The sequence below is a fragment of the Bos grunniens genome, chromosome 29 (genome assembly GCF_055505025.1).
Source record: "Bos grunniens cultivar Pamir isolate PY7600 chromosome 29, Bosgru_T2T1.0, whole genome shotgun sequence".
In the NCBI taxonomy this organism is placed as follows: domain Eukaryota; kingdom Metazoa; phylum Chordata; class Mammalia; order Artiodactyla; family Bovidae; genus Bos; species Bos grunniens.
Window position 1 is genome coordinate 17,930,910 of NC_141193.1, and position 70,102 is coordinate 18,001,011.

General features: G+C 55.5%; 1 protein-coding gene across 8 annotated transcripts; it reads right to left on the bottom strand.

Moving 5' to 3' along the window:
* Nucleotides 1–17,875: 17,875 nt before the first annotated feature.
* On the bottom strand, nucleotides 17,876–60,334 carry IGSF9B (immunoglobulin superfamily member 9B). 8 transcript variants are annotated; one of them, XR_015157428.1, is made up of 22 exons: nucleotides 60,072–60,334; nucleotides 50,976–51,173; nucleotides 49,376–49,522; nucleotides 44,109–44,260; nucleotides 43,759–43,876; nucleotides 42,604–42,745; nucleotides 42,202–42,347; nucleotides 39,977–40,119; nucleotides 39,555–39,695; nucleotides 39,356–39,472; nucleotides 38,805–38,955; nucleotides 37,980–38,103; nucleotides 35,801–35,976; nucleotides 34,615–34,841; nucleotides 33,895–33,979; nucleotides 31,655–31,816; nucleotides 31,360–31,405; nucleotides 29,159–30,808; nucleotides 28,408–28,497; nucleotides 27,709–27,754; nucleotides 22,093–22,214; nucleotides 18,544–18,558 (listed from the first exon to the last, which is right to left on the bottom strand). XR_015157428.1 is itself a non-coding variant. In XM_086383314.1 (20 exons), exons 1-20 carry the CDS (start codon nucleotides 60,133–60,135, stop codon nucleotides 18,350–18,352), a joined length of 4,308 nt encoding a protein of 1,435 aa, XP_086239440.1. In that variant the 5' UTR covers nucleotides 60,136–60,334; the 3' UTR covers nucleotides 17,876–18,349. The 8 variants fall into 8 exon arrangements, 6 of the variants coding, with proteins under 6 accessions (XP_086239440.1, XP_086239439.1, XP_086239442.1 ...); XR_015157429.1 differs by lacking the exon at nucleotides 28,408–28,497; XM_086383314.1 differs by lacking the exons at nucleotides 27,709–27,754; nucleotides 28,408–28,497 and having other exon boundaries at nucleotides 17,876–18,558; nucleotides 37,992–38,103.
* Between the last annotated feature and the right edge of the window lie 9,768 nt (nucleotides 60,335–70,102).

Below are 70,102 nucleotides of genomic sequence, written 5' to 3' on the forward strand. Positions count from 1 at the left end.
TGTTTCTTATTCTTGCTCTTTTGTTCTAGATAGTATCTTCAGTAAAATGTTGAGTAGAAATGGTATAAACAATCTGCTTTGTTTCTAAACTTAGAGGAAGAGTGTTCAGTATTTCACTGTTAAATAAGTACTAGATTTTGAGTAGCTTCCCTTAAATATAGTTTGTTCTATTTCTAGTTGGCTGAGAATTTTTGTCCAAAAAAGGTGTTGAATTTTACCACTTTTCCTCTGCATCTATTGAGATGATTGAAGGGCTTTCTTTTAGTCTGTTATTATAGTGAATTATATTGACTGGTTTTCACATATTAAGTGAAAGAAGTGAAAGTTGTTCAGTTGTGTCTAACTCTAGCCAGCCAGGCTCCTCTGTGTATGGAATTCTCCAGGCAAGAATACTGGAGTGGGTAGCTGTTCCCTTCTCCAGGGGGATCTTTCCAACCCAGGGATCGATCCCAGGTCTCCCGCATTGCAGACAGATTCTTCACCATCTGAGCCACCAGGGAAGCCCAAGAATACTGGAATAGGTAGCTGTTTCCTTCTCCAGAGGATCTTCCCAACCCAGGAATCGAACCAGTGTCTCCTGCATTGCTGGCGGATTCTTTATCAGCTGAGCTACCAGAGAAACCACTGAAATTATGTGACAAACCCACTTGTTCAGTGTTTATATAAATATATACACATACACATAATATATAAGTACATATATATATACACACACACTGGTATACATGTAGCCTCATTAGCTCTTTTGCCTCTTTGATAATAAGGGATATTGGCTTGTAATTTTTTTTTCCTTGTCAAATATTGGTATCAATGTTAGGCTGAACACATAAAATAATTTAGAAGTGTTGACTGTTTCTATCCTCTGAAAGAATAAATTTAAGATTTATATTATTTCTTCCTTATGTGTTTTGAGAAATTCATCTGTGAATCCATTTAGTTTTCTTTATTGGATATTTTTAAAGTAGAGCTAACTTCTTAAAATACATAGAGAATTATTCAGATTTGCTTTTCTTCTGTGTAAGTTTAAATATTATATTTATCAAGAAATGTAACCATTTTATCTAAGTAGTCAAAATTATTGGCATAAAGGTGTTCACACCTCTTGATACCTTTCTAATGTTTGTAGAATTTGATATGATTCTACTTATTTATTCCTGAGAATGCTAATATATGACTTTCGTGTTTTTATCTTCATTAGTTTTTCTGGAGGTTTGTCAATATTATTAATCTTTTCATGTAACTATCCTTTGTTGATTGCATGTGTGTGTCACACACATGACATTATCATTATCTTGATAATGTCTACCATTATTCTTTCTTTCTATGTTCTTTGGATGTAGTTTGTTTTAGTTTTTTCAGATGACATTATCACGGATTGTAAACTATTTTCCTTTGCTAATATATACATTCAGAACTAAAAATTGTCCTCAGAACTTTGCTTTAGTTGATAATAATGATATTTTCAGTATCATCCAACCCAAAGCATTTTCTTACATTGCGGTTTCTACTTTGACCTTATGTAGAATTGTATTTCTTAACTGAAAACCTTTTGGAGATATCTAATTATTAATTTATAATTTAATTCTACTGTAGTCAGTAGAAAATTACTTGGGCTTTCTCTTTTGAAATGAACTGAGGTTGGTGTTCTCGCCCAGAGTACAGTCTGTTTTGGCAGCATTTGAAAGAATAAGCACACTGCAGATGGTGAGTATAGAGGTCTACATATGTCAGTGAGTTCAAGTTGATTGAGCATGTTGTTCCCTGTAGGAATTTAGTAATATCTTTAGTAATTTTTCCTTATTTGTTTTACAAGTTACTGAAGAAAAAATGCTAAAACCCTAAACTATGATTGTGTATTTCTCTATTTTTTCTTTTAGTTCTGTCAATTTCCACTTCATAAATTTTGGAAAGTATGCTATTAAGTACATACAAATTTAACATTGGTGTGTTGTTGTTGTTCAGTCACTAAGTTGTGTCCAACTCTTTGCAACCTCATGAATTGTTGCATGCCAGGGTTCCCTGTCCCTCACCAACTCCTGGAGTTTGCCCAAGTTCATGTCCATTGAATTGATGATGTTATCCAGCCATCCCATCTTCTGTTGCCCTCTTCTCCTTCTGCCTTCAATCTTTCCCAGCATCAAGGTCTTTTCAAATGAGTCACCTGTTCACATCAGGTGGCCAAAGTAAACTGCTATTGATCAACATTAAATAGCCCTACTGAACAAAAACAATATTTCTTACCTTAAAGGTGACTCTAATTTAATATGACTATAGCAGCTCTCTTTTTTCTTAGGACTTAATGTGGTATATATTTTTTAATTTTATTATTTCCCATCTCTTTATTTGTATAATATGCTCCTCTAAAGGGTATACATCAAGGCTGTATATTGTCACCCTGCTTATTTAACTTATATGCAGAGTACATCATGAGAAACGCTGGGCTGGAAGAAGCACAAGCTGGAATCAAGATTACCAGGAGAAATATCAATAACTTCAGATATGCAGATGACACCACCCTTGTGGCAGAAAGTGAAGAGGAACTCAAAAGCCTCTTGAAGAAAGTGAAAGTGGAGAGTGAAAAAGTTGGCTTAAAGCTCAACACGCAGAAAATGAAGATCATGGCATCCGGTCCCATCACTTCATGGGAAATAGATGGGGAAACAGTGGAAACAGTGTCAGACTTTATTTTTGGGGGCTCCAAAATCACTGCAGATGGTGATTGCAGCCATGAAATCAAAAGATGCTTACTCCTTGGAAGGAAAGTTATGACCAACCTAGATAGTATATTGAAAAGCAGAGATATTACTTTGCCAACAAAGGTCTGTCTAGTCAAAGCTATGGTTTTTCCAGTGGTCATATATGGATGTGAGAGTTGGACTGTGAAGAAGGCTGAGTGCCGAAGAATTGATGTTTTTGAACTGTGGTGTTGGAGAAGACTCTTGAGAGTCCCTTGGACTGCAAGGAGATCCAACCAGTCCATCCTAAAGGAGATCAGTCCTGGATGTCCATTGGAAGGACTGATGCTGAACCTGAAACTCCAATACTTTGGCCAACTCATGTGAAGAGTTGACTCATTGGAAAAGACCCTGATGCTGGGAGGGATTGGGGGCAGGAGGAGAAGGGGACGACAGAGGAGGAGAAGGGGTCGACAGAGGATGAGATGGCTGGATGGCATCACCAACTCGATGGACATGAGTTTGAGTGAACTGCAGGAGTTGGTGATGGACAGGGAGGCCTGGCGTGCTGTGATTCATGGGGTCGCAAAGAGTCGAACACAACTGAGTGACTGAACTGAACTGAACTGAACTGAAACGGTATGCAGTTTTGGATTTTTATCCAGTCTGACAATGTTTGTCTATTAACTGGATTATTTGGTCCATTTTAAATCAATGTAATTACTAATACATTTTAGATAGTTTTAAGATTAACATTTTTCTATTTACACAATCTGTTCTTTCCTATCCTGTCCTTGTTTTACCTTAGGTCACATATTATTTCATTGTTCACTTAGAGGCTGACTGTTCCTTTCAGCGCTTTAAAGATATCTCCACTATCTTATGTCTTCCATTGTCATGTGGGAAAGATTGTCATAAATCTTATTGTTGCTTCTTTGAAGATAATGATTTTTTTCCCCTGAACTTTTTAAGATTTTTCTCTGTATCTTTAGTTTTCAAGAAGCTATTGTGTGCCTGGTGTATTTTGCTTTGTATTTATCGTCCTGTGATTAACTGAGCATCTTGAATCTGTGTTCTGATGCTTTGACATCTGGAGCCTTGCTGACCCTGGAGGGACTGCCCCTCCGAGGATCAACCACTTCCCTGAGAGAGCAGATAACTTGCCCACAAGTGCACTTTCAAACACAGGCCAACCGATCCAGGGTCTACACCCCACCATCTCCTTTATCAGGCCATCACACTCCAGGCCATTATTCCCCACCCTAATCACCCAAGGGCCAGGCACCAAACAGTAAGGCACCATCTGTTGGCCTTACTATTCACAAATGTCCTATACTTTAGGACACTAGGCTTCTCGAAAGTGTTGCCTGTAGACCGTGTCTCTGATTGCTAACTCCCCCTGCCTCACCATACTCCGGCCTGGAGTCTGTTCCATTGTTCCATTGATGCTGCTCATACCAAGGTTACCAATAACCTCCTCGTCTGATGATGCCAAACACCTGCCAAACAGGTGTTTTCTGAGTAGTCATTCATTCTTCCATTAAGTTTTTAGTAAGTCGCGCTTTTGTGATAGGCACTCGGGTTCTGACAGTGAATAGGACAGACGGGGCCCAGACCCCGAGGAGTTTACACACTAGTGAGGCAGACACAATGTGAGCAAGTGTAACAGAGTGCTAAGTGCATATAACAGGCGATACTTCTGCTGCCTTCAGGTTGGCAACCCAGGCCCCAAACTGAGGACAAACAGGAGCTGTGTGCCTCTTCTTCTCAAGAGGACTGGCTACCACCAGCACAACCTCCCAAGGGGCAGCATGTCAGCCTGAGCACCACCCCCCAGGCCTCTGCAGCTGGGGAGGGACCTGTGCAGAAGGCCTGCCCCGTGTCAGTGCCCAGGCAGATCCTGCTCCTCTCTGTGCTGCTGCTGCTGCTGCTGCTAAGTCACTTCAGTTGTGTCCAACTCTGTGCAACCCCCATAGACGGCAGCCCACCAGACTCCTCCATCCCTGGGATTCTCCAGGCAAGTACACTGGAGTGGGTTGCCATTTCCTTCTCCAATGCATGAAAGTGAAAAGTGAAAGTGAAGTTGCTCAGTCATGTCCGACTCTTCGAGACCCCATGGACTGTAGCCTACCAGTCTCCTCCATCCATGAGATTTTTCCAGGCAAGAGTACCAGAGTAGGTTGCCATTGCCTTCTCCCCTCTCTGTGCAGGCGGGAGGAAAGAGCTGCCCCGCAGAGCAAGGGCTCCGAGATAGCCTGTCTTGGCAGGAGAGAGCGTCATCTCTCTTCTTGCAGTGGCCAGTGGCTGAACTGCAGAGCCTGTGACTCAACCTATACCCAAGAGGGGTCTCGGGGACCACACAGCACCCCTGACTCCTGACATTTGAACCTGTGTGCCTCCCCCAACCCCCAACGCCCATATTACTGAAGGAGGGAACCTGGCAGGACCAGCTCCCTCAGGAAGGTTGAACAGTTTGCTGATATTCATCAGTTACTAATGGAGAGTAAACATTGTAAATGCTGGTGGTTTATGGGCTGGGGCTGCGACGTCAAGGAGAAAAATACAGAGTGATCAATGATCTAGGATTTCAAAGCCCTAGAGAAAGGATCCTGCCCACCGCCCCCAGCTGACAGAGACCAAACCATCTTGAAATCCTTCCTTGACACCATGTTTGTAGACCAAGGGTCCAAGACCCCCTGACTAGAGGGACAGATATCCTGGGACAGGGTCATGGTCCATCTGAAAGGTAGACTGAGGGAAAAGTACCAGACAAGTACTCAAGACTGAGGCATCTTCTTTAAGGTCATTTCTTGCCGCCTTAAACCTTTGGGGAAGAAAGAGGGGTATGGAAAGGGAGGGAGGGACTGAGGGATAGGAGAGGCAGTGGGCAGGGGGAGAGGGGAAGTGGGGAGGAAAAGAAGGGACATTGGTTGATTCTACCAGGTCTCACAGCCCATTCCTACCTCTAAAAGAGAAAACAAGCACCTTACTTAATCCCTAAGGTCACCATGGGTACCAAATGAAATGCACATGGAAGAATGTTCTAAAGTATGGAGCACTGGGTTAGCCTGAAGTTAGGGACAATTTTAAAATAGATGAAGGGCCTTTAAATAACAGTTTAATACAAAGAAGAGGCTCCTGACTGAAACTATTTATTTCTCCTCACCAGTTAATTTTTTTTAAACTTAGCTTTGCCACAGAGCTGACAGATCTAGCCAGAAAGGTTCATTTATGTCCATATCCTCAGCCACACAAAATCCAGGGGTCCCAGTTTACAGCCTGTTGTTGGGGAGTTTGAAGGGTTGGCACTCTTATTTGTGTGAAAACAGGAGACTACAAAACAATCCAAGTACCTGCTTTTAAGAATTAAGACCAGAGTGTATGAAACATCAAAAAAAAAAAAAAATATATATATATATATATATTTTTTTTTTTTTTATTAGACTCAAAAAGGACCAAGGAAACAGGAAATGGAAGCTAGGAGAATGGTGGCAGTTCACTGAGGCAAAGAAGGCCAGACAGACACTGGGAGGCATGCTGCTGGCACAACAGCCCCGCTACCTGGCTCTTAGGGCATTTTATATGGAGACTTTTTATCATAAAAGATGTTTGTAAATTTGTAGCTGGCCCTGTTTCTGTTTTTGTTGGGCTGGTGGTGCAGCTGCTTTCTTCACTTGGAGCCATGAGCGTAAAGAGAAATGCACTTTGGTATTTGCACTCCACCTGAAGACCAAAGGAAATTAAAGCAAGCATAGTCTGAGCTGGTACACGAGTAGAGTGCTGCTGAGGCAGACCCCAAGGAAGCAGGGCTGTTAAGCAGCAGGGTGCAGTGTGGCATGACCAGGGAGGAAAGTGTGCTGGTCTCAGCAGTCGGGTCCCTTGGGTCCACCCAAACGACGGCCCCTTTGGGGTTCAGCACAGAGTGGCTGCCACACCACTGCCTCATGTATGAAATGTCGCCATAGGCCTGCTTGTGAGGGCTAGGACCCACTTGGACAGATAGAGCCAAGCCCAAGGATTGTCTTCACCTAACCGAAGAGTCAGCATATCTTCTCCCAGCTCTTTAACATTTCAGGTGCTGTGAAAAGTCTACAAGTTAAAGAACTTTGTAAGTGGCCCGCTCACTTTTTGCTCAGGGGCTGACTTCTCTTCGTAAGGCCCCCAGCAGTGACTGAAACTGCAGCCAACACTTCCTCCTCACTCCACCTGCCCCTCACCCTGCCTAAGTTTCTTCCCCAAACTCCTACCACCTTATTCTATTAGGTCGGTACAAAAGTAATTGCAATTTCAGAGTGTGAATTTTATGTCATTATAACTAGGCTCAAACACATCTTCATTACTCAAAATAGGAACCATTACAATCAATACAATTGCCGACAAGAAATAAGTTTGTTTACTCCTATAGCATAAAACCCTGTGCTTTGGGATTCGATGAACCCTTAGAAAGCATTTTCTGCATCCTGCTGGTTATGGAAGCGTTTTCCCTGCAAAAAGTTTTCAAGATGCTTGAAGAAGAGGTAGTCAGTTGGCAAGAGGTTGGTGAATATGGTAGATGAGGCAAAACCTCATAGCCCAATTCATTCAACTTTGAAGCGCTGGTTGTACGACATGCGGTCAGGCATTGTTGTGGAGAACTGGGCCTTTTCTGTTGACCAATGCTGGCTGCAGGCACCGCAGTTATCGGTGCATCTCGTCAGTGTCCTGAGTATACTCTTCAGATATAATAGTTATGGCGGGATTCAGAAAGCTATAGTGGATCAGACTGGCAACAGATCACCGAACAGAGACTATGGCCTTTTTTGGTACAAGTTTACCTTTGGGAAGTGCTTTGGAGCTTCTTTCATACTACTGGTTGTCATATAAAACCCACTTTTCGTGGCATGTCACAATCCCATCGAGAAATGGTTGTTGCATAGAATAAAAGAAGACACTTCAAAATGACTATTTTTTTTTTATTTCAGTCAGCTCATAAGGCACCCACTAATTGAGCTTTTTCACCTTTCCAATTTGCTTCAAACGCCAAATATCTATAGAATGGTCAACGTTGAGTTCTTTAGCAACTTCTCATGTAGTTGTAAGAGGATCAGCTAAGTCGATGGCTCTTAGTTGGTTATTGTCAACTTCAGACTGCCGGCCACTACGCTCCTCACCTTTAAGGCTCTTGTCTCCTTTGAAAATGTCTTGAACCACCACTATATTTCATTAGCAGTTCCTAGGCCAAATGGGTTGTTAATGTTGCGAGTTGTCTCCACTGCTTTAAGACCCATGGTGAACTCGAATAAGAAAATCGCTCAAATTTGCTTTTTGTCTAACATCATTTCCATAGTATAAAACACGTATAAAATATAAACAGCAAGAAATAAGTCATTAGCAAAAAACATAAAGCGAGGAATGTGCATTAAAATGATGTATAACATAATCACAGTTAAGAACGTATTCCAATATCAAACGGCAAATTTCAATAATGCAAAACCGCAATTACTTTTGCACCAACCTAATACATCTTATTTGACAGGGTATGATTTCCTCAGCACTATCATTGCTTGCTGTCTGTCTCCTGGAAGGGCAGAGGCCTTGCCTGCTCGCTCGTGATAGATCCTGAGTGAGTGGAACGGTGATGCACGTGACTGGCCCTCAGGACACGTCTGCTCAGTGAATAAAGAGAACTTCCTTCATCTCTAGTCTTAAATCCTTCCACAATTTCGTTGAGCCATAAGTAAAATCTGGGGTTGATCAGGGGGACCAAAAGCCAGAGGTGAGAGTAGATACCACCAGAAATGACCTCCTAAGTATAAATAAAAGTTAGAAAATGAACTTTTTTAGCAAATTTTTATTTCTATCAAAATACAAAACATTTCTGAAGCAGAGTAATGTTACATGAGAAGCAGTTAAACCCTAAACTTCTTGAATTTTCACTTGCAACACTCCCAGCATTCCTTCACTGGCTACACATCTCGTCTCCCTGTGTGCCCTCTCTTCTCCCATTGCTCGTTTGCCCATGTCTGTGTTTGCTTGTTTTGCTCTTTAGCTCATGATATGAACATGCAGTGTTACTGGCGATGCATTGGTTAGTATCTGGCAAGCCTGGAAATGCCAGCGAGGGGAGCCCAGCATGGCAACCCAAGCCAAGGCTGGCCACATGTCCTCTCCTAACTGAGTCTGGGGTGTCACTCAGCTTTCAACTGGCAGGAGCCTAAGGCCAAAGGTCACTGTCTGTGGTAGGCAGGGCAGGCTTTATTGCTTAGGCCACAGAGCAGGCATGGATAAAGGGCACCTCCGGCTGGGTCTTTTGTGTGGATTGGGAAGAAGGGGTTGGGCAGCCTGAAGGGTGGCAGCTAGAACAGGCCAAGGCCCAGAACAGGTGGTCAGTGGACCCTGCAGGAGGAACCCCTTCTACAAGAAAGCAGCCAGAGCTGAGGGGAAGCAAGTTCCCTCCCCGTTCTGGCAGTCTGTGATTTGGTGGTTGGTAGTGCCTGCCTCTTGGACAGGCCCTTTATAAATGCTTAGACTTTGGAGATTTTGAGGAAAAAGCACCTGGTTGAGAGTGTAGCTATTTCCATAAACCTCCACTCCCTGACAGAGGGGATGGGGAAGGAGACAGGAAATGGGAGGAGGAGGTACCCTCCCCTCTGATTACAACCAGCCCACTCCAGAGCCAGCCTGGGTCTCCCCTTCAGGCCCCCAGTTGGTGCATTCACTTTGGCGTTGTGCACCTGTAGCACACCCACACACGAATGTACACACCACACCCCAGTCCCCCTCCCATACACACACACATGCGCACGCACACACACACACACACACGCCTGGTGTCTTCCCAGAGTCTACTCAGGATGCAGATGGTGTTCCATCTTCACAATTACCCTCTGCTCCAAGGGGTCTCCTTGGCCCACAGGTTCCCAAGACCCAGCCCCAGGCTTGGCACATGCTGGCATTCCCAGGCTTTTGAGAAGAGGGTGACAGAACAGGGCACTCACCAGAGACAGGTGGTACAGAGTGTAGGATTATGTTCATATAAGGCTTTGGTACAGCACCGGTTAAATGTTCTTATCATTTGACTTCTAAGTTATCTCTTAGAAGAAAAAAAAAGCTTACTGAAAAAATAGTGTTTTTATTTACTTTTGAGTTACATACCTGAAGTTCAAAAAGTAAGCCTCTAGTTGCCATTCAGATTCACACTCAAAGGTGTTCTGTGTGCAGCTGTACAATTTGTTGATTTGTCTTTAATAGTTAACCAAAGTCAGCCAACCAGTACCATGAAGTCAGCTGCCCATGATTACTGACTTTACCCAGTGCATACATACAGAAGAGAGAGAGAACACAAAAGCCACCCCTACGTCTCCCACCCCAAACCCCTAGGGGAAAAATAGAGGACAAAATACAGCAAGATTTAAGGAACCAGTGGGACGAAGGAGGTTCAGTCCAGCTGGCCTCATCAAGAACAGCACCATAAAGCACCCTAGCGCAGTTACGTGGTAGTATCGACATTCAAGAAATGGAAACGAGGTTTGAAGGGTCTTCACGAGAAGACCTGGCATGGATGGGGGAAAACCCCCAAAGAAAGTTGAAGACGGAAAAAGTGTGCCATGAGAGCAGGCACTCCCACCAGCAGGCTGAGTTGTACTCAGATTCCTAGAAGAAATGAGGTGAGAGGCCCCTGGACATCCAGAGGCGCAGAGCAGTTGGGGTCTTGGGAGGTGGCCACGGGACCCCTCCCGACCCACCCTCAGTGTGTCTACAGACCGCTGGGTGAAATAGGGAAAAGAAATCCACACACATTGCTTCCAGGTGTGCTATGGAAGAATCATACCCAGGGTGATAAAGTATCTTCCGGTGGAAGAGAAAAAGTCGGGGACAAGAGGAACCGGGCGTCACTGACGTGAAGCTGCTATAGTCCCTTCAGGTCAGCGGCTGTGGAAGGAAGGAGCCACTGGTGGGAGCACCACCCCGCCTTGTGCCCCTTCCTCTGGCCCCACAGATGGCAGTTTGGAAATGAAGTCTGAACGAGGCGTTAAGACCTTTGGAGATTGATGTATACAACTTGGCAAGGGGGGCTTTAAACTGCTGTTCTTCCCTAAACCAGCCATTCAGTCTGAAGTCCCGACGATCAAGACCACTGCACAGAGTGTTCCCCCAGGCCCTGGGCACAGAAGAGACCCCCACAGGGCAACATCGGGGCCAGACCCTTCGGGACAGGCAGTGTGCTGCGTGGGTTCTCCTGCTATCCCCCCTGCTGTTTGAGGTTACCCAAAGTGGCTCAGCACAAACACCTACATCAGACAGGAGATACAGGGCCAGAGGGCAGTGGGAACCCCACTTCCCCAAGCTACTGCTTGATGCCCAAGGGGGAAGGATACACCCACGCTGACTTTGGGTGAGGAATATTTAGTGACTCTGTCCACTCCAAACCCTGGTTCCATGAAGCAGACAGAGGTAGCAGAACTAAAACAACTCCACAGACACCCTCAGCACCCACCAAAGGGGAAGAGCACCAGCGTTCGGTGTCCCTCCCACCACGCGGGCACCAAGGCACAGGCACAGCCTATGGGGTGGCCTCAAAGACCTAGTCAGCACACTCATCCCACCAACCTGTCCTGTTAACAGAGGTTCAAAGGCAGATGCTGTTCCTCTACATATAATCAGATCTCCATCATCCGTTGGCCTCACGTGCCTTTGTGAAAGGCCGGCTCCGCAGAGAAATTGGAGGTCTTGGCTGGGCTACCTACCCTTTCCCACCTTCCTGAGGCTCAGGGTAGAGATAAACTTTACAACCCCTCCAAGCTCTAACGTCTCAAGGTAGGGCTATGTCACTTGTCTTCCCTTTTCTTCCCGCAACTGACTCCAGTTAGAGGTAGAGGGGTGGGATGGGAAGGCTGAGGGCAGTGACTCCTTGGTGTGAAGGACCATACCTTAGGTGTCATGTGAAAAAAAGCAGTTTCAGAGTAGCCCCAGACCCAGTGCGGTACTGTGATGCAGGATACCAGAGGTGGGACACGGTCTGTGAAGAAAGAGAGGATCGCTCCGGGAGCCAAAAGAACGGTAATGAAAGCCCTCTTGTCGTGGAGGTTCGGGCAGGCTGGACAGGACAGAGACTGTGTTGCCCTTCTTGCCCAGCCTCCCTGAAAAGTCTTACAAGGACATCTGGCTGCATCCTCCCCTGGTCCCCTGAGAAGACTGCAGGGACAACTGGTCACCTGCCAAGCATGGATATGGCCACTGGACCCCATGCTGGAGCTCCCCCAATGCAGACTGGACACAGACCACCATCCTCCAGTGTCCTTGGGAAATGGAAAGCGTCTTGAGCAGGTATGCCAGGGGCTGAAGGACAGGCCTGAGTGAATGCCAGGGCCCCTTAAAGCTAAACTGAGGCACGAGATGGGTCAGGGGTCAGACTCGAGCTGCACCCTCACCCCCTCTTCTCATGGTACTCCAAAAAAAGCAAAAAAGCCCCACCCATGGCTGAGGCACGCGAGCTCCTCTAATGACCGAGTTCCATAAGACAAAACCTCTTGGCCTATGTGACGCCCTGCTTGGGGAGGAGGGGTCAGCATTGGCTCTTCAGTTGACGAGCATGATGCGAGCAGAGACTGCACCCACAGGTGTCTCCTGGCTGCCGGCACCATGTGGCCCTGCACCAGCTTCAAACACATGACCCTTGGCAAGTCAGAGAAAGAGCTAGCACCCAGGGACAACTGTTGAGCCGCGAGGTGTGAGATCCTTGCAGCGTATGTGAGGTCTCGAGTTCTCAGAGAGGTATTCTTCAGGGCACACACTTTCCTGCTCAAATGCTAGTGAGCACCTGTTCCCCCAGAAGCTCCAGCTCTGGGTCAGACTCTACGATACTCTGCTCTGTTTTAGAAGTCCCTGGCCAGGTGCCAGAAGGAGGCTTTGTTAAAATTAAATTTTCATATGTACACATTTCCATCAGAAAGACCCAAGCGACTCTGAACAGAGAATGTCTCAAAAGACAGACGAGGCATGGAGGAAGAATGGGTGGGAGAGAGGGCACCAAGGCATGAGCTAGAACCCAGGCCACCCCAGGTGGTCGTGCTCCAAACATGTCTAAGCACGAGTACAAAAATAAAGCAAACTATGACTGCATATAGATATATAGATATATAGACAAGCTAGCTAGCTAGACTTCATATATATGCGTGTGCCGAAGGCACAACCCCGCTCCTCTCCACGGCTGTGGTCCGCTGCCCTCCCATCTCCCACTCCCCAGAGGCCCCAGCTCCCAACCACAACTATTGCATTCGGTCCCTGCACCCACCCACCCCCTTACATAAGCTCCCCTCTCTCCTTAAAATAGAACAAATCATATATATTTATATAATTTTATATACAATCTCCATAAAAATACACTAAAGATGGCATATTACTAATTTTACCCTCCTACCAAATTAGGAGTTGCCTCGCAAAGAAAAGAGTCAACCAAAAAGAGGGTCTGCTAGGCCTGAGGCTACTCAGGCAAATTAGTGTGTCCCTACAAATCTTTTGTACACACACACAGCACACCCAAATGCATACCACAAACATACCACACACACACACACACACACCACAAACGCACCACACACACCACCCTCACAGATGCACACCACATACCACACACATAGGCACCATACATACAGAGTACACCACACACACACACACACACACACTCTTACTTCCTGAGCCCAGGAAAGGAACATGGACAAGATAGCCCCCTGGGGCTGGAGGCCACAGAGCCAGTCTGGTGACTGCAGAGGGCCACGTGAGACAGCCCCACCTCTCTGCCCCAGCCAGGACACTGTCTGCTCACAACAGACCCTTCAGGTTCTCAGCAGGTAATAGAAATTTCCGATGAAAGTGATGGACAGTTTCCCTTCAAAGAACTGCAAGACGGCTATAAGGACATCTGTCCCCATGCCAGAAACAAGATCTCTTAGATGCTGTAAGCCAAGAGGGGGCAAAAAGTCTCTCAGCCCTCATCACCAACACAAGGAGTCGGCATCGGCCCCTTCCCTCCACACGTGTGGAAACCCCACACACCATCAGAAGCATACTCACAGGGCTTCTAAGGCGGAAAGTGGAAACCACCCGCCATGAGCCCAACCCTTCTCCCCTCTCAGATTCCCTTCCCTACCCAACCAACTCCCCGTCGCAAACCATCCACGAGGTCAGGATCCCTTGAGCCATGAAGAAGTGGGATGGGAAGGAAACGAGGTAACTGGTATGTACCTGGGGCGGAAGGGAGACTGTGGCCTGGTTCTAAAATAAACCCAGAGAATCCAGTGCCAGGGAGAGACTGGTAGGACTGGTGGAGCATATTTCTTCAAGATTCAAGAGGCCCAGCAGCTGTTTGTGTCACCATCAAGGGGGCTGGGACAGATGGCAACGGCCCAGGCCAGGGCATGAGAACTTGTAGCACTTCTCCCTACCACCCGGCCCAGCTCTCCCCACCAGCGATCCAGAGTGGACACTGTTTCCTCGCTGCTTCAGATCCACCAAGGAAGACTGGCCCAGTGATGTCATTAATGGCTACTGCCTACCGAGGATTCAGCAGTCCAGATGTGCCGCTTGTCTGGAAGGGACAGGCGCCAGCAGGGCTGTCTGCACAGCCGCCTCACTCTACCTCGTCCTACACAGACACCCCGGAGTATGGGACTGTCTAGGGATCAGACTCAACCTATTTATTCTTCCAGCTTAGAATGGGTCATGAAAACACTTCTACCCTCTCAGTAACCCAACATGCAAAACAGTACATTTGCTTATGGAAGCACTGATGAGAGCCCCAGAAGTAAAGCACTGGACCAAGGTGGACTCACTGCTGGTCAGTGGGGTGGTGGTGGACACCCCAACCAAACTCCCAGTTGCTGAAAGCAACTCTTCTCAGAGCAGCAGTGCAGCCCCAGGGGGCTCCAAGCTCCAGCCTCCCTTTATGTGGAGAAGAAAGAGCTGATCGAGGATGCCCACTTCCTTGAGGGAGCCCCTAGGAGCCTACCCACCTCTGCCCCCCTGCTGCTCCCCAACAATCCCTGCCCCCCAAAGCTCCATCACATGCAAGCAAAGCAAGCCCCAGATTAGCCACTAGCTTTTCTTTCCCTATGTTTCTCTATATGGTAATCAAATGTACTTTATGTACAGTTCTTCCCCAGCCCACCCCCAATCCCCTAAAAGGCTTTTTCTAACAAAACTGGAAGTAACAGCTCTAGCTGTGCACACTTGGGCCCTGAATTCTAATCCTGGAGAGTGACAAGGTCGCCCTGTTGCTCTCTGAAGTCTGCCTCCTCCCTGAGGCTATTTTGTCAACCTTGGAAAAAAAAAAAAAAAAAAGCCTAGTCAGGAAATTTCACATCTGATCCTACCAGGTTTCCTCTGTATGAAAAGGGCACAGGGAAACAGCTGAAATCAGTTTAACCCCAAATATTTTAGATACCAAATCAAAAAGAGACAGCACTGAAAAATAGAAAAGGTGACTCCAGTCCACCCTACTTGAGACGCCCCCATGCACAGGATCATGGGCCTTCTCAAAGGCAGGGCAGACCCTGCCCGCCCATCGTCCCCCTTTCAGACCCATGTCTGGGGAAAGTTGAGAGAGACAGGCTGAGGGCTTGTGGACAGAGATCACCAAGTGCTGGGCTGCGTCCATACTCAACCCCATTGACGCCGCCAGCAAATCGAGAAAAGGCCCCACCTTCTCCTTATTGCTTGCTTTCCCCCAAACAGCTGCAGCCGCAGGCTCCCTCTGGCAGCACTTCAGCCTTTCCCTGGTCTTCAAGTCACCTAACCCGAAACAGTGCAGCCTCCAGGCACGATGCAGGAGGAAGGGTAGGCTACTTCTAGGCAAGGTTACCGGATGGGCCGAGGGGCAGTCTGGGGAACACCTGATCTCCCGCGGACTGGGGCCTGAAAGTTGGAGGAAGCTTCAGAGTCATCCCTGCACTTGGTGACGGGCAGAGCGCAAAGGGCATCTGGCCCTTAGGCATGGCTGCACCCCCATGCACATACATTCACACCTGCACGTGCCCAGGACTGAAGCGTGTGCCTGTAACAGCCCTGTCTCCACCTCATGGACAGAGTGGACTGTATCCTGCTGATTTCCATCATAGTCCTTACAGGAAGTGCTGAACCAGCTCCCTGGGGTGCAGGAAGGCCCTCGTCCACATTCACTGTCACAAGAAGGAAGCCCTCTTGGGAGGAGTAATGAGTCCAAAGCTATTGAGAGATAGGTCGTCCTGGTGCCCTTCCCCAGTCCTGGGGACACCCAGCACAGCTGACACCCAGCGGCCGGCAAAAAGCACAACTCCAACCACTTGGTCCTCTGTGCTGAGGTACCAGGCCTGGCCGGGGGAAGGCAGGCAGGCAGGCAGGAGTCAGCACCGTTATTACCGCTGGCGACGGCGCACGGCAGGGCCCTGAACGCCATCCCCTCTGTATCCTCTCCTGTTGTAACCTCAGAGCCTACAGTCCCAGCACAGGGCTCAGGCATGGCAGCCTAGCTCACCCTGAAGACACACAGCCCTGATGTTGCACGCACGGTCCACCAGGACCTGCTCCACTCAAGAAACAGCCACCATGAGAGTACAGACGAAGGCCACAACTGACCCCTGGGCCCGGTAGAGGTGCCCGTGAGCCCCCTGCTGGGCACAGTGGCAGAGGTAGTGCTGCCTCGGGGAGGAAGCAGAGTCGCTGCTTCGCTGGAGCCACCGCCTGGGTGGGGCTTGGACACAGTGCCCAGCGAAGTACATTGGCCAGAAGGGGCAGGTTCCACCAGGTCAGTGGTGGGCAGTGGACAAGGCACAGCCACGAACACTGCTCCTGCCACTTCTTTCTCCACGATGGTCACGTTTGGAGAGAAACTGTAGTTGTGTGACATGCGAGGCAGAGCCCCAAGGGTGGACTGGGTCCCCACTCACCTGGCGTGAGAAGGAAGCACTGGGCTGAGGATTCACCCCTAGGATGGACGCTCCCACATTTGGGTTAGCTTGCCAAGGTCCCCAGACTGAGAGCCAGAGAAGTGTCCAGTGCTGTGACGGAGCCAATATCCAGGCAGGTAACTGGGGACAGGGGCTGTCCCCAAACCCACCAAGACAGCAGCACCAAGAAGGAGGTACTTGCAGGAACCTGATCGCCACCATGATTCTCGGGTGGCCAGAAGGGCAGACTCTGGCACAAGAGGAGGAGAAAGAGGCCAGATGCACCCTAGCCACACACAGGCCTTCTGCCCACCGAGGGCAGTACCACACTGCACACACACGAGAGACAGAGATCTCTCCTGTCGCCATCAGACCACCTCACAGAGGCTTCTGGGTGCTAAGAGTCTGAGTTAGGAAGATAACTCGACAGAGAAAGGATGGACCCCAGCTCCCACCTCCCACTCCTTCCACCTTCAACCCCAGGCCTCAGCCAGTTCTATACAAACAGCCCTGGGGGAAGAGGGGGCCCAGAGCACTCCCAGAACCCAGTATCCAGGCCCCCGGCTTTATCTGATCCCATCCTGTGGGAGTTCAGGTCTGCAGGGGGCACATGGGGAGCACGGAGAGGAGTGTGGGCGGGCTCCCCACACGTGGCAATTAATCAATCTGGGGAATTAGCTCCCACAAAAGGAGAGGAGGAATCCAATCAGAGCTTTGGAACAGCGCTCCGGAGGGCATGGGATATAAATAGAGCCGCAGCGCTGGGTGCTCCGCACAGATGGCTCTGGAGCGGGAGGCCCCCGGCCACAGGGCTCTGGGCCCGGCTGGACCCAAGGGGCTAATGAGGAGCTCCAGTCTGGGCACAGGGCCACCCCCGGCCCCGCTGCTAAGCAGCTTCACTTCCGAGCCAGACCACGAAAGCAAGAGAGATGCCCGCCTGGCCACCCACCAGACACCCTTCTCTGCCCAGGACCAAGAAATGGAGGCGGTGTTTAGTTCCATGGTAACGGACTGTTGAGCCCCCAGAACGGGCAGCAGTCACCGTGGCAAGCCCTCACTCTGCCCAGGACGCGATGAGGTCAAGACAAACGGGGGACCCAGCTGAGAAGGCATGTACCCCATTTCAGTGGGACTCATTCCCGAGACAGACACCAGGGCCCCCGCTAGCTCCCGCCAGTCCTCCTTGCCCAGCCCACATACCAGCTGCCCTCTCCCTCCTTCCCCTGACCACAGAAGTGAGCATTTGCTCCCACATACATATATATACATAGAGAAACCCACAAACTACACACATACACATTTGCATCTATAGCTATATATATGTGGAGTCTGGAAGACGGCGGAGTCCAGCCCTCTTTCAGGACTCGAGAAACTGAACAGAAGCAGAGCACAGCGCGAGCCCCTGCTTCCTCTTTCACTCCACTGATATCTGAGGAGGTGGAGAAATCCACCTAGTGAAGCGGGGAGAGGGGGGGAGGAGGCAGTCTCCCCCTGTCCCCAGTTCACTGCCCAAACTCCACCCATAGCCACGGCGGCCAGCGAGCCCTCTGCCCTCTCTCCCGGACACGAGGCCAGCAGGCCGGGAGGCGGAGGAGAGGCCCACTCAGGCCAGAGGGAGAACAAGTGGAGCCAGGGTCTGAGCAGCCCTGGAAGCCAACAGCTGGGCCACCGCTCCCCTGGAAGGGGAGGACGAAGCCCCACACACCCATCACCCCGTGCCTGCCCTTGCCCCTCAGCCAGCAGCCTCACTCAGGGGACACTTAAGTGGCAGCATCACAGCAGAGTGGCGTGACCGGGGTCGTCGTGCTCCACGCTACTGAGTATTGCCTTCTGGTCTTCCGGGAGCTGGCGGTGGCACAAGTCCGACAGACGGGCGAAGGGGTCGGGCCGGGAATGTCTCTTCTTCCTCCGGAGGCAGACAGCTTCGTCGGGCCACAGGACCTGAGAGTTTGGAAGGTGCTGAGCCTGGGAGGCAGAACCATCTAGGGAGGGGAGCAAGTGCAACACAAGACAAGAAAGGAAGAGAGTATGGTGAGAGTGAGAAGCCAGCGGTGCACCCCCGCTGCCCCCTGCAGGGCATGTTGCCTGGCCCCCAGGGCCACATGCTGGAGCCACCCACCTGCCCAGAGACCAGAGCAGAAAGTGCAACAGAGAAGACAGAACCCCAGCCTCCCCAAGTGCTGCTCTAGTGGGAGCCGGAAAGCAGGGTGGGCATGGCTGCACCTCTGCAGACTCAGATCTAGTCAAGCAACATCTCTCATCTTGTATTTAATATTGAATATATTCAGTAACTTTTATCTAATTTTTTTTCTATTTTTTTAAAGAAATACTTACCCATCTCTCTCAGTGCCTCCTGGGTACCAGGCCATCATTCTAGGCACAGGGTTGGGACTCAGCACACTTTCCCCCCACCCACTCCCACAAGCAAGGATGGATGTCTCAAAAGATTTTACTTGTCCATATCACAGTCAGGTCTGGCCCACCCTGGACTGCCAGGCCATCCCTCTGCTGCATGGTGCTTCTGGGGACACAGAGGTGAAGCCCTCTCGTTCTAGAAGATGATACTTCAACGTGGAGATGGGGAGGAAGAGATAATAGAGATTTAAAAACTACAACTGAAAACCTTTCAGATGCTGCAAGTGCTACCAAGAAAGGTGGCACAGAACCCTGAGAAAGAAAATCTGGGGTGCTGCTTCTGCCCTGAAGGAGCAACGCCGAGGCGAGTCTCGCATTACGAACCTTCCACAGGCCTAGGGGAGAAGTGTTCCCACAGTGTGATGGCCCCAAGCAAGGGGCGAACGCGACATGGGCTGGAGACCGAAGGGGGGCCGCCACACTAATGCAGAGGGAGCAGAGGCGGTGAGGCGGGAGGGCAGGCAGAAGCCTGTTCTGGTTGCAGGGGGACCTTCCGGAGGTTTTAGCCAGAAGTATGTGTGTACGTGTGCTGCACGTGTGTGTGAGCACACTCACGGGACTCTCTAAAACCACTCTGGCCGCTGTGTGTCGAATACACTGCAGGAGCCGGGACGGAGGCTGCAGGACCAGATAGGAGGCTGTGTTCTGGTCCAGGGGAGAGATGGGAATGACTCAGAACTTAACTTTAGCATCTGAGACAGAGATAAGTGGCCGGATATAGTGTGTGTTTTAAAAGTTGAGTCAACAGGGGACTTTCCTGTTGTTAACACTTTGTCTTTCAGTGCAGGGGGCTGCGGGTTCAATCCCTGGCTGGGGAGCTAAGACCCGACATGCCTTGTGGGCAAAAAATCCCCAAAAACATAGAAACAATGTTTCCATAAAGACTCGAAAAATGATCCATATCAAAAAAATCTTTAAAAAGCAAAGCGGAGTCAACAGACCTCACCAGATGGACCAGATGTGAGAAGAGGATGGGAATCAAGGAGCCTGAGCAACCAGGCAGGGAGGAGAGCCTTTTATGAGACTGGGCAAGAACCGGGAGAAGCAGACATGGAAGATTATCCATAACTATTTGAGACAGAACACCCAGAGGCATGGGCAGCAGGTACCCAGAAATATGAGACCAGCTCACAGACAAGGGCTGGGCTAAAGACAGAGCTTTGTGGAGCTGTGAACACATGACAGCGGACAGGACCACTTAAACAAAAAAGAGAACACAGGCATCTCATGGGACTTTTTTTTTTTTTTTGCCAAAAAACAAAACACAGATGATAGATAAATAATATATAGGTAGATAGAATGGGCTTAAATGGGTTGAAAATTCAGCTTTGGACTCTTCTCTCCCAAAATCTAAAAAAATGTGTCTTCTTTCTCTAAACTTCAGTATCCTCAGCTATAAACTAATAGGATAATGGTACCACCCAAAGGCCAAGTGAGAACTGAGAGCTCACTGCATCCCAGAAACGCAAGGGCCTCGGTGTCTCATTCTCCCATATGGAAGGCTCTCTGCGGTAGATAAGAAAGACCAGCAAAGAAGCCGTGCAGTAGCCTTCTCAGACAGCCTGTCACAGCACTCCAAAAACCACTGGTAGAATGAGAGCATGTGATAAATAGTAAGGAGTTTTCTAAGTCTGAAATAAGGCTGAACTATTTTTGCAGTTTCTTAGAAGCTATGTACAACTGCTGGGTAAACAGCATCCATTTCAGCAGAGATGTCCTTTCTATGAAATAAGGCAGTTTCACTCTAACTCATGGAGAGAAGTCTGCCCCGCCCTCAGACACTGAGTCCATGCCACAGGGACCCCTTAACACTGAGTTCAGTTCAGTTGCTCAGTCGTGTCCGACTCTTTGTGACCCCATGGACTGCAGCACGCCAGGCCTCCCTGTCTATCACCAACTCCCGGAGTCTACTCAAACTTATGTTCATTGAGTAGCAGATGCTATCTAACCAACTCATCCTCTGTTGTTCCCTTCTCCTCCCGCCTTCAATCTTTCCCAGCAACAGGGTCTTTTCAAATGAGTCAGTTCTTCACATCAGGTGGCCAAAGTATTGGAGTTTCAGCTTCAGCATCAGTCCTTCCAATGAATATTCAGGACTGACTTCCTTTAAGATTAACACTGAGTATGCTATACTATGCTATGCTAAGTCACTTCAGTCGTGTCCGACTCTGTGTGACCCCATAGACGGCAGCCCACCAGGCTCTGCCGTCCCTGGGATTCTCCAGGCAAGAACACTGGAGTGGGTTGCCATTTCCTTCTCCAGTGCACGAAAGTCAAAAGAGAAAGTGAAGTCACTCAGTCGTGTCCGACTCTTAGTGACCCCATGGACTGCAGCCTTCCAGTCTCCTCCATCCATGGGATTTTCCAGGCAAGAGTACTGGAGTGGGGTGCCATTGCCTTCTCCGTAACACTGAGTAGGACCCCAGAATTCCCATGTCCAACCAGAGGCCTGATAAAGAAGAAATACATAAGGAAACAGGGATATGTCCAAGGCATATGGCAGACTGAGGGGAAAAGTACTATTTATACTGTTAAAAAAATACACTAGGACTTCCCTGGTGGTACAGTAGGGAACACAGGTTCGATCTCTGGTCTGGGAAGATCCCACATGCCCTGGGGCAACTGAGCCCGTGTGCCACAACTGCTGAGCCCGCGAGCTTAGGGCACGTGCTCCACAAGAGAAGCCACCACGAGAAGCCCGCACACCACAACAAAGAGTAGCCCCTGCTCACCACAACCAGAGAGCCCACGCAAAGCAACACAGACCCAGGGCAGCCACGAATATTTTTTAAAATACACTAAAACAATGCCATGTATTTTCTAAAGGTGTACGCACAAAAGGGTTCTGAACACACGTGCCCCCAAGAAGGATGGTCCCTAGGTTGGATGAAACAACATTGGGAGGACAATCAGATTTTAACCTTATTTTTCTCCTTTTTTGACATGAAAACTCTATTTGTATATCACTTTGCAATTAGCACTAGAGAGGAGCAAAGAAGAAGACACACTAGAGGAGATGACTTTGCAGAGAACCCAGAGCTGGGATCTGTAAAGGCAGGTCGGAGTGGGGAGCGAGGGATGGCGCGCCGCTCCACATTTACCGGATCGTTTCTTTGACTTCGAGGAGCCCTTGGATGACTTTTTGGGCTTCTTTATCCGTTGGTACTTCAGAGCCTCCAGCCTCTCAGGTGCAGCAGCATTCCCGGGTGCAGGCGGATGTGTCCTGGAAGGGACAATTGGAGAGGCACAGGTAAGCTCACAGACGAGGGAGCTTTGGAGGAGGAGCTGGAGAAAGCCAAGCAGCTGCCCTGGAGAAGACACCTGCCTCCCTGCTGCTCCTGGAAGAGAGAGTCCCAGTGGAGAGCTCCTGCAGCGGGAGGCCCATCGGCCGGGCCACCAGAGACCTGGGAGAGGGAGAGAGACAGGCTTTAATGGTGAACCCGTCATGCGGCCCCCAAGCTGGGGAAGGCAGCGTGGAGAAGAAAGCAGCTTCCGTGTCTTAAGTTCTTGGACCATCACAGTCAAGACCTTTAAGTGAAAAGTACAGGGGCAGATTAAAGGGGTTGGGGGGAGAGCAACCCCACCCCTGACTGTCCCCCCCGCCCCCCAGGAAAGATAGGCCCGGCCAGATAGGGCCCTAGTGTCCTGTGAGATCAGCCGCTCCTTTGCCAAGAGTCAGGCAGAACCCTGCAGCCAACAGCAGCAAATGGCTGTCATCCACCCACATTTCGGCAGCAGACAGGGCTCAGACTCCATGGTCACGTGAGAGAGCAGACGAGCGCAGACGTGGATTACGACGGTCAGTGTCCATATCGGGCAGTCTGGCAAAGCCCGGGACACCTGCAGCGAGTGTCTCCACGGTTTAAGATACAGAGAAACCAAGGTTGTTGGGAGAGGAGACCTGTGTCGGAGTCTCATCCTGCCCCAACTGAAGAGTGGAGGTAGCAGCTCACCTAACAGAGTGCCTGTGTAATTAGGTCAAAGGCGACACCCAGAGCCCATGCCGCCAAGATGACAGAGAGCTCGAAGAGAGCTGAGAAGGTGGGCTGTGACGATCTGCACTCACTGGAGAGAAGAGTTCAAGAAAATCTAGAAGATCGTTGCCATTTCTTCTCAGAGGAAGCCAAACTTGGAGCGTGAGGAGTAAAGGGGGAAAGAGAGACATGGGTTGCTCTTTCTTTCCAGCCTGTGATGCTATCGGCACGCCATCAGGGAATCAGGGCCACCCTAAGCCCTGAAGTCTTGGGGGGAGTCACTTTCCCCATCTCCCTCCCCACAGCTCACTCTTCCATCTCCATTCCAATCAGTGCTTGGTAAATCCTGATTGAAGGAAGGAGGACAGCCAAACCTGTGAGGGGAAAAGAAGTCCCCAGCGGTGAGCAAGCAATCTAAGGTTAAAAAAAAAAAAGAGGGGCGAGAAGACCACAGCTTCATCTCCCCAACATCGGGGATCTTTGTAGGGACAAAGCAGAAAACACGCAGGCTAATTGTAGACGAGCCTCTAGTTCCTGGGGCTTCTTGATCCAGCTGACAGTAAGGCAACCTGCATCTTCTGTGATAGATGCCATCCTCCCATGGCCTTTCCACAGATACAGTGCAGGGAAGCTCCTCCCAAGTCCAGGTCAGAGACAGCATCTCAATTCTCATCAGCCCCCTCGAAACACAGAGCTAAGAGCCCCACTACACGCATGCACGGCCTCAGAGAGAAGTAGGCCAGCTCACCATCAGAGGTCTGGTCTTCACCCAGAGACCCAACTGCCAGCTCCCCCTTCGTTCCTCTTTCACAGACACTGAAGTCTACCCCTGGAGGCCCTACACGGCAGCAGCTGGAAGGAAATCTGGAAGCAGACCGAGAATGCAGACGGCCAGGCCACAAGGGAGCGTGACTCCCTGGAGCTGATGCGGTGGGCTCACCCCACTCATCCTGGACTAAGGCTTCCCGGTGCTGCCTGGAAGGAAAGAGACGTGAACACACGGCTTGGGTCATCCGCTTGCTGGTGCTGGCCGGCCTTTTCCAGGGGCAGACAAGTGAGCGGCACACCATCTGAGGAGGCGAGTGACAAGCCAGCAGGCCAGGGGCCAGTGTGCAAACAACACAATGCAGAGTGACCCACTGGGCATGAGAGAAACAGGTACAGGATGCCCCCCAAAACTGCAAGGGATTCTCCAGGCAGCTAAGGCTTCCAGGGTCAGTATCATCATCACTGTCATCATTGCTCTCATCATACAGAACTTGTTCACCACTCATCATGCCAGGCACTGATCTATGCTCTCTGTAGGAACTCCCCTGAACCCTGACAGCATCCCTAAGGGGCAAACATGAGACAGACCCCATTTTTCAGATGGAGAAACTGTTAAGAGCTTATGCCGTTTGTCTCATAATCCAGTTGTCAACACGACACAGCCAAGACTCTCAACGTCCCGTAAGCTGTGTGCACAGCTTCTTCCTGATGGAAACAGGCACAAGCCCCACGGGAGGAGGACACTGCTCTCACCCCGCAGCCCCACCATGCCCCGAGCAGTCAGCCTGCCCTGGACATCCGCACTGCCACCGTCTTGGACATTCACCCCATCGGTGGAAGAGCCAGAGAAGACAGCCTGGGTAGGGAAGCTGGCTCAGGTGTGCCCTCAACAAGGATTCCCAAAAGGAAGAAATAAGCCACTGGGAAGTGGACGCAGGGGGGAGCCAGTTTTCCTTATGAAGCAACCAAGCTCCAGCCCTTCCAGGACACCTGCTGTCCACCTGTTCCTGCATTTGGCTCGGTGTTCAGACTCTGACACACAACAGGAGAAGCCCCGAGGCACTGGGCTGCTTGCCCATACAGGAGGCAGAGATAAAAAGGCAGGGTCTGGAAGGACGGGGGTGTGGAGAGGGGGTCACAGTGGGCCTTCATATTCAGTTAATTAGGCAGAAAAGTCACACGAAGCATCCCAGCAGGCTGGAAGCCAACTGCCTGCTTCTCTGGAAAGGGGGACCCTATCCCCTGTCCAGGCTAAGCCCCTGGGGGACTTCTGGGCAATGCACTTTGATGCCAAGGATCTCAGACAGGGAGGTGAAGCCAGAACTCTCTTTCCATTCAGCCCCAGTCCTTCCAGAACACACAGAGTCATCAAACTTGGACCCCTCCCTCAGAAAGCACGAGCATTACTGGAAGGTGAGGCCTCAAAGCCAGGCATCCCTGGTGAACTCCAAGTCTATGTTCCCACAGTGTTTCTCTGTGGTTCAGACCTACCAAAGATGGCCTGAAATATACCTTAACGCTTTTTGACTCTTACTCATTATAAAATTCATGCAAAACCCAAATCAGTCACAGTCCCAGAGACCTCTCAGCTGCTTTTGCTGTGCCCACCCAGAGCAGTGGAGGGAAGACACAGCTCAGCTCAGAAAGGCAAGCCACAGTGCAGGATGGCCGAGACCCCACACCTCTCCTGCCCAAGAATGGTCACCCTCCTGGCAACGGCAAAGCAGAAGGGAAAGAGTGTGGCCTTCGTTTCCTGAGTGCACACTCTGCCTGTCTGTCTATGGGACTGGGGAGGAGACCAAGCAAACCCACTCCCATCCACGGGGTGGCCAGGGCATGGGTGAACCTGCCTTCCATCGTAGCACAGCCACCAGGACTCTGCAGAGGGGCGCCCTCCCACTGTGCCCACCGACGGCCCCTCCAGTGGGCCAAGTGTGTGGCCTCCCAACTTAGGACAGGCTTTTACCAACGGGGCCGCATTCCCCGGGTTCACCCAGTACAAGGGTCCCCAACACACTCCGACACGCCTGCCTCATGGAGGCCATGGTCAGCATGAACAGGAAAGGGAACCTGAGAGAATGGGAGGCCCAGGCGGCTGCTGGTGTTCAGACAGGGAGCTGAAAGCCCTGGCCACTAACAGGCCGAGTCCTCCCAGAGACCACCCACCACTGCCTGCTCTGAGAAGGGAGCTGGAGGAGGAGGAAAAGGAGAGGAGGAGCGGCCCAGGACGGCTGTGGGCTGGGAGCAGGGAGTGGGGACAGAGCAAGAACGCACGTAGACGAGACGAGTCACACCTTCTCCAACAGACCCAGGGGGACACATGCAAAGGGGGCAAGACGGCAGCGTCCATGGGGGAGCCCGGCGCCTGCGGGGGCCCCCCGGCCTCTGCCCGAGCTCCTGACAGACAGCACAGTGAGGGCCTGACTCTTGAGGCCGAGGAGCCGGCCAGGCCAGGCAGAAACCCAGCAGCTCCCACCTCATGACCCTGGATTCTGGGTTTGTCACAACAGTGAAGGGACACTCAGCCTGCAGGTGTAGGACACCAGAGAGGGGTCACAGAGGAGAACAGGGCCCGGGCACTTTTCAAGAATGAAGGGGGAGTGCTGGGCCTGGAGTCATTAACTCCTCAGGGGGTCAAACTGGGGTCAGGGAGGAGAGAGGGAAGGTGGAGGGCCAGCCTGTCAGTGTCACTCAGCTGGCCGCTTGCAAGTGCTGTCCCTGGGCTTCCAGAGCGTGGCATCAGCCAGCTTCACAGGACCCGGCCTCTGGCTGCAGACACCTTCCCAGCTGCAGATCATGAGGAGCTGGCAAACAAGCTCTGATTTATGGGAGGCCACACTCATGTCTCGAGGAGACAGGCAGCCCCCCACCTCCCTTGCCCCCTGCTATCTCCAGGTGGGGAGGAGACAAGGCTTCCTCCTGGAAGCCAGAAGTACACAGGGAGGCTCTGCTCCTGTCTGAGTGCTTGGTGCCCTCACTGGCTAGTCCCCAGAAGCATCCATGGCAAAAAGCAGCATCTTCTTAGCCACCACGAGAGTGATGGGGTTAAGGGGCCCACAGAAGCCTCTTTAAGAGGCTCGGTACCCTTCTGCTGTCAAGTTGCTGAGATCCCCACCTGGAAGAGGAGACACTCACAGGGGAGCAGAGGGAGAAAAGTAGTGTTTGGTCAGCCCCTTGCCAATCCCCTACCTGGGGCCGGTTCTCTCCTCTAGGGGGCTCCTCCCAGAAGCCCCCAGAGCTGTGGCCCAGAGAGGGCAGGAGTGGCTGCTTCAGGGGCCTTGAGAGCAGCGAGCCTCCAGGCGAGGTCTGCGCCTCAGTCCTGTGACAGCCAAGAACAGGCTGCCGTGAGGGCTCAGGAGTGGTGACCTTCGCTGCCCAGGGCCCTCACAGGACGATGCGGGGCCTGGACCAGAGAAAGACCCAACTGGTGAAGAAAGGAGCAGGCCATAGCCCAGCCCCAAGCTACAGGGAGGACCGGTTATCAGTAGGATCCCCTGAGGACAGGGAGGGAACAGGGCAGGTCAAGGGGCCAGGGAGGGAGGGGGCCTCTGTGCTGGAGGCTGCTGGGAAAACCGGGCAGAAGAGAGCAAGGTGCTCACAGATACCCCGGGACCCAGACAGATTTCCCAAGTGCAGAGATGCAAAGCGCTCTAGGCATTCTAGGCCCTCAGGTGCATGCAGGCGCCAGGGCTTCTGTGGGAAGCTCTGGACAGCAGAATGCGGGTGTCTGGATGCAGAAACCAGGGGGGGCTCTGGGCGGGGCTCGGAAGCTGCAGCTAGGCGGTGGCCCGGCGGGCTGTGGCAACAGCATGATGTGGGGAGCCCAGGAAGCCGCAGGGAATTGGAGCGGAGGCTGCCGCCCCACAGAGGACCAAGGGGCTATGGTTTGGATTCCCCCGTAGAGGAAGCGATGGCCCTGCCAAAGCCCGTCCGCCGGTCCGCCCCCCACCGCCCGCCCAGCCGGAGCTCCCTTACCTATTGAGCTGAAGAGAGGCTTGTCTCGACAACACTGCCCAGATAGCTGAGATCAATCAGAAACAAAGCGGTTATCAACACGGGCGCCGGGACCACCCACGCACACCCAGAGGGGAGGGGAGGAGCACGGGGATCAGAGAACCGACAAGCGAGGAGGCCAGAGAATGGGGTGAGGGGCAGGAAGGAAAGAGACAGAGACCCAGACGGCACGATGGGACGAAGCAGATGAGGGCTGCACAAAGCACAGACGACAGGGCACGGCCCCCAGCATCTCCTGCAGACAGCTCACGGCTCTCCTCCACCTCCCAAGCCTCCTCCCCAACCTGAGCCGAGGGGTGGGCGGTGAGGCTTGTGCTTCCAGGTACCAGAGTGGGGAGTAAAGGGGGCAGGGCGCCGGGCTTCCTCCTCTTGACCACCTCCCGTCTGCCTACCACCAGGCCAGCCTCTGCTCTGGACTCTGTTCCCCTGCACAGGCGGCCACACCAAAGAAGAAGACCAAAGGACGGAACCAGAGGGGGCGGGGGCAGGAGATATGGGGTCTACAGACGGTGCAGGCTCTTCTCAGCAACTCGGGCCAACCCAAAGAAGATGGAGGAAGAGAGACAGACAGAGAAGGACAGACTCGGGGAGGAGGAAGAAGGAGGGAGGGAGAAGGACCCGAGAGAAAGAGCACGGGCAGGCGTCCAGGCTCAGTGGTACCTGGCACACCAGCTGCTACCATTTACAGTGGGCTCCCCCAGGCCGGCTGATCGCAGGGGCTTGTCTGTCTGTCTGTATGTCTGCAGCTTCCTGCGAGGCACACAGGTTGGGGTGGGGTGTGTGGCTCGGGCTCAGGGTTCACAGGCCTGAGATGTTGCTTTCAGCCTCCAGGAGGACACAGCCTCTAGAGATGCTGGGGTGGGTGGTGGGGGTTTGGCGGGTGGGGGGCGTTGAGGGGAGTGGGGCGGCGCTCACTAGGCAGCAGAGGGCAGGAAGCTGGGGACCAGAGCCTGGGGGCCCAGGGAAGCCAGGCCCCAGGATCCTGCTTTCAAGGAGGAGGGGTCAAGGAAGAAAAGGAGGCTGGACACGAGGTCTCCGGGCAAACCCTGGAACCACCCAAAGTCAGGCTCCCAGGGAAGCACTGGGTGACCACTCAAGGGACGCACGTACCCTCCCCCATCCATGTCCTCTCCCCTGGCCGCCGCCCCGGGCGGGGGTCTCCTGAGAGCTCTGGGCAGGGTGGAGAAGATCCCTCACGCTCCTGGCCAGGTACCTGGGCAGGTAAGCCGCACCCCCACCCCAGTGACCACACCCTGGCGATGCCAAGACCAGCACTCCTCTCCTGAAGGATCTGCAGCATGTCCAGACAAGCCCTGTCATTCGGTGGATGGAGGGGCAGGGGCAGGGGGCAGGGGGGAAGGGGCGGAAGATGATCAGGTGCGGTGGGCACGAGAGACCAGCTCACACTCACCCTGAACTCGGTAAGGGTGGAGCGGGGGGCTCCGGTCTGAGCAGCTCCTCCCCCAACCTTCGAGGGGAAGGCGTCTGTCCGAACACATCCAAGCTGTCCGCAGGCCCCGTGGGGCCCGGCGGAGGGGAGGGGTAGGCTGTGGCCAGAGTGGTGAAGCCCACAGTGGGCCGGAAGCTGGGGCTGCCGCTGCGGCTGCTCTGGGATGGGGAGCCCGTGGATGGCGTGGACTTTCGCGAGAAGCTGACGGCGGCCGGCGGCTGCAGCGTGATCTCTGACATCTCAGCCTGCTGCAGGAGGCCGGGGCGGGGCCGGGCCCGCGCGGCCAGCTCAGGGGAGCCGGTGCGGGAGCCGATGGGGCTTTGGGTCAGAGGCGAGAGCCGGGAGGGCTGTAGCACCACTTGATGTAAACTGGGCTCAGTGCGCCTGGCCTGCCGGGGGCTGGGCCGGGGCCGGGGCTGGGGCTCGTACCACCGAGTGTCCAGGCCCAGCGCACTGGGGCCGCCGTGTGCCCCCGGCTCGGCCGGCTCGGGGTAAGGCAGCACGGGTATGCCCATGCCTTGGCTGGTGTGTCTCAGCTGCCCTTGGCTCACGAGAGGCTGCACAGGCCTGTCCTGCCACTTGGCGGTGGGGGGCACTGGGGCGGGGCCTCTGCCTGGCGATTTGCCAGCCCAGCCCTTGGGCGCCTCCAAAGACAGGATGCCTGGGTAGGCTGCAGGCACCTGCAGGGAGGCGGGCGGCAGTCCTCGGGGGAGGCCGGCCGCAGGCTGCAGGCTCTCACCCACTTCACAAGGGTGCAGCTGGTGGGGGAACATCATGGCCGGGGTCTCTAGACCCCCGAAGGGGAACTCCGGCCGGCCCCAGGGCTCTGGGGAGCGCCCACCCGTGGGCGTCTGAGTCAAGGGCAGTGTGCTGTTGGAAGCGTTCTCTCCATTCTCCTCGGGGATGGTGGGGTGGCCGAAAGGCCCCTCGGCGTGCAGGGGCGGCGAGGACATGACGGAGCTCAGGGGGCTGCCCACCTCCGGCATGTAGAAGGGAGGCGGCTCCACCTCCCCTGGACTGCTGCTGCTGAGGTACCCATAATACTGGCCGTGCTGGAAGGGCCGGGGGGCGGGCGGGCGGGCTTGACCGGTGGCCTGCAGCCGGCTCTCCAGGCCACCGGGGCCCTCCAGGCCACGGGGCTGGAACCGAGGGCTGTATGCTGGTGGTGGCAGGTAGGACTCCTGGCTGGACGACAGAGGGGTCAGCTGGGACTTGAGGGCAGCCACGGACGCGGGCACCAGCGGGTCCTCGTTCTCCTCGTCCGACTGGCGGAACTCGGGGTACATGTCGGTCTCCTCAGCAAAAGGGAAGCCCTCGATGCGCCGGGCCTTGGCGGAGGGCTCCACCTCAGAGGGGTCCATCACGAAGCGGCCATCAGGGCCCCTGCTGATGAGCTCGATGGGCGTGGTGGCCTCCGCCTCGGCCTCCGCCTTGGCCACACTGTACTTCTTGCTGCTGATGGCCCTCTTGGTCTTCTTATACAAGGACAACTCCTTCTCACGCGAGGGGCTCAGCATCCTCTTGGCTGCCGGCTGGCCCTGGTCATCGGAGGACTCGGACGGGGCACGGAGCGTGCGGATGCTCTCAGGGCTGACCTTGCCAGAGGACAGGCTGGGGACAGGGAGAGAGCAGACGGCGTGAGGGGGGCTTGGAGGACATGACTTCTTTCTGTTCTTCCCGCCAAGTACCTGAATCACTTGGCAGGGTGACAGTGAGGAGGAACGGCAGTGGGGCCACGTGTTCTGGCATGAGATACTCTGCCTGGCTCTCAACTGGCTAGGTGGGCGCTGTCCGTTTTCCAAACGGACACCCTGTTCCTACGCTTATTCCATCTGCTACTACTATTTGACACTTCTCTCTAGTCACACCTGCAACTTGACTCCTAGATTGCTCAAGAAATGCAAGCTCCTTTTACTATTAACTTAACCAAAACATATAAAGAAGATACATCTGTTAGGATGTGGGAAAAGAAAAAACATCAAAGAAATAGATTCTAAAGCCAAAGAGAAACAGTTCATCTGCTCTCTTGAGTTGTCTGCTTCCTCTGTCAGTGTGGACAACTTGAAACTACCATGCAGATCAATTAAGGTGACAAAGCTAAGCGAGCCCCCCACCCTCCACCCCGGACAGCCGTGCCCTCTCCTCCTGCGGAGGCCACTTACGGAGACTCCAGGCTCTTCCTGCAGTGTGTGATGGAGAGTGGAGGGTCTAGAGGGAGAAAGAATGGAGCTGGCTGAGGCTGATGCCACAGAGCCCACCCCAGCTGTCAGCAGGGCCCAGGGCAAAGCCCCGAAGGGAAGCGGCCCCCAGGCGTCAGAAATCGCTCCATCCAGGATCCTGCACCCCCGCCACTCCACCCTCATTCTGGTCCCAGCCACCTCTCCCACCATCAAGGCAAGTCCCGCTGGCAGCTCTGCCCACGAGGTCCGGTTTCTCTGTTTTCAAGGCGACACCCACCTTTCTTGCGCTTGAGCTTCCGCTTCCGCTGCTTGTTGACAAAGCAGGCGGCCAGGGTGCTGAACAGGATGGCTGCGGCCAGGAAGCAGATGGTGGCCACAATGCCAGCCAGGACCGGTCGAGCCAGCCCCTCGTCGGTCAGGTCCGGCTGCGGGAAGATGTCTGAGGGGATGGGGGTAGGGGTGGGGGTGGAGCACAGGTGAGACTCTTCCCTCCCCCAGGGCCCCAGGTGCCTCTCCGCCCGCATAGGATCCACATGTCTAAGGCTCTGCCCTAACACTGAAGAGGCAGCCTGGTGGGAAGAGGTGGAAGGGCATCAGGAAGCTGAGGAGTCACCACCTGTATCTCCTCCCCATGGGGCAGCCTCTCCAGGTGATGACCAGGCCATCACTTACCTGATGACCTCACCAGGTGCCCTCACCAAGCAGCACGCTCCACCCGGAAGCCACGCCCAGTTGACCAGACACTGCGGGAGCCTAAGTATCACATGGCCACAGGGACTCCCGCCAGCCTCTCTACAGGACCAGAGCCCAATAGGGTGACTGCAGCACCACAGGGCTGTCACTCCAGAATGCAGGCTCCCATTCTACCATGACGGTGCAGGTGGGCAACCCCTGCAGGGGGTCAGCACGTCCTGGCCATCACAGGCACATGCTGGCGTGGACAGGGCCATCAGACAACATCCTGTACTACTGGCAGAAGGGCCCAGATCCACAGAGCTTATGACAGACAGTGGGATTGGATGGGTCCCCAGGATCACACATCACCCAACAGCTCATTAGGAAGTGCCACCCCGCAGGCTCATCAAAGGGAAGCCCACATATCTTTGATACATTTGGCCAGAATCCACTCCCATGTCGATGAGGACATGGATTAAAACAACCCAGATCATGCTGAGTAGAAAAAGAGGGCTCAGCCTTTACAAGCAGGTGGCTGAACGACAGGGAATGCTGAAGCAGTTGGAGGACGTTCACCAGGGACTCTAGCCACTACTGGGAACCAGACATAAAGCCACTGAGCAGAACAGTTCACGAGAGGTGCCCCCAAACCCTCAAGTCCTCTACCCCGGCCTGGGCTGCAGCTCTCCCCCAGATGGATGCCAAGACAGAAGTGTGCTGGGCTACAGCAGGCACCTCGGAGGAGAAAAAAAACAAGACCAGGTTTCCTAGGGGATCAGTGGTTAAGAAGCCACCTGCCAGTGCAGGGCTTCAGTGCCTGGTCAGGGAAGATTCCACATGCTGCAGAGCAACTGAACCCGGGCACCACAGCTACGGAGCCTGCGCTCTAGAGCCCAGGTGCTGCAACCACTGAAGTCTGCGTGCCCTAGAGCCCATGCTCCACAAGAGAAGTTACAGCAATGAGAAGCCCGCACACCACAGAGAGTAGCCCTGGCTTGCCACAAGTAGAAAAAGCCCGTGCAGCAACAAAGACCCAGCACAGCCAAAACCAAAAATAAATGAATTAAAAAAAAAAAAGAAACCAGCCCCACAGTGCCTAACACACAAGACAGAAGTGTGTAAGGCTCGCTTCCCTGCCCACCCCACCGTACCAGCATCTCCAGGAATCCCAAGCATGAGCTCGTCGGGCCCCCTCCTGCCCCCTGCCTCCAGGGGGCCCTGCAAGCACTGCCCAAGGACATGTGCCCCAACTTGATCGCTAAGCAAAAGCTTCTTCCCAAACCGAGGGAACCACTTCTGGGGGAGGGATCTGCTACTTGGCAGGGACTGTAACTGGAGAAACATGCGTAGAATTGGGACCAGAGCCAAGAGAAAGGAAGATAAATGGAGACAGTGCTAGGGAGTTGGCTTTATTTAGCCTGAAAAAAATCTAGGGAGAGGAAGGAGCGGAGGAAAACAACACCAAACAGCAATTTTCCAAATGAAACACCCTAATTATAAAGCTGCCTTACCAAGAGGCATCGGTAAGCACCGCTGACCCGTTTCTGTCTCTTTGCTCCAATTTGCACCCCCCACGTTGCCCCACAAGTGGATAACACCAGAGGAACAGAAATTTGACAGCAAAAGGACTGAAGTTCTTTTTGACTGTTCTAATGAGAAGGTTAGCTGGATTTCCTTCTGTGGCTACCACAGAGAAATGGTCATGAATTTGGCTCTTCAGGTGGAGAAAGCCTACCCACCTCAAGGTCATGACACAGAGAGTCAGCTGGCGCCCCTCCTCTATTCCGGCTCAGCCTCTCCCCACACGAGCTGGTGTGCCGATGCGGCCCCGACCCCAAGTACCTGTGCTGGAGACGCCGGCAATGTTGCTGGGCTCGCTGATCAGATCCTGCATGACGGCCAGGACCCGGAACTCGTACCACGTGTCCTACAGCCCCAGAGATGACACCCCGTCAGCCGCGCAACCTGTCACAGCCACCAGTACCCTTCCCAGCTGACCCCCCGCCCCTCCCCCCGCCACCAACTCTGCAACTTGGGCTATCTGCCAATTTCCATGGGATAAATACTCGGACTGTGATAGATTCCAAGCTATACGTGTGAGGTCACTGAAAGCAAAACTATAAAGAGATGCAATGTGGGCTCTTGGGACCAATCCCAGCTCTAGAGCATCCAGGGAAGGGAGAAAGGAAGAAGGGATAAATAGCAGGCACATGTGCGATAAGCGGCTGCCTCCCTCCAGCTAGAGAGACGCCAAGGTATAAGGGGAGTCAGCTGGGAAAAAAATACCATGTTCTCCAGGGGCTGAGAACTGCTGAAGGAGGGCTCCCACCCTGGGCTGCCCATGTCGGACTCCAGCCCGCCCTGCGCTCCCTGGCTTTTGGCGGCATGTGGAGACCCCTCAGGGCTGGCCCTGAACTTGCAGACCTTGCCCAAACCCTGGCAGCAGCCCTGGGAGAGCAGGAGTGCAGGTGTGGCAGTATGCAGACAGCCTCCCGACACCTGAGCTCCCAGTGATTCTAGAAGCAATTCACGATCACTTCCAGCAAACACCAGGCTCCGCACCTGTGATAGGTCCCTGGCAAAGAAGTCCAACTCGGTGCCAGGAATGCCATCGTCCAGTGTCTCCCAGCGCTCTCCGACGCGGAACTCCAGGATGTAGCGGTCGATGGGGAAGCTGTGGTTGGCAGGTGGGAGCCAGGACAGGAGCACGCCCTGCTGGGTCCGGTTGGCTGTGAGGCACCTCGGTGGGGTAACCAGCACCAGGGGTTCTGGAGTTGTGACAGGGAATGCTGCAGGGCGGGGGGAAGATGATGAGGGGGTTGCTGAGGCTGCTGAACCCCCTCTACCCACGTGTTCCTGCGGCACAGGGACCCCAAGGCGGTGAGGGTCACATCCCCTGGGAGCAGGCGTCAATTTAAGGACCAGTCACATGAAGAGCCCTCCTGATCCAAAGGAAGGAGGCCGGGCAGCGGGCTTGAGCTTCCTGATTCTATCTCCAGAGCGCATCCAACAATACTGACGGACGAGGGATGGCATCATGGCCCTCACAGGAAAAACATCAGGAACCACTGGCAACTAAGGTGGTATCTTTAAAAAGATACTTTCGTTCCCTTCCGGAGGAGGAGGAACACCTTCCCTCAGCACTGCCCTGTCCCTACAGTCCCCTATGGCCCAGGTGGAAAGCTGGCCCCCATGGGGGGCTCTCTGGGGCAGGGTGAGCCTTCCTCCACAGCTGCCCCTCGGTGGCAATAAAGGACCCCGGGCAACACTGGTGTGGAGCTGCCCGGTCACGGCTGCCCTCGCTGGCCACAGACAGGGGACAAATGCAACAGCAGCCAGGAGGGCACGGCCCCTCCCGGGCCCCTGGGTCAGGAAGGAGGAGATGGGTGCACGCCTGCCACCAAATGAGGCTGGGGGCCAAAGGAAGGAACCAGCAGAGAACAGGAGGAGGAGAAAGGACCCCTAATCCCCCTACAAGGCCACAGGAAAACGGAAACAGGTGGTCAGCCATGAAGGATGAAACCAAAGCTCTTCCATCCACCCGAAGACACATGAGGCTGGCCCACAGGGCCCAAAGTGCTCAGCCAGGGCACTCTGGTCCAGACCAACCCCAAGGGATGGTGGGACAGACCCCTGCTGCGTCATCAGTGACGGTCATAGAAGGCACTTAGCAAGGTGCCTGCACAGAGCGGGCAAGAAACGTCTGCTCCATCCCAGCTCCTCCAGGAGTGCCCGGGCCCGGCCTCACCTAAAGTGTTCACAGTGACCACCTCACTGAAGGCGCTGGTGCCCAGTTTGTTCTGGGCCAGGACACTGAACTGGTACGCTGTCTCGGGCTCCAGGGCTTCCACCAGCAGCCAGCTGGGTCCCAGAGGCACGGGCAAGGACAGCCAGTCATGGGGCCCAAACTGTGCCCGCTTCATCCTGCCCAAGAGGGAGAGAGGATTGGGGACAAGAAGACGGGGTGGGTTACACTGGAGACAGGAGAGGGCACACAAGTGCTGGAGGTGGGGGGCACCCTGGCCTCCCCAGGTTTGAGGTCAGGAACAGGCTGTGACCACTCAGCTATGGCTGGCCCTGTCCCCATGAGGCCAGGTCCCTAGCCACTGCTGGTGCCTCATCTATGAAAGGGGACCCTTGGCATTATTGACGCTCAAGAAACTGGTCGAATAACCAGTTGCATTCTGAGAGAACCTCACCCTGAGCAGAGTCTTAAGAGTGGCCCTGCCCTGAGAGCGAGGACACTGGGAACAAGGCAGGTGCTAAAGTGGGAGAGTAACGATGAGCACCAGCGGGACCTGAGGGGAGGCCAGGTGCCCAGCTGCCTGGCTGCTCTGGGATGGTCAAAACTGGCCTGCCTGCGTGACCCAGAGGGCTTGCTCTGTTCAAGCAGGCTGGTGTCACTGAGGAGGAGCTGGGCACAGGACAACAACAAAGAGCGTTTCCCCACAACGGGGACAGGATTCTAAAGCCTTCGGGGTTAGAAGTCACCAAGGACAGCTGCACTGTGGGTGCAGAATGCTGGAATCCAGGGAGAGGTCAGCCCCTGCCCTGCAGCCCGCCACACTCCCCACCGGCCATGAAGCCTGTGCCCAGGCGCACTGTCCAGTGCCACCACGGGGAGGGGACGGCTTCCCGTTGGACTAGCCGTGCAGATCAAGGACCCCCGAGGAGGCCAGGTCCCTACACACCGATGGCTCACAGTTGCCTCTGCCCAGGAATTAGAGCCAGGGCAGCGGAAAGCACAGCAAAGAGAAGCCAGCATCAAAGGTCAGGATGGGAGAGCTGGAGGCAGGCAGAGATAAGGGGGGAAAGAGCCCCCTAGCCCAAGACTGCCCCTCCCACCCGGCACCCCAGCAGGCAAGCAGGGTGACACAGCGAAGCAGAGCCACAGGCAGCGAGGGGACCAGTCCATGCCCAGACCTTCTGCTCAGGCCTCCCCGAAGGTGGCCACATGCCCTGCCCTGGCCACACAGCCCCCTGGCAGTACCTCACCTGCCCCATGGGGGTGGGACGGGGTTCGCTTCAACTCTGAGCCCCCCCAAGCTCACCACCTAGGTCCGGTTTGTGTCCAGAACTCAAAGCCCAGGTACTCAGAGTCTAGGAAACAGGCCAGGTCCCTCTCAACCTCCCTTGTGCTGGAAGTCCATGGAGGGCTCTGCCTGAGTCTGTCTCCTCCTCTCCAGGCCTGGTGAGCCTGGGGCAACACGCACCCTGAGGAGACAGGTCTGGAGAGGAGGAGCTGAGGCGCACCCTCCCTGATCAACAATGTCGCCCCTAGTGCAGGTGGCCAGCTCTGGGCTCGGGAAAACCCTAGGTGAGTGTGGACCTCAACCGAGGGCTCTCCTCCCATTTTTTCTACATCTTCTGTCCTCAGCCTGACTCACACATCACTGAGATGCCAGTCAACCCCAAGGTTTCAGCAAAGATCTCCAATCACCGCATCTCACCAAATGAATGTACAGCCAGGTACAAAGGCAATGGACACACAATCCCAGAAAGAAATACCCATGTGCAGACGAGGGCAGGAAGGTGAGCGCCACTTCACACTGGTTTCTGGAACCATGGGGGAAGGGTCAGGATAAAGCTAATACTAGGCTTGCAGCTGGGCTGTCTTAGGATGCCCAAGATCAGGAGTCTCTTCCAGACTCCAGAGGACAGAGGAACCTACAGGAGCGAGCCAAGGATACGGAAGGGCCGCAAGGTCAGCTGAGGACACTCACCACAGGATGGTGGGCCATTCGGGCCCCGGCATCATCCCAGACGCCCCGCCCACAGAAGCCTAGTCACCAGGCAGCACCACACCCACCATCCAGAGGAAGGTCAAGCGGGCAGAGATACACACCCTCCTCATAACCTGCCCCCCAAGCCCTGTGGACTGATGAGGGAGGGATAAGCAGAGAGCGAGGCGTGCAGGGGTGACTCACAGAGGTCCGTACCAAACAGAGAATGTCTGCTCAAATCCTCCGTCGTAGCCTGGCTCCCAGGACACATTGGCAGTTGTCATGGAGACCTGGACCCGGACACTGCCCGGGGCATGGGGGCTGGTGCCTGGAGACCAAGCAGACACCTCAGGCAGGGAGGAAGGGAACCCGCATGACTGGGGCTGTGAGCCCGGGTGCCCTGCAAGCACGGTGGCCCCGGGGAGCAGTGGGGGCCATGAAGCTCTGAGGAGCTGGGTCTAGCCCAGGGCCCTAGGGCTGAAGGAGGAAACCTGTCCTGCCAGGGAGGCTGGTTCTTCCAGCAGGAGACGGCCTGAACATCAGGGATACGGGCCAAGGGTGGGGAGTCAACCCCTGGTCGTCAGGACTGTGCTCATCTGCAGAACACAGAAGTGCACCTGATGGAGGTCAGCAAAGCCAAAAGGCCCCGTCCCACACGACTCTGGCCTGAGACCCAAACACCATCGTAAGAGCAGCCCAGTCCAGCAGGCCCTCCACGTCTCCAGCAGGAGTTTGAATCCAGGGCCCACCACTCAGTGTGGTGATGCCAGTTGAGGTGTCCCACCCAGGCTGGCCTCGGTCTCTGTGAGTGAGCCTGAGGGGAATACCAGCTTCCACTATGCACCACTAGGTACCGAGTTTAAAGCCAGTGGTAAATGTTCAATGGCTGTTGTTAGGACAGTGGCTGTCTGTCCCAGAGGGGCAGGCATAATGTCCAGGCTGGGGTCCTAGGGACAATGTCTCCAACAGCAGAAGAGCCCCACGAAACGGGACACCCGCGCCAGGCCCCGCCCAACCCCGAGCCCGTACCGATGACGGTCAGGTGGGTGCTGGCAGTGATGCTGGTGACCACGTTGGTGGCGATGCACTCCCACTCCCCGTGGTCCTCCTTGCTCAGGGCGCGGAACTGCAGGCTCCCGCTGGGCAGGGTGTTGTGCTTGCTTCTGCTGGGCTTCCCTACCTTGGCCAAACACGGGGGCGGGAGCGGGCGGCCAGGGCAGAAGAGAAGCCACCGACACTCAGGGCTCCAGAAGGGGGTCAGCAATGGGCTTCAGCCCACAGCCCTCTGCCGCCCCTTGGGAACAGAGCAGTCCCGGCCGTGCCCCCATGGTGCTCCCCGCAGCCCTCCACTGCCCCCGCGTCACCCTCGGGGCTGCCCCTTGGGAACAGAGCAGTCCCAGTCATACCCCCATGTCGCTCCTGCAGCCCTGGAGCCGAAGGGTACCTTTCTCCAGGTGATGACGGGAAGGGGCCCCTGCCCCACCCCCCACGAGCCCCGGAGCCCAGGGGTACCTTTCTCCAGGTGATGACAGGAAGGGGCCCCTACCCCACCCCCCACGAACCCCAGAGCCCAGGGGTACCTTTCTCCAGGTGATGATGGGGAAGGGGTCCCCAGCCGCGGCACAGGGGATGAGCAGCTCCCGGCCGGCCTCCTGCCTGTACTCCCAGCCCGGTAGCACCGTGAAGTACGGGGGGTCCTAGGAGAGCAGGCCAGGCTGTGACACCAGGCATTTCAGGAGCCCGCCTGCCCATATGGAGGCACCCGCAGCCTTGCCTCACCTTCAGGACAAGCCTCGCAGGGGCAGACTGGCCCATGGTCCCCAGGGTGTTGTAAGGCACACAGGTGTAAGTGCCAAGAGCCTCCTCTGTGGCCTCCTCGATCCGGATGGAGCCGTCCTCCATCAGAGTCCAGCCCAGGTTCTGCCGGGCACAGACAGTGGAGTGGAGCTGTGGTCAGTGCTGACATCCAATCCGGCCCTACCAGTCAGACCCGAGCTGCCCCTCTGTGGGCAGACATGTGGGGTGGGGCATCTTGGGTCTGGGAGGATGGCCAGACCTGCTGGGCTTGGCCCCGCGGGAAGCAGCTCTTTGCTCTCCCAGAACTCTGAGGGGAGTGGAGGGGTCCTGCCGGGAACCAGATCCCTGGAGGCAGCATCTCAGAGCCAGGGGCCTCCCGAGACCCACACGCAGCCCTCCAGCACCTTCTCAACCTGCAGGGGGCGGCCATCCTTATTCCACTTGACCACGGTGGCCGGCGGCTCTGCGTCCACGGGGCAGCGGATGTAGCCGTGAATCCCCACGGGCACGTAGATCACAGGGGGCATGTTGAGGACTCGGGCTGGGTCTGCAGGAGTGGGAGTTGGGGCAAGGAGGGATGAGAAGGCACAGCGGGGGCCGAGCCACCCCACAGCCCAGGGCCCAGCACTCTGTGCAGCACCAGGTGCCAGGCCAGCGGGGCCACAAGACAACACGGCCCACCCCCAGGGCTGACCGCCCAGAGGCCAGCACGGCCGTCCCGTTTGTCCAGTCCTGCATCCTTAAGAACCCCCATCTGAATGCACCGAGGCACTGCCGCTCCTGCCCACCTGCAGTTACCCCCAAACACCTCTGTCTGCAGACTTGACAGCCAGCAGGGACCCTCAGCACCCCAGCCCGTAGACTCCCAACCTCAAAGCCAGTGTCTGGCCACTGATAAGACCGGTAAGATGACAGCATCCCTCCCAAGTAGGCGGGACCCCAGGCCCTTCCTCTCCCCACACCCTCGGAACAAGGCTGCTTCTGTGGGCTCCCTCCTGCCTCGGTCTCCCGTCTGTGTAGCTGAGGTGCAGAGTCAGCCACGGAGCCTCTGGAAGGTTCTCGGGCGACAAGAGCAGCAGCCCCGCGACTCGGGTGAGTCATCACCCGGGGGCCACGAAGGAGAACGATCCAGAACTCCCCGGGAGGCGGTGGGGATGAATGGGCGGCTCTGTCAGCGTCTGGAGCCCTTCGCAGAAGAGCATTACATAAATACCAGGCCGAGGTGTATATTTAGACATAGCTTCCTACTTTTGTATGGTGGAAGCTTTTTTTTTTTCCCCTCCAAGGTTTTCAAAGGGTTTATGAATGGGAAATACTCTGAACACTGCTTTTTAGTAGAAATAAAGATCCTTGTCTCACCCACCTGAAAATCTCATTCCTCCCCCCACCCCGGATTCTCTTTGAAGGCAAGAAGGTAAGAAAGGACAAGTGGGAGTGGGTGATGCGCTGGAGGGAGACGGGAAACCACTCTTCCCTGGCAGGCACAGCCACAGCTGGAGGATAGGAGTCCTCATCCAGGCAGGTCAGGGTCCTCTGGGACCACTCCTACCAGCCCTGTGCCTCTGTCTCTGCCCCTCTGTGCCCCATGACACAGCAGATGGGATCTTCCCCACGAGAAGTCTGCAAAGGAGCCTCTTCCTCCAGCAGGTGTGGGTGGGACAGACCTGATGCCCCAGGTCACACAGCTGTCTTGGGGCCTCACAGCTCTCAAGAACCTGGGACTCACAGGACAGCAGCTGAGAGTGATCCTCTGCTGTGGAAACTGGGGAGGAGGCCTCTGACCCCAGCAGCAGCAACACTGCATGAGGGCATGAGGCCAGCACTCAGGCAGCCCCCCACCAGGCCCCTGCTCTGCTGGTCTCCTGGGTCACCAGCTGTTCTGCTCACATCCTCAGCTCAGACACCGCTCCAGGCCCTCTCCAGACAGTCACACTCTCGCCTGCCTGCCCCTCCGTGCTGTGGGGGAGCTGGTTCTCCCACACAAGCCGTCAAGTGATGGAGTGCCTGTCATCTACTGCATCAAAAGGGGACCATGTTGCCTGAGTGACAGAGCCATCGGCCAATCAGGAGGGAGGGACAAGCCCTCATCACACTTCCTCTCCCCACCACAACCAGCAAGCTGAACGATGCTGCACAGAAGCCCTCGGCCGCTCTGGGTCTTGGGCAGCCCCGAGAGCTGCAGAGGGAAGGCCCAGAGGGGCCTGGTGCTGGCAGGAGTGGATGAGCCACTGGGAGAGGGCCTGTGCCCCTTACCAATACAGCGGGGGAGCAGAGACCTGGCAGGACAGTCACCCCACCAGGTGTGAGCCACACACATCCTCAGATAGTGAGAAAAAGCACTTCATTCCAGGTGCAAACAGAGGATCTGGCCAGCACCAGCACAAGGACAGTGTCCGGAAGGCCAACCTGGCCCTGAGCCCAGCCAGGGTGAGGCTGGTGGGATGGATCAGTGGACAGGGACAACCGCATGGCTGGGAGAAGGACCCAGAGCGGGCTCCATTCATGTGCACTAACCAGCCCCGGTCGGGCCTCCTCCAGGGCTGACCCCCTCCCTCGCCCTGGCCCCTCCTCTGCCCACCTTCCCTGAGGCCACCCTCCCGTCCCCAGCATGGCCAGTGCGCCCACTCACACTGCACAGTGAGGTACGCCGAGGCCGAGGGCGAGCGCCCGAGGCTGTTGCTGGGCACGCAGGTGTACTTCCCCGCATCCTCCGGCTTCACCCGGAAGATGATCAGGGTCCCGTCGATGAGGATCCGCACCCGCAGCTTCAGGTCGCTGCAGGGACACAGGACACATGGAGGAGAGGGTCTTCCATGCGATGCCAGGGCACTGTGCCCGGGAGTCCTCCCCATGGCTGATGCGTGGGATAGACACCCCCCACACTGACGCTGGTCTCAGCGCCCGGAGCACAGGAAGGGGACCCCAGCCCACCCTCCCATCCCAACCAGCTCCCAGAGCCCAAGGGCAGTCCCTGCTGGGAAGCCTCGCCCCTGGGAGGCCTGGCTGGGCTCAGGGCAGAGCGTGCACTCACTTCTGGAAGTAGACGTTCTCATCCTGCCAGTACCAGGTGTAGGTGAGGTTGCCGGGGTAGGCCTCCGCCCGGCAGGTGAGCAGCGCGTCCTGGGAGATGTTGACAGTGATGTTCTCAGGAGGTGAGACGATGAAGGGAGGCCCTGGGGGACAGGGACAAATGTGACCTCTACTGGGGCGGGGGGGACCACAGCACCAGCTGCGGGAGCTCTGCCCCTCAGAAAGGGGCGCCCCTAGCCCCGGGAGGAATTGAGCCAGCACTGGTCCAGAAGCAGGCAGCACAACTGAGCAGTTGTCATGGAGACGCATCCAGCTGCTGCCTGTGCTCAGGTTCTTACTCACCCTGCAGGTCCCAAGGATGCACGAGGTCCACAGGTGTGGCTGCACACAGCTCGTGGCAGACACCCACCCATGCACAGTCCCTCTGCCAACCTGGCCCCCTGAATAGCCAACTAACCCCTCCATAGATACAAACACACAGCAAGGAGGAAGGCCACTCTCTCGACCCACAAAAGGAACCGGCCTGCCTCTAGAGGAGTAAGAGGCTGACCACAGGTGAAGGGGCATCAGGGAGAGGAGGCAGGAGAAGCAGAGGACACGGCTGGAGTTCCAGCAGCCCTGGTGCTGACTTTCCAGACACCCTGTGGCTGTCACCAGCTCTTGCCCAAGTCAGGAGGCCAGGTGCAGCCACCCCCCCAGCTCCCTCCAGCAGGGGTGGGGAAGTGGAGCAGGTGGACAGAGGCCACCCCTTCTGGGGGCTCAGGGCCCCAGGCAGAGCATCACAGGTGCTGACCCCACAGACACGAGCCCTGCCAAACGCCCTTCATGTTATTTAAGCCTCTGGGGTTGGACTCAATTCAAACCCTTACTTATTAAGGCAGTCACCAGAGGATGGAGTCTGGTGGGGGAGGGGGCAGTCCTCCCCCGGGGAAGGTGGAGACACCACAGGACACCACCTGGACATTCAGAGAAACCAGAAACCCAGTCGGCATGGCGCTTCCTGCCACCCCACGGGAGGGCTACTGAGGGCCACCAAGGGAGCCCGCAACACAGGGATGAGATCCCACCCGGTTCCCTACCATCCCCAGCTAAGCCACCCACACCCTGGGAAGACCCCCAGCTCAGTGGGGCCAGGACTCCCTTCAAGAGGCCTCACCTTGGACGAGCAGGTGGGTGGTGTGCACCGCCTCCCCCTGGATGCTGTATGCACGGCAGGTGTAGGCGCCTCTGTCCTCCCGACTGACCGACGTCACCGTCAGGCTGCCCTCACTCACCTGGAGCCAAGGAGACGGATTCAGCTCCCACCCTGGGCCCCATCAACGCCTTCCCAGGTGGAGGGGGCCTCGGGGCCTGTGCACTGGGGAACCTGCAAGGTCACAGGTACCGCCCAGTCCGCCTGCCGCCTCCAGCCCTACCTGCGCCTCCGCAAAGGTGAATTGGTGGCAGGACAGGAGGCGGGGGGCAGCAAGGAGGGGGTGCAGCAGCCTGTGACAGACCCACACTCACCTGGTACTTGTTGCTAGCACCTAGGAGTGTCCCCTCCTTCAGCCAGGTGACAATGGGCTTGGGATTCCCAAAAGCTATGCAGGTCATGGTGACGCTACCACCCTCCTTGGCCTCAATGTACTGGGGAGGTGTTTCTGTAAAGGTGGGAGGAGCTGCAAGAGACCGAAGGCACGGGGCAGGCTGGTCAGCTGGCCGTCCCGCACATGGGCACCCTGCTCCGGGGCCCACCCCACAAGTCCAGGGCACTCCTGGAGGCAGGAGGTAAGCAGGAGACAGGCTCTGCCCACCTGCCTTCTGGAAGGGAGACCTGGAACTCAACAGTCTGGCTGGATCCCAATTCTAAACTTTCCCTTTTGTAGCCACCTAATTCCAAATAAAGGACTGTTTGTCCAGCACCAGGGTGCCCCAGAGGCTCCAGGGACATGGGGATAAATGAGGCATCCATATACCTGCAGCCCTTCACACCTCGACCATCCACAGACCCATCTTTCCATAACCCCAGCCCAGCCAGGCCCACGGTTGCAGGCCATACACCATCTGAGCCCCATCAGGCCTAACGTGGATCACAAACCAGGTGGTGTGGGATCACCTAGACCCTGAAGAAACAATCCTACATCTTCTCCCAGCCCAGCCATGGCCACTCCCTCCCAAATTGCTCCCCCAGCACCTGCTTCAGAGTCCTGACTAAAATCCCACCCTGTTGAAACAATCAGCTTTTAACACATCCCATCTCATCTGTCGAAGCTGCTTTTAGAAGCCATCTGATCACCCTCAACCCTCTGGACAATCACCTGGGGTCTTCTGGCCCAGCCTGAGGGTCCACAACACCAGGCTGGGCCTGGACTTCTGACCTTGTCTCAAGGCTCCAAGCTCAAGTTCAAAAGCCACTCGCCCTATAGCCCTGGGCTCAGCTATTCTGGGGTCTACCTAAAACCCTGCCCTCCACATTGATGGGAGGAATGATCCAGGTAGAGTCTGTGAGAGGAGCTGGTAAAACATAAAGCTACTGAATGGTGGTTATCTTGCCAGTACTGCCATCGCTGTTAGCTGCCCAGAGCTTCTGAGGCCCCAAGGAGAAGCTGTGAGAGGGGTCTCCTAGGAGGTAGCCTCGCCCCAGACCCAAGCAATGTTAGGGGTCACAGCTGTCCACCAGCCACCACACATCCCTCAAATCGACTCCAACACTCCAGCCTTCGTGTCTTCCTACGAGTGCCAAGAAATTCCATCCCTGGGATTGCTGCACCTGCCATCCCCCCTTCCTGGGCCATACTCACATCCCACCCTTCTGGTGCTTCTACATCTCTGCTAAAATGCTGCCTCTGCCTCACATGGTCAGGCGGTCGAGGAAGGCACTTGCTGCAATCCTGTCCCCTGAGACAGTTTAAAGCACTTACGACCAAGTCTCCTGAGAGCAGAGATCTCCATAAATCCCAGTATGTGCTCAGCTTTTAGCGCAGCTCATGTATGGAAGTGAGAGTTGCACCATAAAGAAAGCTGAGCACTGAAGAATCAATGCTTTTGAACTGTAGTGTTGGAAATGACTCTTGAGAATCCCTTGAACTGCAAGATCCAACCAGTTCATCCTAAAGGAAATCAGTCCTGAATGTTCACTGGAAGGAATGATGCTGAAGCTGAAGCTGAAGCTGCAATACTTTGGCTACCTGATGCAAAGAACTGACTCATTGGAAAAGCCCCTGATGCTGGGAAAGATTGAAGGCATGAGGAGATGGGGACGACAGAAGATAAGATGGTTGGATGGCATCACCGACTTGATGGACCTGAGCAAGCTTCAGGAGCTGGTGATGGACAGGGAGGCCTGGCAAGCTGCAGTCCATGGGGTCGCAAAGAATCAGACATGATTGAGCAACTGAACAGAACTGAAGTGGCAAGTTACAGAGTCTCAACAAATGGCTGAATGAACAGATGAACGCAATGAAATAGCTGCATGCCTGCAAGCGCACGTGCACACGCGTGCACACACCAACACAAATGCAAATATAAAACTGAAGACAAGACGATGGTGAGATGACCTTCTTCAACAATCTCCCCAAAGCTCCGCTCAGTGTGGCCACAGAGGTGGCCATGAGTGAAGGCTGGGTGACCGGGGAAGCGGTCTTCATCACGCACAACAAACATCTTTGAGAAAGTCAATCCTAACCCGACGTTAAACACACCAAAATTGATGGTAAAACACATTCTGTGTTAGTCGCACAGTCATGTCCAATTCTTTGCGACCCCATGGACTATAGCCTGCCAGGCTCCTCTGTCCATGGATTTCTTCACAAGAATGATGGAGTGGGGAGTCATTCCCTTCTCCAGGGGATCTTCCTGACCCAGGAAACAAACCTGGGTCTCCTGCACTGCAGGCAGCTTCTTTAGCATCTGAGCCACCAGGGAAGCCCCAAAACACATTCTAAGCCCTTGCAAAGGGATCCTGGCTTCCGAGCCCCAGACTGCCTCCTACCCTGGCCCGTGAGCCCATCCTAGCAGAGTCCTGCTGCCAAGCCTGCTCTTGAACTACAGCTCACACAGCCTCGGCCTCTATTACCTCTGTGTCACGCTTAAGGAAAAGATAATACAATAAATTATGTCCTGAAGTGACAAATTAATTACTAATTACATAATTACTTTATTATTTAGGTGCTAATCAGGAAAGCACTTTGAACAATTTCAAGTTTTCAGGAAAATAATGGTTTGACTCCCGATTATTTACCGGATTAGGTGTGAGCCTGCCAGCTGCATTTCCAGCTTAATTCTTCTTTTTTCACACATGCCCTATAATTAATCATGCAGGTTAGAAATAGGCTGGCCTCTCCTCCAAGCAGTTCACCGACAGAAAGCAAGGCCTGACTCGGCCTTTTCTAGTATTTCATATGCAATGAGGAAATAATTGGATTTTCTTCCTCCCAACTGGCCTTGAAGAAAACACAGAAGGAGGAGGAGACAACTTGTGATTCTAATTTTTCATTTTCCCAGGGTGATCCCGGTCAGAAATACCTGACATTCTAGTTTGAAAGAAATGCAATGTTTGTGCTCCAGACTCTTTCCTTCAATAAGGGAAGTGTTTACGCCAGAAGGAACCTCAGAATGCAGGAGGGAGAGAGAGAGGGTGAGGTCGCTCACCTTGGGAGCGGGGCCCTGGTAGGGAAAGCATTCCATGACGAGCTGAGCTCCAGTGCTAAAGCCTGGCCCTTCATTCCAACAAGCAGCCAGGCTCCTGAATGTGGTGGCTCTGCTTCCTCTGGGCCTCCGGGCATGCTGTTCCCTCTGCCCTGGAACACCCTGCAGGCCTGATCCCCCGACCCCCCTCACCTGGTCAACTCCTCTTCCCCAAAGGGTCTCTGCCCAGGGCTCATTTCCTCAGAGAAGTCCCTGTCCCTCATGCTTCCAAAGCCTACTGCAGTCGCCTCTGGACCTGATTGTCCCCTGAAGACCCTTCAGAGCTCAGTCTGCACACCCCCAGAGCCTGCCGAGTGGACATTCAGGAACGAATGTTGATCATGGGTCGATTCCCAAGGGCTCTTCGACCACCCAGGCTGCCTCTGCCAGCCCGAGGCCCCTCCTGGGCTGCCCAACTTGGTCGTTCTCTCCCGTGATGGGGAGGGTGACCCGTATCCTGCAGAGAGTGACCCCTGCACAGCCAACCTTCCAAACGCGGCACCAGGCGTCTTCATCTGCAGGGCTTCATTTAATCTTCACTACAGCCCTGCACACAGGCACGGTTCTTGGAAACAGAATAGTGAAGCTCAGCGAGGGGAGGCGGGTGTCCTGGCTCAGACAGTGAATGAGGTGGACTCACGACACAAGCTGAGTCTCGTCGGCCCGTGTTCCCCGCTGGTCCACCCGCCTCCACTCCCTGGACAGGACCCAGCGGTGATGCGCGGGAGGCAGGCAGGGCTGTGACGGCATCAGCCCACCTTGGGAGATGGCACAAGAAAGCAGGCAGCGTGGGGGCTCTTGGCTCAGCGCTCCATCAGTGGTGCCATCAGCGGTAGGTTTACCTTCTTAATTACATTTTGCTTGGACTAATATTAAGCTGAGTTTTCATTCCCAGCACAGACAACAGCTGGCATTGAAAGGAAGTTGACTCAAAAGCTCACCGGTAGTGGGGACAGCCCACCCAAGGTTTAAAATAAGCCCACCGTTGGTCTCTGGGGACTGACGGACAGGAGTCGGTTGCATGCAGTGAGTCAGCAGCCTGGACCACTGCCCCAAGGCCACCACTCCTAGGTCTGTTTGGTCCCAGAGGCCAGTCTCAGACTAAAACACCATTTTCCCAGGGCCCTCGATGGGTTTTCAGGGCAGAAGGTGCACAACCTGATCCAACCTCATGAGACAAGGCCAGTGGAAACTGCGAGAAGCTCACAAGCCAGGACACTGCCAGTTCCTCTCTGCTGAGCATGGAATTCAGGGTCACAGACATCATACCCACAAGGACCTAAGCTGTGCCTGGGCGTCCAAAGCACACGTGCCATTGAAGCCTCAACAACCAGCTCAGTATGTGTGGCACGTGGCGGCTGAACACACTATATCACAAACTGAATCAAGAGTAAAATAAAGCAAAGCAAAAACCCTGCTCTCCTCCACCATGGGGATCACTTCTTCCACTTTCTCTGGGTTCCAGTGTTCCCGGCTCCTTGGGAATTTCCCCTCCCAAAGGAGGGCTCCCAGGGGCACAGGGGACCCTCGGTCCCAGGAAAGACCCTGGCCCTGTGAGAGACCATCACCCTTCACCCCAGGAAGTAAGTACCCACTAGCATTGGAAGGGTTACCCTCTAGGCCGGGACCAGCAGCATTGCCACCCGGCCCTGGGTTTGTCCTGCTGCTGCCCATCAGTTGCAGCTCAATGGCTGGCTGACACTCAATGGTTACTCAGGCAAATGGACTAAAGGAAGGCTCTAACAGGGGATCCCTGAAGAGGGTCTTCCTGCAACTGCCCTAGAATCCACCCTGCAGATGCTCAACCCTCCCGGATTCCAGAACCCAGTTCCCGCCCCCACCCATGGTGACCGCCGTCTGTCAGGAGCTGCCCGGCCTCTGGGACTCCAGGACGACCAAGGGGCCAGGGGTGTGACTGGTATCTGACCGGTGGGCCAGGCCAGGGTCTCCAGGAAGGCTGAGGAACTTGGGGCACAGCTGCACCAGGGTCTCCAGGGCAGGCTACAGTCAGGGGCTGAGTCCCAGGGGCATGGGGAAAAGGCTCAAGCACACGCAGGACACACACCGAACACGCTCGCACGCAGGCACACAACCCGCACACCGCGCACCGTGGATGGTGAGATGCACCCAGCTGCCGTTGTGGAAGGTGTCGTACTGCTGGTCGAGCAGGAGCACCTTGCACTCGTACCAGCCCTGATCCTCGGCACGCACCTGCTCCAGCCGTAGGGATGCCTTGTCGTGGAGGCTCGCACGGCCTGTGGAGAGGGACCAAGAGGGTCAGGGCAGGGCGCTGCCCCCTGCAGCCCTAGCCCCACAGGGACAGCCTCCCTCGACCCCAGCCCAGGGCAGGCAGGCCCAGGGCAGAGCGGCCCCAAAAGCCCTGCTCTCTCTGCCCACCAGCTGCACCAAGAAGGCTTCAGTTCTCTGCACCGTCCCATTCTCTAGGGACGGAACAGAGGAAGGAGCTCTGCTGAGGTGGGATAGGAGAGGATGAGTGGCCCTGGGAACCTCCGGCCAGGCTGAGCAACATCCTGTCCCGGGGGTCCCCGTGGCTGCCACGCCCAGCACCCTGTCTGTGTGGCTTCCCTACAGCAGCCAGGGGAGAGGCCACCAGGGACAGGGTGCTGACATCCCCTCCCAGTCCTGCCGCTGGGGCCAGAGAGCAGAGAGGACTGGTCCAGACAGAGCCCAGGCCCCAAGCTTGGCTGGAGTGGGGGTTGCGTGTAGCCTGAGAACTCAGAGCAGCTGGCAGGTAGAGCTCTAATCTACTCCAAGCCACCCTCCCTAACTCAGACCCCTTCCCCAGAGTGCCCTCCGGGTCCTCCCTCAGCCCAGCCCATTCCTCGCCCCAATGTCACGACCTCCTCTGCTTTCCTCCTTGTGTTTTCGACACTGGCAATCTGCCTACAAATCAGACAGTCCCAACCAACCAGGGCCGGAGAGACACAGACACAGGAGGAGAGAGAAGGGCAGAGAGAGAGAGAGAAATAGAAGCTGACAAAAATGCAAGGCAGACCTCAGAGCCCAGAGGTAAAGATAAAACCCATGTCCTGCCAGCTTCCTCTTCCTTTAAACCCCAGCGCGCACACACACCCACACACACACACACACCCGAGCACACACTCACATTGCCCCATGCCCTCCTCCCTGGTGGGCAGGCCCTTGGCAGTGACTCAGTGAGGCCCAACTGGCAGGAGTCATTGCAGAACAAGACACAGGGGGCCAGGAGGAGGAGGCAGAGTGGGTGCCCAGACGCTCCCTCCACCCAGGACAAGAGGCCCCAACTTCAGAGCCAGAGGGAGGGAGTGGGCGAAGCCAGACAGAGCAAACCCCATGGCTGCCTGCCGAGGCTCTGACTCAGCTGCTTCTACTGAGCCGCCCTCCAGCCGGCCTCCTCTCCCACGCGGCGGGCTCTGGGCCTCCCTTCTCCTCTGGCCTCCGGATCCACAGGGCCCCCTGCGGATCGGTGAGGCTGTTCAGGAAGCCCTGTGTCTGCCCCACCTCCTTGTCCCTCTCCTCTCGCCACTTAATTAAAACCTACCAGAGTGCAAAGGATGGGAGGACAGAGGCAGCGACTGGAAAACAGAGATAAGAGGCCCATCGGAAAGGACGACAGGTTACAAGACACAGGCAAGAGGGACAGGGTGGGCCCCCCCCCCCCCCCCGCCGGAGCCAGGCGGGAAGCCAGAGCAATGGGGCAGCCCTTACCTGCATATTCAGGGTCCACGTGAGGCGGGTAGTAGCCGAACTTGATGAAGATGGGGATGGGCACCCCAAACTTGAACCATTCCACAACATAGGGCGGGGGCTGCCCCGTCACCGGGTGGACCACGTCGCATCGCAGGACCACGCTCTCTCCAGCCCTTGCGGTCACGAACTCGGGCTCCTCTCGCAGGCCGTGGGCACCTAGCGGGACAGCTACATTGGGACGCAGGAAAGGAGAGGCCAGGAGATCCTGCCCGGCTGTCCCAGAGACCACCTCTGCCCTCCGAACCCTGAAGAGCACAGCCCGACCATGCCTTTTCCCAGTGACACTCCTACCAGCTCTGAGGAGGGTGGCCACTGAGAAGGTAGAGGGGCCTCGGCCCCTCTGTGGACACCAAGGTCCGGGCAGGCACTGCAGCCAAGGGTGAATGGGGACCTCTTCCTGCACCAGGATGCTTCCTGCTAGAGCACAGCAGGGAGACTCGGAGCCGGAGTCCTCCCACGCCCCACCCCCAGCTCAGCCTGATGTTCACAGCACCAAACAAGAGCGTTCCACACAGGAGCGGGGAATCCCCAACAAGCTGAGCAGAGGCTGCTCCTGGCATCGCCAGAGGGAAAACCCCACCGGCCTGAGCTGGCCTCTCTGCCCCTCCTCCCTCTGCCCGCCTCGCCTGCCGCAGAGGAGGGAGCGGGAGGGGCCTCCATCCCTCCAGTGTACAAGCCCCAAGTCTATCAGCAGGAGAAGCCCCAGACATCACCATCCGGACCGCAGGATGCTGGGGACACGGGAGGGGGACCCTGGGGCCACTAACCTCAGCCAGCTAAGGGGACCACCCCTACCTGGCAGAGGACAAAGCACGTGGCTAGATAAGGCACTAACATCCTCCAGAAAGGGACTGGGAGGGATGGGAGGTGAGGCAGGGAGAGGCCCATATCCCCCAGCCCCAGCCCCAGCCCCAGCCCCAGCCCCAGAGAGAACAGGTTAACCCAGGCTCCGCCCCAGGTCTGCAGCCCCACCTCCAGCCTGACTCGGGCTGCCACACCAAAGTCACCTTGTCCACCTTCCTTCCCAGTGAAAGAGCTCGATGGGAGGCCCCTCCCCCTGCCTTCCCTCCCAGCACCCACACAATCCACCAGACCCCGCCCCTCCCCTCCAGAGCCGGCTGGGCCCCTCCAGGCAGCACCACGGACAGCGGCTGCTCCACTGAGGCTCTGGCCTGACTCTGCGCACACCTCTGACCCCTGTGGGCTCCTGCCAGGCACCTCTGTCTGGCTCTCCTTTGTGTCTCTGTGTATCTGGCTCTTTCTATGTGTCTTTCTATTTGGTTCTGTCTCTCTCTCTCCAGTGTCTCTCCTGTGTCCATCTCTCTCTGGCTCCTCCTCCATGTCTGTCTCTCTGTATCTCTGTCTCTCTCTAGCTCCCACCCACATGGGTTATGCTGTCTACCTGCTCCCCTTCTTTGTATGACTCTATCAGCGTGTGTTGGGGTGGGGGGGTACATGTGGGGTTCCGTTTGCCTATGCTGGGGAAAGGGTTTTGCTTTTCTGCTGCCTGGCCCCTGTGTGCTTGTGTGCTCTGCCTCTCCAGGTCCATGTCTCTGTCGGCCTCTCCTTCTCTCCCTCCCGCTCCAGCTCCCTCTCCTCCTCCCGCAAATTGCGGAAGAAGGAGGAGGCAACCCTTCTGGAAGCTGATTGGCTACTGGTGACATCACTGTTTTCTAGAGAAAGAGCTAAGATCACAGAGTATTTTTGGAGCAGAGCACAGTGTTGCCCTCACCTGCCTGAGGCCCCAGCAGGTTTCCCAACCCTCCCAGACCTGCTTTAGGCAAAGGCTAAATTCCAGCCCCTCAGGGAAAGTGTAGCAGGCTCCTCCCAGCCCCCACCCCATCCCCTGGGGGCACCAGGCAGGGACTGGGCCCGCCTCAGAGCACCCTGGCACAAAGGCTGACCCTGGGCCCTGGAGGGGTGGGCAAAGAACAGACATGTGTGCACATGAGTGTATGTGTGTACACATGTACATGTGAGTGTGCAGACTTTGGAGGAAAGAAGAGGAACTACAAGAGCCAGGGCAAGAGGCGGGAGTGCCTCCCAGGGGTGGCCACCTGGGGCAGGGGGCAGGGTTGCTTGCCCTCCTCTCATAGAAAAGGTTCTAGAGGCTCTGGGAGGCAAGACCTTGACTGCCTCATTCTCCGCACAGCAACTGGGCAACGAGGTGGCCTCTTCCACACCCACCCAGGCTCAGGGCTGTGCACCCCACCTGAGACCCAGCCAGACCTGGGCCCCACCCCACAGGTCTTCCCACGTCCCTCCGCCAGAGACAGCAGCTGGAAGAAGACATGGTGAGACCAGCAGCACAGAGACAGTGAGCAAAGCCAAAACAGACGGGCTTCCAGGATGAAGGCAGTGGAGTGGGAGGCCCTGTCCCAGCCCCCGCACTCAGGCCAGTCTTCCTGGCTTTCAGAATCCTAAAATATTTATCAGCTTTCCTCATCTCAACACACACACACACACACACTCTGCGTGTGCTCTCACCCATCACCCACGAGTACTTCCCCCTCAGCCTGAGCTTTTCTGAGCCAAAGCATGTCTAATAAAACACTTTCTCCAGAAAAGCTTGCTGCAAAAAAAAAAAAAAAGTAAACAGGCTGGCAGCAGAGATGGAAGAGGGGTTTGATGGAGGAGAGAAATGCCTTCAAACCTAGGACACAACCCAAGTCAAGAGCAAAAGAGATTCCAGGGGCAAGAATGGAGACAGACGGTCAGGGTATGAACAGACAGGCAGAGACAGAGACACAGAGAGAGGTCAAGGGCACCCAGGATTCTGCCAGGGACACAGAGACATAGGCCTTCAGAGGATGGAGAATTAGGAAAGTCAGGAGGGGACAGAGCCAGGCCCCAGGAACAGTAGGGAGGAGGAAGAAGGCGGGGGTGGGGGGGGGGGTGGTGTGGGAAGGCAGAGATGGATGGTATCCAAAGAGGGAGGGCTTCAGGAGGGGAGGCCCCAGACCCCTCCCCACCACAGAGGCCTGCAGCAGCCTCAAGGGGACTCTGGCACCCGCAGGGTGAGCACCGCAGGGAGCACGAGGTGTCCTGGATTCCATGCACCCTTTTCAGAGATGGCAGGACCCAGCTGTACCCGGAGGAGCAGAGCAAATCTGCACTTTGGGGTTTTGCCCAGCGCTCCCTGGTAAGGAGAGAGGACACAGGAGGAGGAGGTGCCCCGTGGTCTGGCTAACCTTTCTGAAAGCCCACAGGGTGCAGACCTCCTGCTCTCTGGGCCAGGTGGTGCCCGGCAGGTTGCCAGGTCCAGGGCTGCCACTGGATCCCTGTGAGCACAGGACCATGAGCCCTCCACAGCCTGGCACAGCCCCCACCCCTCTTCCCAAGCTGGAGCTCTTCCAGGGGCGGGGCTGGGGGAGGAGAGGCAGCAAGACTGCAAAATCTGGTGGCAGCAGCCAAGGTCTGGGAACCAGGCAGGGAGGGCCAGCCGCCAGACAAACCAGCTTCCTCTAGGTCACTACTACATACCAGGTCCTTGTGGGACCCCAACACCCATCCGACAGACGTACCACCATCTCTGTCCCCTGGCTGGGCCAGCGGCCGGCGTGGGGCGCGGGGGGCAATTAGGTAGGGGCAGGTTCCAGCTGTCCTGTCTCCCCTTTGCCCCCACTTGCCCCCCACCACAGGCTAGGTACCAAGGCACAAGGCCCCTCCCACACTGACCCAAGAAGCAGCCCCCTCCCCTCTGTTCCCTGAGTCAAAGGCCAGCCCCTCCACAGTGCACTCAGGACAGGTTCTCACAGCCAGACCCCTGCAGTCCTGAACCCAAAAAGGCCAGCGGGGCAGGCCGGGGTCAGTAGGCAGCTGCGGGTGCAGGGCTGAGCCCACTCTGCCTGGGACCCAGGAGCTCCGGCTCTGTCTATCTGTGGCACAGGGAGACCTCCCCACCTCAGTGAGTGAGTGAGTACACGTCCCCGGGGAGGCTCCCCCCTTCCCCCGCCCCCTTGGGCACCAGACTCCCAAACCACAGGCCTGTTGTCTAATAATACCAGCGACAGCCACCGCCACCTCCATCTGCCAGCCTAAAAATAATCCCTGCTGAGTCCAAAACAGGCACAGCCCCCAATAGTCCCCCAGTCGCTCCTCTGTGACAAGCCAGGGGGTTCCAGGAGATCCCAGGAAGCTTGAATCGGGCTCCCCTGGAACGTCCTTTCCCCCCTACCCCCACCCGGGAGATGCAGACCCAGAGGCTTGCATGAGGAAAGCAGAGGAGAGACTCCATACACACATAGCCAAGTGTGAGATGGAGAAACAGCCATGTCCACATAAGGCTGCACCCTGGGTGTCCTTTGCAGACAGTGGGTGGGCCAGAGGTCACTGGGATATTCTGCCTCCAGCCAGGACCCCCACACCCCACCTAGGAGGTCCTTGGAGAAGTCCCCACCTTTTAAGGTCTCCCTGTAGCTATTCTTCTGCCCCAACTCCCCATCAACCTCTGAGGGTAGAAGTCAGAGATCAGGTGAGCCCAAACTGGCCCTCCCATCATATAACAAGGCACTGGGGAGGGATAGGACACCTTTCCTCCATGGTTGCCTCTCCTCCCTAACTCTCCAGCCCAGGCAGCCCAGGAGGCAGCAGCTCTTAGCCACCTTAATTTGCTCTCGGCTAGATTGTATTTCCAAGAGCCTGTTCCCCAGGAGCCACTGGCAGGAAGCAGTCAGTAATCCAACCTCCGCTCTGCTCCTGCAGCAGCTCCTCCAGCTCCTCCGCAGAGAGGCCCAGCCACACCCACCCTGCCCACCGCTGGTGTGGGCCTGGTCCAAGTACCCCAGAGCTAAGCTGGGGAGGGCCTCAGGTGAGGCGCCAGGTGGACGAAAGTAAGCAGGGGATCGAAGCCCGAGTCTGCTCACAATGAAGCGTCAGCACTCCCTACCTGGAAGCCGGAAAACCAGGACAGCAGCTTCCTGCATGTTACCCGGACAGTGTATTACCTGCCACAGCCCAGCTGGCCAGGGGCCTGGACTGGGAGGGAGCTAGGGGGTGAGGGCGGGCAGAGGGCACCACCCAGTCACCACCCTTTCAGAAGAACAGGCAGGCTGGCTGGGACCTCGCTTGTAGCCTGGCCCACAAGGAATTGTTCTCCAAAACTCTTCTGGAGGCCCTGACTCTGCTCACCAATCTCCTGCTTAATCACGCAAGAGAGAAGAGAAAAGCAGGAAGATTCCTAAGAAAAATAGGTCAGCTGCCTCAGGCAGGCTGAGCTGGCTCCCCTGGGCAGTGCCCCGGCAGGACCAGGCTACAAGCTGCCTCTGCACCCAGCTCCCAACCCCCAGGGACCAAGTCCCTTCTCCATTCAGGAGTCTGGGCTACTGGGTAGCCAAGGTCAGAGCCACCTCTTAGCAAGTCAGACCCGTCTTCTGCGTCCCCTGGCTCTGCCTGTGTGTGTCCCCCACTGAGGTTTTCTCTCAGAGCTCAGTCTCCCTTCAACCCAGCCCCAGGGCTGAACCTCCAACTTTGGGAGCTTCTGAGCTGTCCATACTCACGTGTGGAGCAGAGGGTGGGAAGAGCTGGGTGTCTGCTCCAAGTCCAGCCTCGCTGCCACCCACGGCCACCAGCAATCAGACAGGAAAGATGCCCCACCTCGCGCCTGGAGACTCTGGGTCTCCTGTCTGCTACATTCATGTGCAAACGCATACACACAGTTGCACACACAGGCAGGCACACACACAGATGTGTGCAGGCACTTCTAGCAGCTACCACCAATGATGGCTCTTTCCACAATTCACATTCACTCTCTTACACAAACTGCTTTACCCATCACTGGGCACAGACAGGAGAGAGCTGCCCTGGGACCCTGGCCTAGCCCAAGGAGGCAGAGGACTGGAGAGGGTTGGGGAGCAGGGGAGGGAGTGCGGCTCTCCCTGTGGGCCAGGTCCACTCCCACCCACTCAGCGCAGCAAAGCCCTGACAGCCAGGCCTGAGGCAGACAGCCAGGCCTGAGGCAGAGATCTGAGGATGGAGAGCACAGGGCTCTGAGCCAGGAGAGGCCGGCCAGAGAGAGGCTGGGGTTCAGCATCTCCCAGCCAGGCAGCCTCTGCTCCTTTGGGTAACTGGATCCTAGCTTTCTGTCTCAGAACCTCAAACCTGAAACCACCACCAGCCCTGGGACCTGGCAGCTCCGGGTCAGCACATGAGACGAGCTTGGGGCCAGCAGCTGAAAGCTGACTCTCTTCCCACACATCCCCTCCTCAGCTTCTCCCAAACGCGTGCTGCCAGACACACCCCTGCCTGCCTCCAGCCGCGGGTGCTGGGGACACAAACACGCATGCCACGTCCTGAGCCAAGTCCCGCTCAGCTGAGAGGCTGCCTGTGGGGGTCTCTCTAGCAGATTCCAGACCTAAATGCCCTCCCTCGTGCCTTCACCACCAAAGGAAGGGAGGAAAGGCCAGGCTGAGAGTAGAGAGCATTAGTCCAGCTACCAGCACTGTCCGGGTTAGAACCCGCTTTATCTGGGGACAGCAGTAAGCCAGGCATGGAATCTGTGGTCCACAAGAGGAGGCAGCCTTGGTGATAAAGGCCGGGGTCCTCCGCACCAGCTTGCTCAGCGAAGGCCTCAGGCGCAGACTCCACTCACCACCTTCCAGGCTCTCTGCACGCCCTCCCCAGCCTCCACACTGCCCCCCAGACACACAGGATTCAAGCCACCCCTCTCTCTGTCCCAAGCCTTTCAATCCTCTGCTGGAACAACCACTGCTCAGCCAGACCCTAAGACAAGCATCTCAAAGTCCCTCCCATCAAGAAACTCCTGGAAGTCACCTCTGCCAGTTAGAGAACAGCTGAGCTCTCACAGCAGCATCTGAAACGCTGGCCCATCAGCCCATCTCCCACTCCCGGAGGCCGTAGAGATGATGCCTCCTGGGTGTCCTGCAGCCTCTCCACCAGGTTCCAGCCACTGACACAACTCTAGTTCTGCAGATCTCTCAAAGGATTTCTGAGCAGCCCTCCACATCTCCCTGGGCAAGGTCAGCGGGGAAGGCAAACTTGGTTCTGGACAAAGGCAACTGTCTGAACTCCCCCTGGGGACATTTCCAGCTCCCAGTGCCCTGAATCATTCAGGGGAAAGAAATGGAACCAAGATCATCATCAGTTACTTACTCATGACTTAGCGACTAAACCACCACTACCACAGAACATTCAGCCAGCCCCTCATTTCTTCACGGCACTAATGTTCACAAATACCCCACACGCTCATACTGTTAACCCCCAATAAGGCAAGTGACAATCAGAGAAGCAAAGCAATGTGTCCAAGGTCACAGGCCAGCAAGTAGCAGTGCTGGAACTTGAGTCCAGATCCTTTACCACCACACACAGAGCCCCTAGGCTAAAAAGACACCCCCCTCCCCAAAACCCACAGGGATGGCAGGCAGGGGTTCATGTCCAGGCACCCCGGACAGAAGGACCTCTCCATTCCCGGAAAGAAGGCAGAAGCTCCAGAACCAATAACCTTCAATGCTGGGAAGTCCTTCCTTCTGTCTGGCCCTTCTGTGTGCTGCTATAATATAAGCACACATTTCCCTTGATTCTGTGCTTAAACTTGCAAAAAGTCCATCCTCTTCCCTGGACTCCTCAGGCTGGGATCCTATTTCAGAGCCTCCCTTCAACATCTCTCTTTTATTCAAACATCCCAATACATCCTTTTGTGCGACAGTCCCATAGCAGGAACATACCACAAACTGAAGGGGAGGAGATGGAGGCATCAGAAGAGTACAAGGCAGTAGGGAAGGGGCGAGCACTGAGGCTGGAGACAAGTTCTCAAGCGCAGCTCAAGCCACCTCACACCCCCACCCCACCCCACGAGCTTCTGGTCTGTTTCCCCACCTGACAAAGGAAGAATTTTAAAACCACCCGGGGTCACACACCATATAATAAAAGCACTCTTCTCTTCGCCTTCCTCTGCCTCTGTTTTCACACCCCCGCAAACACCAGCGAGACCGATCTCATTGCAGAAACTTTTCCAAATCACTTCCCCTCCCCCTACACAGCCCCAGACAAGGTGAGCAAAGGGTCCTCCTGCGCGAGAGCGGCCGGGCGCTGGGTCTTCCGCTGTGGGTCCTCCTACTGCTTGCTGTCCACCTGGCGGTTCTCCCCGGAAGCCATCCCGGCCGGCCCTGGGGACCTGCCCGCAGCTGGATCGTGTCTGAGCGCTGAACATCGCGCGCTCAGAGTCCGGGCACCTCCAGCTTCCATAGCAGGGCGGAGAGCCGAGGTGCCACACAGAGGCGTGCGGGCCGCTCTGCGGTCTCCAGAGCAAAAGCCCGCGTGCTCACGCGCCCATCACCCAGCTCACTGGCTTCCCTCTGCCCTCTTCCCAGCTCAGACCGGAAACAGAGAAAGAGGAAAACCTCCCTCCGCCCCGAGAGGCGGCAGTGGAGACCCCCTCCAGCTGCTCTCGGCCACAGCAGCTGTGGCCAGCTGTGGCCGGCTGCGGCGCGCTCCCGGGGAACTTTTGCCCGGCCAGGCCGGGCTCAGGTACAGCGGAGCCGGACGCGGGCAGAGCCAGTCGAAGTCGGCCGCTCCTCAGAGCAAGCGAGAGACTCCCCGCGGAACCAGCTCTTTTCCTCTCGCGGCGCTCCGTGCGCCCCGCCCTGCGAGGGGATCCGATCTCCGGGTGCCACGACGTGTGGTCCGGAGGGACTCGAGCCCAAGCCGAGCCCGCACCGGCTCCCCTGCGGACCGGTGGCACTGCGCGGGGTCCAGCGTGCCGCAGCCAACCGAGAACCCGAAAACTCCCTGGCGGCAGAGTTGAGAAAGCCACCGCCTCCCCAGCGCTCGAGGCGGCGGCTGCGCCCGCGAAGGGCACCGGGCGCGGCACCCGCTGCAAAGCCCTGGTGCCAAGGGTGGCGGCATGGACCCTAGCCCGAAGCGTTCTCTCCAGAGCGCCGGCAGCCCGGGTTCAGGCCCTTCCCGCCGACCGCGGATACGGCGTCCCCCCTCCTCGCGGTGCCCGGAGCGCGCCCGCCGGGAGGGCGCGGGCTCAGCAGGAGGACGGAGCCAAGATCCGCGGGAGGCGCAGGGGAGGGACGCTGCACTTCAACTCACCTTGAGCCGCAAGACCTCGGGCGCTGATCACACTTGCTATCAAAGTGGCCACATACCAAATCATAGTACTACCGCGCGCCAGCCAGGAGCCTCATCCTATCGCAAAGTGCCCGCGCAGCCTACGCCCCGCGCCGGTGCTCTCGCGGCTCCTGCGGCTCCTGCAGCCCGGGCGGCCCGCTCCCCATCCCTCCGAGGATCCGCTCGGCTCGGCGCGCAGCCTCCCGCCCGGCGCAGCGGCACCTGCACTGGAGCCCGGGCGGAGCGCAGCCAGCGCCGCGGAGAAGCCCGGCCGCACCGCCCCGGGCCCGCCCCCGCTGCCCTTCCATTGGGCGCGGCCAGCGAGCCCGGGGTCCGATTGGCCAGGATGCCTGCCCGTCGCGTCGAGGGGGGCGAGCCCATTCAAGGTGCGTTGACGTGTGGCAAACCCAGAGCCGCAGAATCATGCGCATTGCCGGGGAGAAGGCGCTGCCGCGTCTCCGCTAGGCTCTGCTCCCTGCTCCCACTGCATGGCAAGTTTCTGGGGGAAGGAATGTGGCCGCCGGGCCGGCCAACGGGACCCTGGAGTCTCTGCTACACTGTAGGTCTGAGGGGTCGGTGCCCCCGCCCATCCAGGGAACCCAGCATCCGGTTTCCATCCAGCAAAAAGGCGTCCCGGGAGGACGGTGCTGATTCAGTGATGGGGAAACCCGGGAACAGCAGCCTGGGGAAGCTGAGAACGTCCTTCACTGGAGATCTTTTCAAAGGGGTCACGCGCTACCGCCACCTCCCCTCCTCCCTTCCACACTCGGCCACTCTTTCCTCCCCAGCGCACTCTCTGCCACCCAAACATGAGATTACGTTAAGTTCCATCCAGCCTGAAGGCAGGGGGATGACTAAAATGACCTCTAAAAGTGGCTAAGATTTGGGGTGAGTCATTGGCTCAGCTGCAGGAGTGTCACGGGCCCCCCTCAGGAACACACGTGTGCACACTGCCACCCCCAGTGCGGGTCATAGTTGCTCATCGCCAGGAAGTCTCCACTTTGAGCAATGAAAGTGTTCCTTCTTCTTCTAAAAAGACTGCCTCCTCAAGCACAAGATTCCTCCCCCGTCCCCACCTGCCTGGGAGCCTGGCCCCATCTCAGCAGGAAGAAGCCAAGATGGATTTCGAGAACAGTGTAGGGATCTGGGACAAGGGACCCAGGGAAGGGGAGAGTGGTCTATTTCTCAACCTCACCCCTCCCCCCATTATAGTTGTATTTGCAGAAGAAATAAACCAGCGTCATGGAAACATCTACAAACAGTCCTCTCACACCAGGGATCTGAGGCTGCAGTGAAGATGTCTGATCTTTCACAGAGCGAGAGCAGAGGTGATAGGGGCTCAGTTCCCCAGGATGGGCAGCAAAGGGGGCTCAGGAAGGTCACCCTCATTGCCATCGCAAAGCACTTGTCAGCCACAAAGCACTGGCTCTAGCATATGAAGCTCAAAGGGAAAAAAAAAAATGAGGGAAACTTGCTTGTAAGAAACGCACACATACATACACACAGACACACAGACCATGCATGGAATGTGGCCTGAACATTGGAGGAACAGCCTTCCCTGAAAGGTGAAGCCTCTTAGCTCAACACCAGCCAGGACATGGAAAGCTGGAAGGCCCCTTCCTGGCACAGCAGCAATTACACTGGGCAATCTAGCATCTGGATGTAACCTGGAGAACCAGAATGCTTAAATGACCTCCTGCCCAGTCCAGCCACTCTAGTTATGAGACGTAACTCTGCTCGTGCAGAGATGCCTCTCCTTGAGCCCTCGTTTTAGGGCCTCTTTCTCTGCCAAGATGCCTTTCTTGGGGATGTGAAGCGAGTTGGAAGCTAATTCCCAGCCAGCATGCCCAAGATCTAGAGCTCCACCCCCAACATATACATGAACCATGGTCCTAGGGCTTTGAGCCTCACTAGGATCCACTTGGAGAACTGGCAATAACAGGATTCTCTTTCCAGAACCTCTAAGCATCTATCTGGCCTGAAGAGAAATGCTGGACCCCCAGGGCTGCACATGTCCCTAGCCCTATATAGGTAGAAATATGGCCGAGTGGGAAATGTTCTTCTAGGGACCTGAAAAGTAGGGAAGGGGGCACAGCCACTATCACCATCTTCTTGATTGTTTTTTCTTGGCCATCAGCTTTTTCCCACTTTGGATGGTAGTTTCTACTAGGAAACTAAAATTGTCAAACTGAAAGGAAAAGTAACACAAAGAACTTAAGAGCATGAGTTGAGTTAGGAAGGGGTTCAAAAGAACTATCTGAAAAGAAGACTGATTTCTTCTGGATACATCTATTGGAAATGCAGTGGAAGAGGGGGGTGAAGGCAGAGAGGAAAGGGAGGAGACTTGAGATTCAAAAGGAAAAAGTTACCTTCATCATCAGATGTGTCTCAGATTTAGTTTCAGATCTGCTCAAAAGAGATACAGAGTATCGGATCACAGTGAGGAATGAGACCAAAGTCTTTCCCTCTTGCTGCTGCTGCTGCTGCTAAGTCACTTCAGTCGTGTCCGACTCTGTGCGACCCCGTAGATGGCAGCCCACCAGGCTCCCCCATCCCTGGGATTCTCCAGGCAAGAACACTGGAGTGGGTTGCCATTTCCTCCTCCAATGCATGAAAGTGGAAAGTGAAAATGAAGTCGCTCAGTCATGTTCGACTCTTAGCAACCCCATGGACTGCAGCCTACCAGGCTCCTCCGTCCGTGGGATTTTCCAGGCAAGAGTACTGGAGTGGGGTGCCATTGCTTTCCCTCTTGCCACATAGCTAATCTCCAGACCCAGGAAGGATGGGACACATCCAGTGATAGTCTCAAGGCGAGTGTGGACCCCCGCATCCAAGAGGGACATGAGGGAGGGTATGAGCCACTCCCAGGATGTACACCACTCTCAGCGTACCTGGTTAGTTATCAGCATCTCTGATAATACAGATGTGTGATAATACCTTACATCAAGTAAGGGAATAGATGTCATCTCTCCCACATTTTGGAAATGCAGTATGCTAGTCTTATGGGTTTCTCCATGTAAAACCAGCTAGCCACCTATCCACACATTCCCCCTGGGCCCCTGGAGGATGAGTGTCTGCAAAAGCTTCAAGTCTAGAAGAGGAGGCAGGGATTCCTTCTTCACATCCACTGAGCCGTAGGACTCAAAACCAGGAGTTCACTCACCCTGCTTGCTCAGTGGTTCCAGACCCCTTTGTGGAATCCTAGTGGGGATGTCCATCGGCGCAGGTGCACAGTTAAGTACCCGAGAGGGTGTTCATGTCTCTATAGTCAGGGAACCATATCAATTTTCTTGCTGTACAAAAAACCACCCCAGGGCTTCCCTGGTGGTCCAGTAGTTAAGAAGCCACCTGCCAGTGCAAGGGACACAGGTTCAATACCTGCTCTGGGAAGATCTCACATGCCACCAGGCAACTAAGCCCTGCCCCATGACTACTGAGCCCATGCTCTGCCACGTAAGAAGCCACTGCAATGAGAAGCCCATGCATCACAACTTGAGAGTAGCCCCCACTCACTGCAACTGGAAAAAGTCTGTGCAAAAGCAATGAAGACCCAACACAGCCAAAAATAAATAAATAAATAAATCAGGGTTTTTTTTTTTTTCATTCCAAAATGTAATGACTTATGATAGCTCAGTTCATAAAGAATCCGCCTGCAATTCAGGAAACCCTGGTTCAATTCCTGGTTCAGGAAGATCCGCTGGAGAAGGGATAGGCTACGCCAGTATTCTTGGGCTTCCCTTGTGTCTCAGCTGGTAAAAAATCCGCCCATAATGCGGGAGACCTGGGTTCGATATGTGTGTTGGGAAGATCCCCTAGAGAAGGGAAAGGCTAGCCATTTCAATATCCTGGCCTGGAGAATTCCATGGACTGTATAGTCCATGGGGTCACAAAGAGTTGGACATGACTGAGCAACTTACACTCACTCACTCAAAACAAGAGTCATGTATTCGCTCACACATCTGCAGTTTGGGCAGGGTGTGGTGGGGACATCTGACCAACCAGGCGAGGGAAACTGTGCTTTGTAGATGCTCACTCATACAATCAGCAAGTGATGCTAGCTGGCAGCCAGGGCTGCAGGCAAAGAAATACAGTTGCCCTCCAGGTGGGCTTCCCCGTGGGTGCTTGGGCTTCCTCACAACATGGTGGCTGGGTTCCCAGAGCTGGCATTCCAGTAGAACCAGGCAGAATATGTACTTCCCTTATGTCCTTGCCCTGGAAGAAGTATAGCATCTCTTGCACCAGCGTCAAAACGTCAAACCTGCTCTGATTCCAGGGCAGAGAATGTAGATCTGTCTCTCAATAGGAACGGTGTCCATGGCTTCTGGGCTGGGAGGTCGTGCTGTATCCTCTGAGGGACGATACAATTTGCCTTGAAAACAGTCTCCAAAGTGTAGCCAAAAATTACTCTAGAGGGAATCCCTAGAAAGAAAGGGTTTGTAGACAGACAGTGTCTAGATCTTAGAATTTTCTCACTTGAATTCAAGCTGCCACACCGGTTCCAGGCACATAGGGACATGAGGGTGACTGTGACAGAAGCCTAGACCGTTTGTGAAGCAAATTCTTTCACCTTGTTTTCTCTCAATATGCCAGAGACCAGTCAGCATGTTTAAAAGAACTTGGAAGGAGAGAAGAAAATAAACAAAGGAAATTGGATTTCCGAAGTATAAATATCTCATCTTAAGATCTGATGCAGGAGAAGTGGGGGTGGGAGGAGCTTTGCAGGATTCTAAATGTTCTCATCATAAGAATTTTCCATCTCTGTTCAAAATGCTCACAGTTCTTCGTAGGCACCTGCAGCCTCCGGCCGCACGTTGTTTTTCTGGACTTGAATAGCTACTCTAGCAGTCCACTTTGTCCTCTCCAAAAATAAATTCCTGGAGACTTTCCTTATTAAAACTCAAACTTCATTATGATTCAAATTTCCCAGAATAGCCAGTGTTCCCCTACTCAGTTACAATTTCCCTGAAGGCCATGTCTTGGTTAGATGCAGGTACTGACTAGCCCAGAGTCAGATCCAGTCCTTCCTGGCATAAGACAGCTCTTCCAGCCACATGGGATCATGTTATGATGTCTCGTCCAGATGGGTCCCCAAGCATGGGAGAGGGTCTACCAGGACCCCACCCGTTACAGAGTGTGACACTGCTGTACTGTATACATGGTGGGATCTAGCAGATGGGGAATAGCACCCTCCAAGACCTGCCATGTATCTGCAGAGCAGACTTCTCACACGCTAAGCCTTAAGTCCGAGTCCTTAAAGATGTGTTTATAGCATCTTTCATAGAAATTACACAATAAATCAGTTCTTAGAATTTTAGCCAAACCGTATTCTTTTCTTCGCTGGCTGAAAAGCAATGAAGTTCTTGCCTTTGGAAGAAAGCAGATCCATAATTTAGGATGATTTTATCTGAAAATTAGATGATGATCCTCTCAGCCTTAACAACCCCACTCCACTTCCTTATGGTTTCCCGGCCAATTCTGTGAACAATCTCGAGGAAGACATGTTTCATGTTCTTGTGGCTTAAGCTAAGAATGCCAAAGAGAGGCTCTCTTCTTTGCATCAGATCTGTCTTACAGAGCTCAGGAACTCTAATGACAGCCCTCCCTGTGGAGTGTCCACAATACGCGGCTGTCACTCTTCAGAAACCCCTCACTTTGCTAAGGGCTGCGTCACAGAAAATGTGATTCACAGGACTCCACCTGAGTCTGCCCTCACCTGCCCAGAGCTGAAGGTGGACAACTGTGGCGCCCACTTACTGCTCTGGCTTCCAGGCATCTAAAGGAGCCACCCAGCTCTGGCCCAGGCAAGCTGGAGGTCTGAGTGATCGTCTCTTCATCTATAGAGGGGCCAACTGAAGGTATTAAGTAGAAGGGATGAGGTTATGCAGGAGAGGAATCTGAGAGCTGCATGTGCTATCTCTCTGTCTCTGACTCTGTGCCCCCGCTGCCTTACAGCTGAGGGAAACAGTGCATGGTCTCATCCCATGACTGTTGATGACCAGGGTTTCTAGTGTAGCGTGGAGGCTTCTGTAGAGGCACGTGCAGTTGTGAAGGGGAGCTCCAGGCATCGCTGGAAATGGCAAAGGGCTAATGTCAGCAGAGGATCAGGCATTTATGGGGAATCCAGCAAAGAACAAGTCACAAAAGCACACAGATGGACATATCCAGGGGCTGGGCTCCAGACCAGCGGAAGAAGGAATTCTGCAATGGACAGGCAGCCTCACAGCTGGCTTGTAGTCAGCACTGTGCCAGCCACCCAGGAGAAGGGCAAGGGAGTCACAAGCACCATCCCTGTCTCCCGGGAGTGTGGCATCAGTCGGAAGGATGAGGCCGAGCACTCAAGCAACACAGAATACTCGGTCAGCAGTAGCCTGGGGAGAGGCTGTGGCTCAGGCTCGAACCTCCAGGAGGCGGGGATGGTGGAGACTGTGAGAGCTGAGTAGAGGGCACGAGGAAAGAGTTTAACCTTCGGTGAAGGAGCTGAGGAGGCAGGATGGGGAACGGGCGCTGCTGCCAGGGAGCACTGGCCTGGGACCCCCGAGGGCAGAGCAGGTCTGCCTCGCTCCCTGCTCTGCATGCCATGGTGCCTGCCAGGCAGCAGCATTCAGTGGGCATGCGTGAGGATGGAGTACAGAGGGATGAAGGAAGGGAGAAGGCAGGGGCAGCAGAGACCCCATGGGGGAACTGAGGGACCGGTAGGCCAGGACAGGTGAAAAGGCAGAGGCAGGTAGGAGAGAGGAGAGGAAGGTGCTGGTGAGAAGCAGGCTGAAGAGAAGCATCTCAGTAGGTTTCTGAAGGGCAAACGGGCGTTGGGGGTGGGGGAGGAGGGTGTGCTTCTGCTTTGGACCCGCAGATGGATGGCCGGGGGTGGGTGAGCAGCCACAGCTGGAGGGCTCCAGCGGGTCTATTTCTGGCACACATTCGACCCCCAGACCTCTCTTTCAGGGCCCTCCACACTGGGTTCTCAGCCCCCACACAAAAGGGCCTTGTGCGGGAGAGCGAGGGCTGCCCGGCGCATCTTCATTCCGCACCCCCACCCTTTCCCAGAGCCTTGGCAGTAGTGTGGCTCTGCAGGTGCAGGAAGCAGGAAGAGGGGCTGCGGACCAGATGGAGCCAGAGGTCAGGGTGCAAATGGCAGCCCCGCCTCCTGATCCCGGGGCTCCCTGTTCCCGGTGCCTCCTCCCTGAGTCTGCCCTCAGGGTCCCCAGCCTCACCCCTGCCCCTCTATCCCTGCACCCTCCTCCTTTCACAAGCCCTCACTTCCCAGATTTCTCTCCTTCTCTCCCTCTCTGTTCCTCCCCCAGTTGGGTTTCCTAGTTGTATGGGGAGCCTGGAGACAGACCCGGATTTATTCTTGGAAAAAGCATCCATGACAGAGGGTACCACAGCAACAAGTTGCCATGGTGCTTGGACACAAGGTAAATACGGTGTAAAGAAAGAGTTGCTGGACTCAGAGTCGGGAGACCTGAGTCCCCTCCCTGCTTGTCTCACCAACCAGGCATCCTTAAGAAAGTTGTACGGCTTCCCTCAGCCTCACTGGGGATTCCATGAATGTCCAACCGTGTAATCGGCAGCTGGCATTTGCAGATGTGTACTGAGCACCTATTGTGGGCCAAACACCCTTCGAGGTGCAAGAAGAGCAAAGCAGACACATCCTTGCTGTCACAGAAAGTAGAGCTAACAGCCCGCAGGACTGTTCAGAGCATCTAGAGAGCTAAGGGGCCAATGCGGTGGTCTGTCTGTGCACAAGAGGTGTACCGGAAGCCGCTGTGGGAGGCAGTTTGCCCTGGTGCCAGTTAAAATGAGACGATAGAGCTGAACCTGTGACCTTGCTTACAGCCTAGTGTCTATTTCTAGGTGGTTAGAAACAAGGAGACAGTGTGATACACCGGAGAGTCATCTGCACAGTGATAGGACTGCCGACCCAGGAAGACCCAGCTCTAGGGGGATTCTGGCGTTTGTGCTCAGAAGAGTGTGTTCCTGGGGGTGGGGAAGGAGAAAGACTAGACAGTGATGGGCACTGTTGGGGAAAAGAGGAGAATTCATCCAGAGCCCCAACTTCTGGGGCTTCAAAGGCTAAGCTCCCTCCCCACTCCCTTTCTAGGAAACCCACTTGGAAGAGCCCATGGCCTTGGTGGTGATAGTAGGGGGTCACAGGCTGCCAGGGATGCCCAGGGCTGGAGGGCTTGTGGGAAGAGACCAGTTAAGGCACTGCAAGAGCCCCGGGGGCCCCAGGACAATGAGCCCATAGAAGGAGGGATGTGCAGAGGGGGGCGCAGGGGCAGGCTGCGTGCCGGCTGCTCTCCTGGCAGCGTCCCAAGGTTAATTGAGGAGCACCAAGAAGGCTCTGCTCCATTCCAGCACGAGGGAGGCTGGTCTGAAAAGAGCATTTGCTGCGGGGAGAAAGGGCCTTTCTGTGCCCTGGGCTGCTGTCCTTTGTGGAGGTTCTTTGAGGCATAAACCCTCCAAAAGGCACAGGGCGGGGGCCGAGTGCACGGGCTGCCATCTCAGCAGCACATGGTTGGCCCTGGGTGGACGAGAAGGGGTCAGCGGCTGGTACCACTGCCTTCAGGCCCCTGAGATGTTAGGCTGGGAGGTCTCTTCCCGTGGAATCCCAGCATCTGACTGTGGATGACAGGTATTTACAGTGGGGCATGGAGGGGTGGGGTGGGAAAGGAAGCAACTGGAATTCAGGCAGCACCTTCAGAGGGCGGGGACAGGGTTCACCGCCCAGGAGGAATGTGGACGTGTCCCAGGGCCCTGGCAAGGTGGAGGGCATGAGCACACCAAAGCTGTCAGCCATACCATGTGGCGTGTTCCTGTCACTGGAGCCACATCTCTTCACAAACACACACAGTGCACACACCTCCCAGGGACTCACACACGAACAAAATCAAACACATGATGCAGAACACACCTGTGCCATCGTCCACAGGCAGGATCTCTTCTGACAACCACACAGACATCGTGTCCACCTGTGTCCATGCCTGCAGAGTCCACATCCTCCTGAGCTGCCACGCGGCAGGTGGTGCCACAGCCTCTCGCCCCGCCAAGGGTCCGAGGTGCACTGACCTTCTCATCCAGGAACTCCAGCACCGCATCCGGTCTTCTTACCCAAGTCAGACCCCAGGGAGTCTTGTCCAGAGACATCCACCTTCCTCAGGCTCACCCCAAACACCTTGTCCGCACAGCCCTGGGCTTCACCCCAATGCTTGTCTTGGGGATGGGCCCAGCTCTGCACCCTAACCTGTGCAGACACTGGGTAATGGCCACCAGCAGGTGGCACCAGCAGGAGCCTCCTGGAACCCGGCTGGTGTTGAGGAGAACAGGTCCCAGTCTTTAAAGGAAAAACCACGTTGCAGGTGCATAACCCTCCTCTTGGTGTCTCTGAGCTGGTGAGCGGAGCTAGGCTGAGCACCGGGCCAAGGAGCACACTGCCCAGGGGCAGGAGAGGGGAGAAGAGCAGGAGCCCCGAGAAGAGGAGCTAAAGGCCAGGATGGGGAAGCGCAGGGCGGCAGCGTATGCTTACCTCTGTGTGTGCATGTGCCCTGCACAGCTGCTGTGCGATCGGTGTCTGTGGATGCGGAAGACACAGGTGTGGACAGGCCCGGGATGCAGGTGCCTGTGTGTGCATCTGTGTGTGAGCTCGGGGAGTGGCAGAGTCGAAGCCCAGCTCGCGGGCTCCACACCACGCCATGCGCCGCATTCGTTCACCCCCTACCCACATGCTCCACACCACACACTCTGGGGACACACACTCTCGCCGCCCACGTGGACAGGTGCTGCAGCTCCACGTATGGACCTGCCCGCCCACGTGCTTTCACACGTTTTTGCGGCCCCGCGCAGAGCCAGGGGGATACATATAGATGCCGAGACACTCGCCAGCACCTGGCGCCCTGTCACATGGGTGAACACTTGCACGTTCCGGGCCCCCACCCCCAGGAGAGATAGCTCTCCCACCCCCACTGCCTCCCAGTTTCTGAGCCACCAGAGGCCCTGGTCTGAGAACTCCAGGA

What these genes read in the sequence shown, in the direction of transcription:
- IGSF9B (XM_086383313.1), bottom strand. Translation starts at nt 60,135, where the DNA reads ATGATTTGGTATGTGGCCACTTTGATAGCAAGTGTGATCAGCGCCCGA. An exon ending in CGTGGACCCTGAATATGCAG is followed by an intron (nt 49,523 to 50,975) that starts GTAAGGGCTGCC and finishes CCCTCTCCACAG; the next exon opens with GCCGTGCGAGCCTCCACGAC. An exon ending in CACCCACCTGCTCGTCCAAG is followed by an intron (nt 42,746 to 43,758) that starts GTGAGGCCTCTT and finishes CCTGTCCCCCAG; the next exon opens with GGCCTCCCTTCATCGTCTCA.